Genomic DNA, 72089 nt, shown 5'->3' on the forward strand with positions numbered 1-72089 from the left:
GGTTAATTTGGAATCACGAGCTTTCGGAGCACTGCTCCTTCATCAGATGAGTCCACTTTCGGGAAGGGGAAGGTGGCTCAAAGTGTCCGTGTTTGTAATGTGTGCCTGGCCCATGTTGAAAAGTGTACTCGGGGACTGCAAGCTAATGAACCCAGTGTTGGACCCATGCTGAAGCTATGGGAGGAATGGCCTTATCCTCTTTAAATAGGCCGAATAGAGATTTGTGGCCAGTGACTATTATGAAATGGCATCCATAAATGTATTGATGAAACGTCTTCACTCCATAAATGGCAACTAGTCCCTCTTTCTCAATTTAAGAATAAACCTTTTCAGTATCGGTCAGAGTCCTCAAAGTGTAGACGATAGGCCTTTCTGCGCCATCTTCCATCTTATGTGATAACATTGCTCTGATTCTGTACAGAGACATTACATTCTTTACATTAGCATCACAGCTAATAATTATATCTTTTGAGGGTCCAAATGAACTAAGAGACTGGATGACTGCAATGCCAGTTTAGCTGCTCAAAGGCCTCTTCCTGGTGCTCTTTCTAATACCACCTCAGGTACTTCTTGAGCAGTGTGTGTAAGGGTACCAACACCATTGAAAGATTGGGAATAAAATGCCCATCATATTTCACCATCCTACAAAATGTTTTAATTCCGATATATTGCTGGGTGCTGGTGCTTCCTTAATTGCTTTTAACTTCTCTTCCATAGGGTGTAGCCTGTTTGCATCTATTCCAAACCCTAAATGTATTTCTTTATTAGCTTGGAATGCATATTTCTCCCATTTTTAGCCTCATTGTGGCCTGCTTAACTTGGCAATTTAAAGGGTAATGCCACCACACCCACTCTCAATCCCAATTGGGCCTGCAAGCCAGGTGACCCTCTTCTGTTGTGTTGTCCTTAACGGGACAATCAACAGTCAGTGATGAGCCTTTTATGATCTAGAATGGCAGTATCATGCCTAGAATCATACACTTTGCATGTAGGTAAATATAGTAAAATCTAGAGGTTGCATAGAGAACATGTCATTGTCTTGGGTTCTATTTATGTGTTATACTAGGTTGAAGCAAATTATACTGTTACATTTTAATCTGAATTGCAGGTTGATCGCAATGTTCTGGATATTCTTGGTAACATTTACCATGTCAGAAATGATGAATGGATATAGTACCAAAGGTAAGATAATCTAGATTTTCTTTTCATGTATCTAAACTGCATAAAACATGTGTAAGATTGTGTTTACATCGCTTGATAAACTATTCATTCACTCTTATTCTTCTCTCATCCTTTGGTGAATATGATTTTCTATTGGGAAAATACAAGTTTTATGTTTTGCAAAAAAAGGCCTTTCTGGCTTAAAACTTTGAATATTAGAAGCATGGGAAGATATGAGGGATTGGTTCCACTCTCATCCATCAAATCATAGCCACAGTATCTCAAGCAATTTTTCTTTCTGTCCCTCCACTGGTACTTCTAGAGGCCCTCAAGTGTTTCCTTTCAGTTTCTTTATGTTCTTCATCTGCATGTTACCCGTGGACAATACCATCTGTAGGTATGGGCTGAGCTTCCATGGGAATGCTGATGCCACATAGTTCTATCTCTCCACCAACTTTCTTGGCCTATCCACTCACTATGTTCTCAGACTTCTTTTCCAACAACTACCCTTAAATGAGCCACAATTTCGCTCCGTTAGTAGGAACAAAGTCTCTTCAGCTTTCACCACAAACTCTGTACCCTTAGTATAGATTCTATCCCCTTCACCATCTTCAGTTGAACAAAATTGGCCACAATCTCAGCATTATACTTGACCCTGAACTGAACTTATGATCTCCTTTGTTTTACTCATCTATGTCTTTCCAATGGATCTACTCCAATACTTTCTTTCTCTCTCCCCCCGCTACAGTTGTTTTTGCTTTTCCAGTTGAACCAAAACTCTAGTACCTTCATCTGATGCTTTGCAAAAGTCCATCACTCCTAGATTGCTCATCTCCATTTTCTCCTGGCAGATTAAAGTCTGAAATTTAAAGTTCTCAACTTGATGTTTAAATCTATCCATGGCCACCTCTCTCCCTATCTCATCATCTTTCTTATACCCTGCAAATATCTGAGAAAATCTCCAACCCTGTCCTCCTGTGCCTCCTCCATTACCTTTGCTACTTCATTATCACCCATGACTTCAGCCACTTAGGCCCTAAACTCCCAAATTTCCTCTTGAAACCTCTATACCCCCTATCCTCTTTTAAGACAACCCTTAAAGCCCACTTCTTTCACCAAGATTTTAGAAACCCTCCTAATATAACATTCATCTTGACTTTTGTCTCATCATGCCTGTATGAAGTGACCTGGAAGATTTTCATCGAATCCCTACAGTGCAGAGGGAGGCCGTTCAGCCCATCAAGTCTGCACCGACCACAATCCCACCCAGGCCCTATCCCTGTAAACCTCTGTATTTATCCTACTAATCCCCCTGACATTAAGGGGCAATTTAACAAGGCCAATCAACCTAACCACACATCTTTGGACTGTGGGAGGAAACTGGAACGCCCAGAGGAAACCCACGCAGACACAGGGAGAACATGCAAACTCCATACAGAGAGAGTGACCCAAGCTGGGAATCGAACCCGGGTCCCTGGTGCTGTGAGGCAGTGGTGCTAACCACTGTGCCGCTCCTGCATTTTTCTACATTGAAGGAGATTTATGAATATATGTTATCTGCAACATTTCTATCCCTTAAAATAACATTTTGCCTTATGATATAAAGTATTATGAAATAAAGTGCTGTATTCTAATAAAATTTTGACAATTTCTGCTGCATTTCAGGAAATCAGATTGGCAGATGTCCTTCAGATGGATCAACAGAAGTATTTGCCCTTGAACGTGAACCTGCTTATTTAAGTTGTAGATTGTGTAATGCATCTACCCTACTGACCATGAATGACCTCAAAGCACTCGGATTGACAATAACTTGGTTTAAAGAAATCCACAAAAATGGTCCTGTGGAGCCTTTAGTTAAAATGGACAGAATTGTTGCTGAAGGACTCATGCTAGAATTTTGGCCTGCAACTGTCAATGACACTGGAAGATATTTTTGTTCTCTCTTGTAAGTAGAAATAATGATATCTAATCATAGTGGTGGGGCTGGGAGTCTAAATGGATGGCAGATGGGTGTGCTAGAGGCATTATGCAGAAAATCAGCAAAAAATGACATCCCTCTAAATAACCTAACAACTCAAGATCTGACAATGAATTACCTGGGTATTTTTAAATTAAACTGTTAGAGTACGCAATGTACTTTAAAATGAAGGAGAAAACTAAAAGCCTGATGGAGGAAATTTATTTCTAGAGAGCTAAGGAACATACCCCTACAGAAAATGTTGACTTTTTACAATGTATGTAATTTTTGTATATAAAAATTGATTTTGAATCTAAAAATGAATAAGGTGACAGAACATAGAACATAGAACATAGAACAGTACAGCACAGTACAGGCCCTTTGGCCCTTGATGTTGTGCTGAGCTTTGTCCGAAACCAAGATCAAGCTATCCCACTCCCTATCATCCTGGTGTGCTCCATGTGCCTATCCAATAACCGCTTGAAAGTTCCTAAAGTGTCCGACTCCACTATCACAGCAGGCAGTCCATTCCACACCCCAACCACTCTCTGAGTAAAGAACCTACCTCGGACATCCCTCCTATGTCTCCCACCATGAACCTTACAGTTATGCCCCCTAGTAACGGCGACATACACCCGAGGAAATAGTCTCTGAACGTCCACTCTATCTATCTCCCTCATCATCTTATAAACCTCTATTAAGTCGCCCCTCATCCTCCTCCGCTCTAAAGAGAAAAGCCCTAGCTCCCTCAACCTTTGCTCATGAGACCTACCCTCCAAACCAGGCAGCATCCTGGTAAATCTCCTTTGCACTCTTTCCAATGCTTCCACGTCCTTCTTATAGTGAGGTGACCAGAACTGCACACAATATTCCAAATGTGGTCTCACCAAGGTCCTGTACAGTTGCAGTATAACCCCACAGCTCTTAAATTCAAACCCCCTGTTAATAAACGCTAACACACTATAGGCCTTCTTCACGGCTCTATCCACTTGAGTGGCAACCTTCAGAGATCTGTGGATATGAACCCCAAGATCTCTCTGTTCCTCCACATTCCTCAGAACCCTGCCGTTGACCCTGTAATCCGCATTTAAGTTTGTCCTCCCAAAATGAATCACCTCACACTTATCAGTGTTAAACTCCATCTGCCATTTTTCGGCCCAGCTCTACATCCTATCGATGTCTCTTTGCAGCCTACAACAGCCCTCCACATCATCCACTACTCCACCAATCTTGGTGTCATCAGCAAATCTACTGACCCACCCTTCAGCCCCCTCCTCCAAGTCATTGATAAAAATCACAAAAAGCAGAGGACCCAGCACTGATCCCTGTGGTACGCCGCTGGTAACTGGTCTCCTGTCTGAAAATTTTCCATCCACCCTCTGTCTTCTATGAGATACAGTAAGAGTTTTAACAACACCAGGCTAAAGTCCAACAGGTTTATTTGGTTATTTTAACCTGGTGTTGCTAAAACTCTTACTGTGTTTACCCCAGTCCAACGCCGGCATCTCCACATTGATGCGTGATTAAATCACTCGGGAGGCTAGATTGTACCCGGGAAATAAAGGCTTTTATTACTAACAAGAATGGAGCACACTATATACAATACAATCCCAGACTAAAGGGTCACCAGGCAGTGCAGTGACCTTTATACTTCTCCAGGTAGGCGGAGCCAACTGGAGTGTACCACAGAACAATATCAACAGGTAGAACAGCCCAACCCTAACCCCAACAGTGACAACAGTAACATATCTACAAATACCGCTAGTGCTGACCATCTATGGTTCAGTACTCATAGTGGTAACCAACTATGGTTCACTACACACATCATGACTTCTATGAGATAGCCAGTTACTTATCCAATCAGCCAAATTTTCCTCTATCCCACACCTCCTTACTTTCTTCATGAGCCGACCATGAAGCCGACTTATCAAACGCCTTACTAAAATCCATGTATACGACATCAACTGCTCTACCTTCATCTACTCACTTAGTTACCTCCTCAAAGAATTCAATCAAATTTGTGAGGCAAGACTTCCCCTTCACGAAGCCGTGCTGACTATCCCGGATTAAGCTGCATCGTTCCAAATGGTCATAAATCCTATCCCTCAGGACCTTTTCCATTAACTTACCGACCACCGAAGTAAGACTAACTGGTCTATAATTGCCAGGGTCATTCCTATTTCCTTTCTTGGACAGAGGAACAACATTTGCCACTCTCCAGGCCTCTGGCACTATCCCCGTGGACAGTGAGGACCCAAAGATCAAAGCCAAAGGCTCTGCAATCTCATCCCTTGCCTCCCAAAGAATCCTAGGATATATCCCATCTGGCCCAGGGGACTTATTGACCCTCAGGTTTTTCAAAATTGCTAATACACCTTTCCTCAGAACATCTACCTCCTCCAGCCTATCAGCCTGTATCTCACACTCATCCTCAAAAACATGGCCCCTCTCCTTGGTGAACACTGAAGAAAAGTATTCATTCATCGCCTCTCCTGTCTCTTCTGACTCCATGCACAAGTTCCCACTACTGTCCTTGACCGGCCCTAACCTCACCCTGGTCATTCTTTTATTTCTCTCATAAGAGTAAAAAGCCTTGGGGTTTTCCTTGATCCGACTTGCCAAGGACTTCTCATGCTCCCTCCTAGCTCTCCTAAGCCCTTTTTTTAGCTCATTAATAGGCTAATAAAAACAGCTCATATTCCATAGGTACTTAAATTGTGCCGCTGCTGACCTTATTTGGAAATATACATAAGCCCTTTGGATTTAGCATCTATCCCTTTCCGAGGAGCATGTTTCCAAACCTTCCAGTTCAATGTCATTCTTGCCTCTTATCTATTGGAGCTTGGAATGCTTCTGTCTCACCAATGCAGAGAAGCTGGTCTTTTCCTCCACTCGATCCACGGAAAATGGTATTCTTCCCTCCCCTCTAGAGTCCATGTGGGCACTCTTTCCCTTCTCTCAATTCATGCCAACATGCTCCCTCTCCAATCTCCTCATCTGAAGCTGGCATTTGCCTTTCTTGCCATTCTAACACACATCTCTTAGCTTCCCCCCCCGCCCCCTCCCCCCCCCCCCCCCCCCCCCCCCGCCCCCGAGCACTCTCTCCAATGCTGGTTTCCTTTACTGCTTTCTTCAATTATTATTTAATCCCCTCCTGTAGCTTTTGATCTGCCTGACTCTTTATTGCTATATGTTTCCCACTAACACTGTCAATCATAATCCCTCTTTTGCTAACAGCCACTCTCCCTTTCAATGTTATCCACCCCCCATCACTGCCACCCCTTTCCACCCCCCCTTCTCTGTTGCCATTCATTCACCATCATTTTCCACCCTTATTGATTTTCTTCTCCCTTTACGTCCATGCTTCTGGTACATTTGGGAATACATTATGAGAGATTGAACATGCCAGCGTGTGAGTTTTTGTCTAAAAAAATTAATGAGAGGAGACCACAGGTTGAAAATTCTGGATCTCCTGGTGTTTAATTCTGGCACATACATGCAGCATAAAACACAACATTTATCCATAATACTTTTAACCTCAATTTAGTTCAGTTGACAATTTACGCCACCAAAGTTCTTGTACATTGCCAACCAGAATACGCTATTCAGGCTTTCTCCAACCAAGCTGCTTTGGGTAAAACACTCTCTATTGCTGCTTCTTTTGCTTTTACTTTGATTCTTTACCATGAACAGAAAATTTCATCAGATTAATAACCATTAGATTGATAACATAATTATATTGCTATGAAACCTGAAGGATATAACTGTTATGGTGTTAGGAATTGAACATTAACCAGTTCGTATTAATCAGTTTATGTCAAGTACATTCTACTTTATATTCAAAGTGAGTTCATTAAAAATCTCAGGCAGTGAATCTAATTCCTGTGAAACACTATTAATGTCATGATAGTTACAGATAATAGTACTGAGTTATGATAAAATGGGACGAGTGTGAATTTAAAAAAATTATTTGATTTGACAAGGCCATAATAATTGCCTATCCTTAGTTCCCCAGGAAAGGTAGGTTTTCTTGAACTCCTGCAGCCCTTCTGGTGTGAGATAGGGTGATTCGTGACAATAAAGGAACAAAACTATTTGTCCAATTCAGGCCGGTGTGAAAATTGGAGGTAATGAAGTCCTCATGTCTCTGATCTCCCTGGTGGCAATGATCATCTGGTTAGGAAATACAATGTTGATAAGTTGCTACAGCATATCCTGTAGAAAGCATATGCTGTCACCGCAAGAAGCTAGCGATAGAGAGGTCCAGTGATACATGTGCCAAAAAATGTACTGCTTTGTTCTGAATGATATCATGCTTTTTGGATGTTTAGTGGCTGCAGTTTTTCAGGCAGGCAATGTGCATTCCACCATAATTGGGGGAAAGGTGGGATCAGGATATTGAATTTGATGATCAGCCATGATCAAAAGGAATGGCAGAGCAGCCTCGAAGGGCCAAATGGCCTCCTCTTGCTTCTCGTTTCTATGTTTCTATAATTCTGATTTGAGCCTTGTAGGCAGCGAAGCAACTTCAAAGATTGAGCAATTAGTGGCAGCGCATTCAGCACCGACTCTTCTGTGTCTGTTATGTTGATCTAAATCATTTTTTGGTTAATGGCATGAGACGACTTCCTTTGCTTTGTCTCACGTGACTATTCAACATTGAATGAAATGAAATTTGTCATTTCTTTTTCCTTATCTGATATAGGAGCATACATACGAATTAGGAGCAGGGGTAGGCCACTTGGCCCCTTGAGCCTCCTTTGCCATTCAAGTAGATCATGGCTGTTCTGACCGTAACCTCAACCCCACATTCCTGTTTACCCCATGTGGTAAACCACTGTTAGCTTATTGCCTGTGTGTGTGTGACATGCCTGGACACGTCCCTGCCGGCCCTGCCCGGGACTCCCCCCTGCCCCCCCCCCCCCCGGTCCAGGTATAAAGGTGACTGCTCCCCACCCCCTGCCTCAGTCTCTGGACCAGTTCATCAGCATGGGTGTGCTCCAAGTCTTTTGCTAATAAAAGCCTATTTGTTCTTGCATACAAACTAGTCTTTGCTTGATTGATAGTGCATCACCCCTGATAACCTTTCACCTCCTTGTTAATCAAGAATCAATCTCAGCTCTGTCTTAAAAATATTTGAAGACTCTGATTCCACTGCATTTTCAGGAAGAGAGTTCCAGACTCACAAACCTCTGACAGAAAAAAAATTTCAGCTCATCTCTGTCTCAAATGGATGACCCCTTTTTTTAATCCATTACCTCTTGTTATGGATTCTCTGACAAGAGGAAACAGCCTCTCCACATCCACTCTGCCAAAACTCCTCAGGATCTTAAAGGTTTTGTTCGAGTTGCCTCTTACTCTTCTCAACTCTAATGGATACGAACCTAACCAGTCCAACTTTTCCTCATAAGACAACCTGCCTTTTCCTGATATTGGTCTAAAAAACCTTCTCTGAACTCTGATCTTGTGACAGTGCTGCTGAAAACGACTGTATTGAGACTGAGTTTGCAATGCAGGATAAACAGTGCAGTAAATGTGTGTTGTATTAATGAGGCATGATGATACTATTAGAGCATGTGTGCCTTTTGCTACATTGAAATGAATAATCACGAATCCTTTACAAATATCTATGGTAAGGAACAAGGAAATGAGTGGAAAAAAACACATCTGTAATCTGGAACTGGCTGCTAAATCAGTTCTGGCCTTTTTTTTCCAGATTTATGTTCAGCACAATTTATTCTAACCTATTTTCTGCTTAATAGCAATGGAACGCACAACATTACAGGTCCAAACATGAGTTTGTTTGCTGTACCAATCAATAAAGGATGTTACACTTTAGAACTAACATATGGCCAAACGGGGGTAATTGGATCATCTATTGAATTGCATTGTCCGCAAATTGAGTACAAGAATAACATTGAAGATCTCAAATGGTATAAGGTGATTACATTCTGCTTCGTCAATTAGATCATCAAGCTTGTAATTCACATTTTCACTTTGAACAGCACTTTAAAGAGAGAGTGAAACATTAGAAGTGTTAGGGAGCATTAAATTACAGCAGCAGCAGCAGTGGCTAAATTTAGGGGAGCCGACGGCCTAGTGGTATTATCGCAAGACTATTAATCCAGAAACTCAGCTAGAGTTCTGGGCACCTGGATTCGAATCCCACCATGGCAGTTGGTGGAATTTGAATTCAATAAAAAAACTGGAATTAAGAGTCTACTGATGACTGTGAAACCATTGTCGATTGTTGGGAAAAGCCATCTTGTTCACTAATGGATTTTAGGGAAACAAATCTGCCATCCTTACCCGGTCTGGCCTACACATAATGCCAGACTCACAGCAATGTGGTTAACTCTCAACTGCCCTCGGCAACTAGGGATGGGAAATAAATGCTGGCCAACCAACGATGCCCATGTTCCACGAATGAATAAAAGAAAGCAACAAGGACATTAAATGAGCACATTTTTAAAACCGTTAACTATCAACTACAAAAAATCATGACCCAAACCTAGAATCTATGCAGTGCAGAAGGAGGCCATTCTGCCCATCCAGTCTGCACCAACTCGATGAAAGACTATCTTACCCAGGCCCACCTCCTCTGTCCAACCCTGCACATTTACCATGGCTAATCCATCTAACCAAATCATCTTGGGACACTAAGGGACAATTTAGCATGGCCAATCCACCTAACCTGCACTTCTTTAGACTGTGGGAGGAAATTGGAGCATCCAGAGGAAACCCACATAGAAATGGGGAGACCATGCAAACTTCACACAGACAGTCAGTCAAGGCTGGAATTGAACCCGGATCCCTGGCGCTGTGAGGCAACAGTGATAATCACTGGGATTGGAATATATAAAAAATATTAGTGTTGATTTGGGGCTAAATTGTTCAAGGCCCTATTTGAGAAATAAGTGACCAATAATCTAGCATTCCAGTTTTTCCAATTTCAATAAAATTGAACAGATCAATTTCTTACTATTTGAAACAAGAACAATGTTAAAATAGATTCCAGAAATGACTTATTTATCATATTTGCACAGTAGCGTGGTTTTAGAAAATTGAAACGTGAATAATTCCATTGTGATAGTCGCTGATACACCTTAAATTCTAAAACAGTTTGCATAGAGCAGGAATAATTTCAGATGACTGAATATTTCCATTATGACTAATATTTTTGTTGAGTGCCAGTAAAACACAATTAAATACCGGGAGCTTGAAACTTGATGAGAATTCATTTGTTTTTAATGATCATGTTACAAGTTTTGATTTTGTTTGTTTAAATATTAACAACATTTGGTTGATTACATCTTATAGAATTGCCAGGAGAATATTCACACAGGATCATCACTGCTGTTTAAGAAGCTAGAAAAAGAAAATGCTGGATATTACACTTGTAAACTGACAGTTGAACATTTTGGAGTACAGTATAATCTTACACGGACATTATCATTGACACTGAAAGGTAGTACTTTTTACTAAAATCTTGATGGGAGGGATAGAAGAAATCTTGGTGAGCTGAATGCCTCTAATACAGCGTACCAGTGTCAGCTTTGGGCCTGTTTGAAAGTATTGCTATGAAATAGCTATCTACTATTAAATTGGCAGGTCAACAAGCATTTTAGTCAAGTCACGATGACAAGAACAACTATGCCCTTTTTTAGTGGATATCTTCAAGAAGGTAGTCTGCAAACTCTGATCCAGGTCTTAGGATCGAACCTAATCTTGACCATTAAAAAAAAAATGCTATTGTAACAATATTCCAAAATATGTGGAATGTTTGAAAATGAGGAGATATATCAACCCTATTTTCATATCCCTCTTATTCTTGCAGTATAGTTTATCCTGCTTCCCACTGGTGCTGACTGAATTGTGGGAATGACTGCGGAACGATAGCTGGATGAGCAATCCAGAGGCCTGGATCTGGAGACAAGTAGATAAATTTTTCGGTCCTGCAGGAATCGTCGCAGGCAGGATGGAAAATTTGACAGACCATTGAAAGGTCTATTGACCTCAGGTCTCAGAGTGGGCAGGACTAGAAAATCCCACCCATGAAGTCAAATCCCAGCACTGAAGATAGAGGATTAAAATTCAGTTAATTAAACAAATCTGGAATAAAATTGAGCCTCAATAATGGTGACCAGATTGTTGTAAAAATCCATCTAGTTCACGAATGTCCAATAGGGAAGGAAATCTGCTGGTCCTACATAGTGCTTAGGGCTGGGGGTCTAGACGGGGAGGAATTTGTAAAATGCGTACTGGAAGGTTCTTTGGAACAGTATGTAGATAGCCCAACTAGAGAGGGGGCTATACTGGATCTAGTTCTGGGAAATGAGCCCGGTCAGGTCGTCAAAGTTTCGGTAGGGGAACATGTGGCAAATAGTGACCACAACTCTGTTAACTTTAGGATAGTAATGGACAAGGACGAGTGTTGTCCTAAGGGTAGGGTGCCAAATTGGGGGAAGGCTAACTAGAACCGGATTAGGCAGGAATTGGTGGCCATTGATTGGGAGAGGCTGTTCGGGGGTAAGTCCACGTCTGGCATGTGGGAGTCTTTTAAGGAACAGTTGATAAGGCTGCAGGACTGTAAAAAGGAAGGATAGGAAAGGTAGGATTCGAGAGCCGCGGATAACCAGGGAAATTGAGGACCTGATCAAAAAGAAAGGAGAGGTGTACGTTAGGTCCAGGCAACTGAAAACAGATGCAGCTCTGGAGGAATACAGAGAGAGTAGGAAAGAACTCAAACAGGGAGTTAGAAGGGCAAAAAGAAGTCACGAAATGTTCTTGGCAGACAGGATTAAGGAGAATCCTAAGGCATTTTATTCATATGTCAGGAACAAAAGAGTTGTCAGGGAAAAAGTTGGACCTCTCAGGGACAAAGGAGGGGAATTATGCTTAGAACCCAAGGGAATAGGGAGATCCTAAATGAATACTTTGCTTCGGTATTCACAAAGGAGAGGGACTTGTTGACTGGGAATGTCTCAGAGGGAGGTGTTGACCCGTTAGAGAGAATCTCCATTACAAGGGAGGAAGTGTTAGGTTTTTTTAGGTAACATTAAAACTGACAAATCCCCAGGGCCTGATGGCATCTATCCTAGACTGCTCAGGGAGACAAGAGATGTAATTGCTGGGCCTCTGACGGAAATCTTTGTCTCTTCGTTGGACACGGGTGAGGTCCCTGAGGATTGGAGGATAGTGAATGTGGTACCGTTATTTAAAAAGGGTAGCAGGGATAACCCAGGAAATTTTAGGCCGGTGAGCTTGACGTCCGTGGTAGGCAAGTTGTTGGAGAGGATTCTTACAGACAGGATGTATGTGCATTTAGAACGGAACAATCTCATTAGTGACAGACAGCATGGTTTTGTAAGAGGGAGGTCGTGCCTTACAAATTTGGTGGAATCTTTTGAGGAAGTGACAAAAACGGTTGACAAAGGAAGGGCCGTGGATGTCGTCTATATGGATTTCAGTAAGGCATTTGACAAAGTCCCTCATGGCAGGTTGGTTAAGAAGGTTAAGGCTCATGGGATACAAGGAAAGGTGGCTAGATGGGTAGAGAACTGGCTTGGCCACAGGAGACAGAGGGTAGCAGCCGAAAGGTCTTTTTCCAGCTGGAGGTCTGTGACCAGTGGTGTTCCGCAGGGCTCTGTACTGGGACCTCTGCTATTTGTGATATAGATAAATGATTTGGAAGAAGGTGTAACTGGTGTTATCAGCAAGTTTGCGGATGACACGAAGTTGGCTGGACTTGCGGATAGCGATGAACATTGTCGGACAATATAGCAGGATATAGATAGGCTGGAAAATTGGGCGGAGAAATGGCAGATGGAATTTAATCCAGATAAATGCGAAGTGATGCATTTTGGAAGAACTAATGTAGGGGGGAGTTATACAATAAATGGCAGAGCCATCAAGAGTATAGAAACACAGAGGGACCTAGGTGGACAAGTCCACAAATCCTTGAAGGTGGAAGCACAGGTGGAGAAGGTGGTGAAGAAGGCATATGGTATGCTTGCCTTTATAGGATGGGGTATAGAGTATAAAAGCTGGAGTCTGATGTTGCAGCTGTATGGAATGCTGGTTAGGCCACATTTGGAGTACTGCATCCAGTTCTGGTCGCCGCACTACCAGAAGGACGTGGATGCTTTAGAGAGAGTGCAGAGAAGGTTTACCAGGATGTTGCCTGGTATGGAGGGTCTTAGCTATGAGGAGAGATTGGGTAAACTGGGCTTGTTCTCCCTGGAAAGACGTAGAATGAGGAGAGACCTAATAGAGGTGTACAAAATTATGAAGGGTATAGATAGGGTGAACAGTGGGAAGCTTTTTACCAGGTCGGAGGTGACGATCACGAGGGGTCGCGGGCTCAAGGTGAGAGGGGCGAGGTATAACTCAGATATCAGAGGGACGTTTTTTACACAGAGAGTGGTGGGGGCCTGGAATGCGCTGCCAAGTAGGATAGTGGAGGCAGACACGCTGGCATCGTTTAAGACTTACCTGGATTGTCACATGAGCACTCTGGGAATGGAGGGATACAAACGAATGGTCTAGTTGGACCAATGAGTGGCACAGGCTTGGAGGGCCGAAGGGCCTGTTTCCTGTGCTGTACTGTTCTTTGTTCTTCTTTGTTCTTTAGTCTGGTCTACATGTGGATTCAGACTCACAACAATCTGATTGATTCTTAATTGCCCACTGAGGTGACAAGTCAATCAGTTGTATCAAATCACTTCAGAAAGAGCAGAAAAGAATGAAAATTGACGGACCACCTAGCATTTATCCAGGCACTGGATCCCTCCCTAACAGCACTGTGTGTGTACCTGCATCACATAAACTGCAATATGGTTCAAGAAGGCAGCTCGCCACCATCTTCTCAAAGGCAATGAGGAATGGGCAATAAATGTTGGCCTCGTCGGCAAAGCCCACATCCTGTGCGCAAATTAAAAATATTTAAAATAGTACTTTCAGTCATTGATGTACTTTTGATTATAGTCACTGTCTCAATGCAAATACACCATAAAATGTCTGAAAGTTTTACATTTAAGTTAGATACCATAAGATTTTCCAGGTTTATATAGGATAATTTACTGGGAGTAATTTTAAAAATCTGAGTTTCTGATATGGTGCTTAAGTCCAGCCATACTCCCCACCAGGCACAGAGATTCACAGTTTATCCCCTGTGGAAATGATGTATTTCATAGAATCAACATACATAGAAATTAATGTTGATTATGTTAGCAATGTGTTTGTATAACATTCCTTTTACCCTTATATTTTGATAGAATACACTTTTAATACATTAAGTTATCGACTAAATTTTCCCCAGTTATTTACCTCACCTCTCTTTCACAAAGCCTAACTTTTGATCATGCTTATCACTCCTAACTCTTGTAGTGCAGGTTATTTTCACCTCTGTAAAGTTCTTGGACACTTAGAAATTCTGTATAAATACAGATTATTGTATGGTTCTTATTGGAGAATTTACTTCCATTAACTTCTTTTTAATTTCTTTTCAGAACCTCTTGTCGAACCAAAGTTAATTTACCCACTTAAAGAACATATTGAAGTTGTTCTAGGTGGGTACAGTTTATCTTGTACTCTACTTATATGTATTTTTTTACCTGTGTGGATTAGCAGAATGGTTTATGATGAAGGAAACAGAAGAAGTGAAATGCAGTGGACTTGAAAGGAACACAACAAGTTCTTGATTTCAGCTAAAAGCATAGGATTCTTGGCTTAAAAATTGCAATAAGTTTCAAAATGGTTTCTGAACTGGATCTAGGTAAATTAAACTTGGTTTGATTCAAACACTTGATAAAGGTTTCTAGTGTCCTCCACAAGCATTACAATTTTCAGGCAGGAACATACCATTGTCCTATCTCACCTATCCAGTTTCTCACAAAATACCTTGACATATTTCTAAATCTTATAACAGTGATTTACTGATGTGAATCTGCCTAGATCCTGTGTGAATTCCATCACAGTTTTCTTAGTCCATCAACCCTTGCTGGTCATCTAAACCTTACATTCACCCTTTAACTGATTTATCTTTCTTTCTAACTTTCTTTTCTTGTCATAGAATAAATTCAGGGCAATTCTTAGAACAGTAAGTTCTAGTACCAACCCCAGGGAGCAGGCTACATTAGGCTTGGTAATGTGCAGTGAAACAGGATTCATTAATTACCTTATGGCAAAGAAGCTTCCAGTCAACAGCGAACGTTACATAATGGGGGGAGATTTTCCAGCCTCGCTGCGGTGTGTTTCTCGTGGCATGAGGCGGTGTGCTGTTTGCCAGCAGCAGGATCTCCTGGCATTCCCATTGAATGCCCCTGGGAAATCAGTGGGACCAGAAGATCCGCCAGTGTGAATGGCTGGAAAATTCCGGCCAATAGAATTATTGACATTTTGATGGTGAGAGCTGTGGCCCAAAGTTTGGTGTCTTAAACCTAAATAAAGGCAATTAGAAAGGTATGAAGACTGAGTTGGCTAAAGTGAATGGGAAAAATAGTTTAAAGAGTAGGATAATGGAGGGACATTAAGAAAGAGTCGATGAGAAGAATGCAAGGCTTGTGGCTAACTAAGGAAGTTAAGGATGGGACCAAATTTAAAGAAAAAGCATACAATGCTGTGAAGATTAGTGGTAATTCAAAAGATTGGACAGATTTTAGAAACTAGCAAAGAATGACTGAAAAATATGTAAGGAGGGAGAGATTAGAGTATGAGAGAAAGTGAGCTAGGAATATACAAACACACAGTAAGGATTTCTACAAGCATTTAAAAAGAAGAAAAGTATTTAAAGTGACCATTTGTCTCTGAGAAGGTCAGACTGGGGAATTAATAATGGGAGCCAAGGATATTGCAGAAGCATTGGACAGACATTTTTGTCTCTCTTCACTCTAGAAGATACTTAACCATCCCACAAATAATAGAAAATCAAGATGTAAAAGGGAGGGAGGAACTTCAAATAATCGCAATAACTAGTTGACTTGATTTGCTAATTACTGCTCCGCTGAGCATTGGAAAATTTTACAATCATCCACAAATCTTTCAGTCAAATCTAACTTGTTGGATTCCATTCACTCAGGTCAATAAGCATGTTTTTCTTCCAGGTGTGCTTGTCTATGCTGAATATCATTTTCCATAGTTCTGACCAATATTGTTTAGTTCCGATTGCATTGTTTCCACAGCTTCGGCAGTCTCTGCTTCTCTTGCTCCCATCAAAATCTCCACTACATTTGTATTATCAACTTACATTACGCCTCTGTAAATTATGTCAATTTGAAATAGTAAGGGCTGCAACACATTCAGTACAATTCCTCAAGCCAATATCACTTCTCAATTGAATATTTTGTTTACAGGATTATTTAATTGTAGGTAAATAATGAATGAAATGTAAAATGCAGCAGCCCAGATATAAGAGAACTATTGTGATCCCTTCAAATAACTCATCTGAGTGCAAGATTGATTAAATCTTAAGAATTAATTTAATTAATTCAATCTTCAGGACTTATGCAACTGCTGGTAATATCTACTGATATCTGATTATTTAAATATTTAGGTGAAAATAGAACAATCAATTGCACAGCTGTTGCTGGCAATGGAATGAAGTTGCAGATGCACCTAAATTGGTTTTTGGGTGAAAGCCCTGTGGTTAAATGTAACCAAGCACAGCCTGTGTGTAAAAATGAAATGAGGTAGGTGGTATATACTTATTGCGTTTATCATTTGCCTAAATGACAACAATTATTACTGCAGCCTCCTGTATTACATTGGAAAGCATGGAATAACTGAAGAATTTCTTATTAACAGGAATAACTATATACAGAGAGTGAGAAAGATCTTACTGGTTACATCGACTCCAGTTTCTGGACAGCCTGGGAGAGCCCACACACCTTAACTTTAGATAGCCTTTTCTACAAATTTCATTGCTTGGGTTTAGAACTCTTAAATCCGTGGACTGATTTTCTCCCATTCCTCGGAAAAAGATCAAATGAAGTACACTCTAAGGTATCTCACATAACCTGAACTCTTGATTTATTTCTGAGGTCAGGTTATTGCTTTGGGCAGTATGTTCCCTGATGCAGCACCCAGAAAGTGGGAGAAAGAATCTGGTTGTCTTCATCCTATAGCTGAATTAACACATGTCAGCCGCAAAGCCTTCTGCTTTCCTGCCCAAAAGCAGCCAGACAGCTTCAGATCACAAAGTCTCTGCTGAACTAAAGGGAAAAACATGCTTACCTGCTTTTGGTATAATCAGCATGCAATCTTCCCTTTCTCAGGCCCTCCAATGTGCGCAGAGCTGCATCAATACCAAAGACTCACTTGCTGCTATGAACTCATTGTTGGTGCCTCTGCCAAGCAGAGATGCAGGAATATAAGGTGGGATTTGTCTTGATGTCAATCCTATCTCATTTCCATATTATTACCAAAGTAGCACCTGGAACCCACGAGAGTTCCAAAAAAGGATCATAGTCACTGTGGGATTGGTCACTGCCACTTTTCCCTGTTTTGTTCCTGATTGTGTGGCAGCAGGAAATGGGATAGAGATCTGATCTGATCTGATATCCTCTCCTACTTTAACACATGCTCTGTTTTATAACATCATTTCTGAGGGCTCCTATTTTCTGCTTTTAGTTTGCACAGGAACAGGAATATTAGCAGCTCAGCCCCTTCAGTCTGTTCCAAAATTTACTGAGATGGTGGCTTATCTGTATTCTTGACTCTCTTAACAGCTTTGATTAGCAGAAATGTCTCAATCTTGTATTTAAAATTATTTATTCAGCTAGAATTTACTGTTTTATGTGGGAGATTTCTACCACCTTTTGCACAAACGCGTGTTTCCTAACTTGTCTCGTGAAAAGTTTGGCATGGATATTATCCCTCTGCCCCCTTGTGCTATACTACCCTATCAATTCTTTTCACTTTCTGAGTTTGCTCTGGCAGCAGGGCCTCTGGCCTACACACTGCACACTGTCCTGAGTGGACGTGCAGTGCTTGGAAAAACTAACCGTTGTCTAGGGAGATGATTTTTGACCAATCCACCACCTCCTGATAACCGGTGCTAAGATGAATTCAGATACCAATGCCTATGCCATTGGTAGCTTATAAGACTCAACAGTGATAGCACAGTAGCAAGTGGCTGTTTGGTCCATGGAGCATTTAGTTTGGTGATCGATGCACTGTTTGGCCATGCCCATGAGTATGTTACCTTAGGTGTGGAACAACACCTGCATTCTCAATAGCAAGAGTTTCTACCATCTGGTGGATTTCTTAAGGTTCAGGGAATAATGGATTACATGCATGTTGCTATTTAGCCACTATCTGGAAATGCCACGGTATAAATCAAAAGGTGTTTAATTCCCTTGATTTGCATGGGACATGGGTGTGGGTGCAGTATTTGAACTAAAAGGTGCACTAGTTTCAAAATATATTGTGGCTGGGAATCTCCCTGAAAACTGCAAAGTGCAGTGTGGGTGTGAAAGACAGCACTCAATCCACCGGCTGCAATGGCAGGTTCTCACAACTGCACTTCAAAACATCATTAGATATTCATTCAGAGAGAACACACTGTATCGCTGGTCGCTGCCACCTCACCACTCACTCTCACGTGTACTGACATCTCCATCTGGCATTATCTCATCTAGAGCTTGTGTCCTGATCCTGCCCAGGGCTCCACTCACCAAGTACACACATGCCAGGCATCTTTGTCATCTGCTTTCTCTTCTTTCTATCTGTCTTCACGCAGGAGAAAGTGGCTCACAATAGAGAGGAGGCCCCAGACTAGTAGAGGACTTGCTGAGGTCAATGTTCTCATGGAATTTGAGAACAGAGCCAAACAATTGGCCATGTCAGCAGTGGGCTGAAATGAGGCCCCAGGAGGGGTTTGAATGAATTTGTGGTAGCGGTTGAGGGAGTGAGGTGACGGTGAGGGGTAGGTATTGGCATGGTAATTGTGACTGTAGAATTGAGGGAAAAGTCCTGTTCCATTTCCCTGCACAGGAAAGGTTTAAAAATTTCAAATGAACAAATATTTACCTATCATTGGTATTTGCAGGGTCTCTTGAAGAATTGTACTTGGCCCAGCCCTGATTTACATATAGCATACAAAACTTTGACATTTCTCTTTTCTCCACAGAGGTTTCCTGATATGCTGTGTTTTCAGCAGTTTTTGTTCATTTGCTCCTTGACTTTGTTGTTACCTAGCAAAACCATACGTACCGATCTTTTTGAATCCCTTCAGTTAGGTCTTTATCCCCCAACAGTATTGAAACAATTATTTCTAAAAATTCTATCTCAGTGACATTCCCTGTGACTGTGATCATGGTCTATTTTCCTCCTTATCCTCTTTGGCCTATCTGAAGACTTGAAAGGTGTAATTGCACCAGTTTCTTGTGTGGCCCCACCTCCATTGTCCAGCTCAGTGGGATCACACCTTCTTGGTTGCAATCACTCCCACCATAGTCAGAACATCTTAACCAGTGTCTTCTCTTTACACTCTGATATGGTCACCCCTAGAAACCCTCAAAAATTCACCTTTGGATCCTCCCTTTTCCTGCTTTATATGCTACTTTTTGGAGATATCATGAACATGTACTTTTATGATTCATCCTTGGATAATTTTCTATGTTTAAGGAGCTAAATAAAAACAAGCTGTTGGTTGAATTTTTATGTTGCTTTTTTAATGGCATATCAACGCAACTTTATTCTGATATTTTATTGTCAAAGTAAAATTCATTGTGCATTTCAGAGAGGAAATTGAAAACAACATACGATATATTGTCCGTCCACTGATATTTACTCAAATTAAAGAAGAACAGCTGAATAAGTGCTTTAAATGTTTTTTAAAAACTTCAGGAGAGATTACTTCTGGATGCATCATTCTCCAACAGAAAGGTACTGTCCTGTTGGGGTGGTATGGTGGCACAGTGGTTAGCACTGCTGCCTCACAGCGCCAGGGACCTGGGTTCGATTCCTGGCTTGGGTCACTGTCTGTGCGGAGTCTGCACGTTCTCCCCATGTCTGCGTGGGTTTCCTCCGGGTGCTCCGGTTTCCTCCCACAGTCTGAAAGATGTGTGGGCTAGGCACATTGGCAATGCTAAAAAAATTCTCCTTCAGTGTACCTGAACAGGCACCGGAGTGTGGTGACTATGGGATTTTCACAGTAACTTCATTGCAGTGTTAATGTAAGCTTATTTGTGGCTAATAAATAATCTTTATTGTTTTAGTTGTCTGCTAACATGGGCAGGAAATGATTGGGGAGTGGCTGGCAGTCTCTGGGAAACTGGGTGACTCCTGGCTATATGGAACTCTTCCCTCACCTAGCCCTACAAAAGAAAGATTACTGAAGGAGTATTTCAGCCTCTGATCACTTCCACATTGACCTTTGCCGACTTTCTCACTCAGCCCAAAGTTAAAATTGCAGTCAGAACCCCAGTGATGTCATAGGACCCTAATTAGCATTTAAGAATTAGGACCCCCACTGGATTTGGATGGGTTTTTTTATATTCATGGAAAGAAGATAGAACTGAGGTTTCAAAAGCCAGGCAAAATTTCTGGAATTTCATGTTAAAAATAGAATTTTCACTCATTTAATCAAGTAAATTAGTGGACTTAACCAGAACCTGTAAAATGTTTGTTGAAACATTCCAATCAAACATGTTTGCTTTGTTACATTTTTATCCACTTGTTAAATATTCACATTATTTTGCATTTGGGAGGTGGCTGTGAAGCAAAAGTATCTCCCGGAATCCTCATGCACATTTTTGCGGCTTTATAATCCTTTAAAATGTAAGTGTCATGTGTCAGAGCAAATAGAAATGTTCTTAAATGTAATGTTTAACAGAATGCGTCTACGCCAACTTTCTCAGACACCACTAAGATTGTATTTGTTATATGAAAATAGACAGCAGCATAAATGATCACTTAAAGTGTTTTCTTCTCTCTCATAGGCAAGAGTGATGTTCATGGAGTTATTACATTACTAGTTTCCATTCTTGTCGTACTCATTGCTGTGGCTATTGGATGTGTAGTGTTCAATGTGGAAATTGCCCTTTGCTTCAGGGACCTCACTGGAAAAGATGAAACTCTCAAAGGTAGGAATGTGAAAAAGCTCTGAAAGATGGCAACTATTTTACTTTAAAGCAGTCATCTACACACTGCATAGTGATCACTCTTTATTACAAGGCCATTCTGGGAAGGACTGAGGATGTGAATGGTGCTGAATAAATGCAGTTCATTCTTTTTATGTTCTGGTAGACATGCTGTCAAGACCTGCAGTGGTTCTAGCAAAAGAAAGCACCAGCACATTCTAAGAACAAAATGTGTTGGACAATTAGTGCAGCCTTGCTTGCATTTCATACTCCCTGGCAATAAGTAAGAAAAAAAATATTTATTTTGGTATCGTGTTTGTGAATGGCCCCATCCATTTTGTTCCACCCTAGGATAGATTCTTATTCAAAGTACCTCAGCTGTACATCAATTCAATATTAAGAGCCAAGGCTCCAGTCTCTCTCTTGAGCTCACCCCAAACCCAACCCTTCTGACTGAGCCACTTACAACTCTACCTGTTGAATGTCAACCTGTATTTAGAGACCCATGGGCTGGCTTTTATGCTCCCCCACCCAAAGATTTGAAGGCGGGGGGGCTCATTAAATCCAGTGGGTGAGTAACCAGCCTGCTGCCCACCCGCTATCCCTGCCCCCACTACTAATGTACTAGTGGCTGGGATGGTGTTCTGTGGCCCGTCCACCAGTGGACCAGTGAAGGCTCTTAAGTTGACAATTAATTCTCACTTTTTAGAGCCTTATCCCATTGTTAAGGGCCATACAGTGCCGTGGGCGGAACAGTAGCACAGTGGTTAGCACTGTTGCCTCATAGCACCAGGAACCCGGGTTCGATTCCTGCCTTGGGTGACTGTCCGTGTGGAGTTTGCACATTCTCCCCGTGTCTATGTAGGTTTCTCTGGGTGCTCCGGTTTCCTCCCACAGTCCAAAGATGTGCAGCTTAAATGGATTGGCCATGCTAAATTTCACTTAGTGTACCAAGATATGTAGATTAGGCAGATTGGCGGGGTAAATATGTTGGGTTGTGGGGATAAGGCCTGGGTGGGATGCTCTGTCAGAGAGTTGGTAGTGACTTGATGGGCCGAAAGGCCTCCTTCTGCAGAGCAGAATGTATTCTATTCTATTCTATTCATTTTATTCCATTTCTGTTGGGATTTAACCAGCGGCAGAAGAGGCCCACACCAAGTGACCACCCTAGCATGTTTTCCCCCACAGGCTGGTGTTGAGTAGGGAGTAGTTTCTCTTTTAACAGACTCTAGATCCCATCAGAGAGCCCCTTCAACACCTTTACTCCAATACCCCTCCACCCCCAACTCAGTTTTATCTCCAGGCCTCCCTCCCCCCATTGGAATTTCAAAATACAGGCTCTCACCTCCCTTGTCAGGGCCTGCTAGCTTAGCACCCAGTAAGACCTGCCTGCCTCACCCCCACTCCTCCAAACACTGATCCACAACCTAATCCAATGCCACATGCCTATGTCCCAAAGTACTTATAGCTCTCTGAGGTGAGACCTCCTGAGGTGCAGAGATCCCACCTTCAGTCTATTAATGACCAATTGGCCATTAAATGAGTGTAAGGTGCAGGTGTTCCCCTCGGTGACCTCACCCCCTGACATTTTAGTCAGGGAGCGGGTAATCTGTTTCACATAATTCTGCTCAATATTCTAGTTTTCCACATGTTACCTGGAATACAGCTTGAACCATCAATTTATAAATGGCAATGCTACCACTAAGCCTAACACTTACTACCTGTAAATAAGTAACAACCCTGAGTGAAGCCCTGGATAATATGAGAGACCATGTAATGGATGTTCCTGCTGATCACATTCATTGTAGAAGTTTTGCTGGTCTAACAAAGTGCACACTGATACATGAGCAGTGCAGATGGAAGAAAATGGTCATTAATATTTTTAGATGAGTATGTCATGGAATGTTTCCCTTGTGTTCTTCTATATTTAAAATGTCATATAATGCCCAAATAGTACTATGTCTCAGACATTGGGATTTTTTTATTGTTCAAAAGTTACATGAGATTTCAAAAGGCACATTGGGCTTCCACAAAACATACCAAAGCTAGAATTTCCTGTCCTCTGCTACACCGCGAAGCATAAACGTAATACTATATTTTTCTGTTCTTGGGATGTGTACCACACTGGCAAGACCAGCATTAATTGCTGATTGTTCTTGAGAGGTGGAAATGGATAAGCTTTAAACCAAAACAAAATCTGCTTAGCTATGCTGATTGCAGCTAATGTCTTGGCTTTCATTTTCAGACAGTAAGGAATATGATGCCTATGTGTTGCTCCTTGAGAGTAATGAAACTCTCCTCAGTGCTGAGGAAGAGCAGCAATTTGCTTTGGAATTGTTACCTGCAATTCTAGAAAAACAATTTGGCTACCGACTCTGCATATTTGAACGTGATGTTCCTCCAGGAGGTAAGATTGACTCATTCTTGATTTAATTGTTTCTTTATTCTAGTAAAACTCGAATGAAAAATGGGTCTGCTCTATTTTTAATATGTTCAGTTTACTTGGAGATGCAAGGAACACCCGTAGAATAGAAAAGTGCAGATCTTTTCTTCATTGTTATTAGCATTAACATCAAAGTTACTGACATAGAAAGGGTTTCTGTTCTATCATGCCTGATGTTTTGAATTATGCTGATGCTTTGAATTATGCTGATGCTAATATGGAAATTTTAAACAAAGCCAGCAGGGGTTTGGGAAAGAGGAGATAATGGCTTGAATTCTCTGATGTTGTTTGCCCCGCCAACGCTGCCAGCGAGAATGGAGAATTTGGCGTTGAGCCAAATCTCCAATCGTGGCAACGGGATCGCAGAATCCCAGCCATGGGCAAGGTCAGAGAATCCCAGTCAATATCAGAAAGGAATACCCCCAAAGTGCAGAGAATAACTGGGAAAAATAGATAGCAGTAGAGTAGAGAATGGTAGATTAATAGGTGGGGTCAGATTAAGGGAGAAAGTAGAAGAGTCTAAATCAGGGTTATTGTGCCTGTGTATCAATGCACAGAGTGTGGTTAATAAGATTGGTGAATTAACAGGCACAGATCGCCATATAGAATTATAGACCAGGATTTAACAGCCCTGCCACTGTACGTCTCCCCCTGGTAGTTGCAGAGGGTCATTTAAATTGCTGTTTACTTCGGTGGAACCATGATGTCCTGCCAGATGGGGGGGGGGGGGGGGCTGTACAATCCAGGCCCTGATGAGGTGGCAATAACAGAGACCTGGCTCCTGGAAAGGTAGGACAGGATGTTAAATATTCCTGGTACAAGATTTTCATGAACGAAAGAAAAAGAAAAATGGAGCAGGGGTGGTGGTATTGATTAGGGGAAATATTGCTGTGCTGGAGAAAGAGGATGTCCCAGAGGGGTCACAGACAGAATGCATTTAGCTAGAGCTAAGGAACAAAAAACATGCAATTACATTGCCTCATGTAGTCTATAGGACACTAACTTATGGGAAGGATGTAGAAGAAAAGATTTGCAAGGAAATTGCATAGAGATACAATAATTATAGAGTATTTATGCTGGGGGACTTTATTTATCCAAATATAGACTGAGATAATATTAGTGTAAAGGTCCAAGAGGATCAAGAGTACCTAGAGTGTGTTCAGGAAAATTTTCTACAGCAGTATGTTTTCAGTCCAACATGGACGCATTGCGAGACCGAGTTCTTGGAAATGCGAAGAGACAAGTAGATTAAGTGTCAGCAAGAGAAAGTTTAGGGGACAGTCATCATTGTATCAAAGAACAAAGTACAATACAGCACAGGAACAGGCCCTTCGGCCCACCAAGCCTGCGCCGCTCATGTGCCCAACTCGACCATTCATTTGTATCCCTCCATTCTCAGTTTGTTCATGTGGCTATCTAGATAAGTCTTAAACGATCCCAGCGTGTCCGCCTCAATCACCTTGCTTGGCAGTGCATTCCAGGCCCCCACCACCCTCTGTGTAAAATACGTCCCCCTGACATCTGTGTTGAACCTTGCTCCCCTCACCTTGAACCCGTGACCCCTTGTGTTCATCACCTCCAACCTGGGAAAAAGCTTCCCACTGTTCACCCTATCTATGCCCGTCATAATTTTAATGATGTGGAGATGCCGGCGTTGCACTGGGATAAACACAGTAAGAAGTTTAACAACACCAGGTTAAAGTCCAACAGGTTTATTTAGTAGCAAAAGCCACAAGCTTTCGGAGCCTTAAGCCCCTTCTTCAGGTGAGTGGGAATTCTGTTCACAAACAGGGCATATAAAGACACAAACTCAATTTACATGAATAATGGTTGGAATGCGAATACTTACAGCTAATCAAGTCTTTAAGATACAAACAATGTGAGTGGAGAGAGCATTAAGATAGGTTAAAGAGATGTGTATTGTCTCCAGACAGGACAGCCACTGAGACTCTGCAGGTCCAGGCAAGCTGTGGGGGTTACAGATAGTGTGACATGAACCCAATATCCCGGTTGAGGCCGTCTTCATGTGTGCGGAACTTGGCTATCAGTTTCTGTTCAGTGACTCTGCGCCGTCGCGTGTCTGAAGGCCGCCTTGGAGAACGCTTACCTGAATATCAGAGTCCGAATGCCCGTGACCGCTGAAGTGCTCCCCAACAGGAAGAGAACAGTCTTGCGGTCACGGGCATTCGGCCTCTGATATTCGGGTAAGCGTTCTCCAAGGCGGCCTTCAGACACGCGACGGCGCAGAGTCACTGAACAGAAACTGATAGCCAAGTTCTGCACACATGAGGACGGCCTCAACCGGGATATTGGGTTCATGTCACACTATTTGTAATCCCCACAGCTTGCCTGGACCTGCAGAGTCTCACTGGCTGTCCCGTCTGGAAACAGTACACATCTCTTTAACCTGTCCTAATGCTCTCTCCACTCACATTGTTTGTATCTTAAAGACGTGATTAGCTGTAAGTATTCGCATTCCAACCATTATTCTGTAAATTGAGTTTGTGTCTTTATATGCGCTGTTTGTGAACAGAATTCCCAATCACCTGAAGAAGGGGCTTAAGGCTCCGAAAGCTTGTGGCTTTTGCTACCAAATAAACCTGTTGGACTTTAACCTGGTGTTGTTAAACTTCTTACTTCATAATTTTATACACCTCGATTATGTTGCCCCTCATCCTCCGTCTTTCCAGGGAGAACAACCCCAGTTTACCCAATCTCTCCTTATAGCTAAGACCCTCCATACCAGGCAACATCCTGGTAAACCTTTTCTGTACTCTCTCCAAAGCCTCCACGTCCTTCTGGTAGTGTGGCGACCAGAACTGGATGCAATATTCCAAATGTGGCCTAACCAACGTTCTATACAGCTGCAACATCATATGCCAACTTTTATATTCTATGCCCCATCCAATAAAGGCAAGCATGCCATATGCCTTCTTGACCACCCTCTCCACCTGTGCTGCCACCTTTAAGGATCTGTGGACTTGTACACCCAGGTCCCACTGTGTGTCTATACTCCTGATGGTTCTGCCATTTATTGTGTAGCTCCCCCTTACATTAGATCTACCGAAATGCATCACTTCGCATTTATCTGGATTCAATTCCATCTGCCATTTCTCTGCCCAATGTTCCAGCCTATCTATATATCATAAAGTTTAGGCAGACTATGGAAAAAGAAACTGTCCCAAATAAGAAAACTTAACTGGGGGAAAGACAACTTCAATGGAGTAAGAATGGATCTAGGCTGAATAAATTAGAGTCAAAGGCTGGCAGGAAAAACGATAGGTGATCAGTGGGCTACCTTCAAAGAAGAGATAATTTGGCAACAGTTGAAGTGTATTCCCTTGAAAGAGAAAGAGAGGGCAAACAATGCTGAGTTCCCTGGATGACAAAAGAAATCAAAATTAACATAAACAAGAAAGAGTGTGTTTATCATAGGTGCCAGGTACAAATTACAATTGAGAACCAGGCTGAGTATAGAAGTTTCAGAGGAGAAGTGAAGAAGCAAATAAGAGAAGCAAGGAGGGAGTATGAAAAGAGCCTGGCAGCCAACATAAAAGGGAATTCCCAAAGTCTTCTCTTGGCATCTAAATGGTAAAATGGTGGCAAAAAGAGTAGTAGGGCTGATTAGGGACAAAATGGGGGATTTACACATGGGGTCAGAGGGCATAGCTGAGGTATTAAATGAATACTTTGCAGTTGTCTTTATGGAGGAAGAAGATGCTACCCAGGCTATGGTAAAATACAATATCTGCACTTAAAGTTGATACAGCTAGATGCAACTAAGGACAAATGAAAATGGAAATTACAGAAGCATTGGCTATAGTTTTTCAGTCTTCGTTAGATTTAATGTGGAGATGCCGGCGATGGACTGGGGTGAGCACAGTAAGAAGTCTCACAACACCAGGTTAAAGTCCAACAGGTTTATTTGGAATCATGAGCTTTTCGAACGCTGTTCCTTCATCAGGTGAAGGAACAGTGCTCCAAAAGCTCGTGATTCCAAATAAACCTGTTGGACTTTAACCTGGTGTTGTGACACTTCTTACTCCATTAGACTCAGGGGTGGTTCCAAAAGAATGGAGAATTGCAAACATTACATTCTTGTTTAAAATAAAGGGCATAAGGATAAGCCTACTAAACGGAATTAGAGGGAGCAGTTTATAAATCAGAGGTCTCCCTTTTAAGATGGGAATGAGGAGAATTCTTTTCTGAGGGTCATTGGAATTTTCTCCTCCAGAAAGCAATGAAAGATGGGGCTTGACCTTGTTGAGGCTGAGTTGGATAGATTTTTGACAGACAAGGGGCCCAATTTTACCATTTTGATTCTAAGTGCTGAGTCTGGGCGTGATTCAGATCCGACTTGTAAACCTGTTCTCAGGTGTCCCCATACACACTCAGCCTGAATAAAAAGCAGCTGCAGAAGACTGTGGGGTGGGGCTTATCGCGCCCGAAATGCTGCTGGTCTGATCAAGGTCTTCAACTGCACATGCACAGTAAAAAAGAATTGAAAAACGCTCCCCTGCCACATCGTTCCCGGATAAAGCGGCCCAGGAGCAATGGCCCCCACAGACATTGCCCCACCCCCACCGCAGAACTGTCCCCCTTATCCACCTACCCCCCGCTAGCCAGACCGATCATGGCCCCCTGCTCCACTTCCCCCCCCCACCGATTGCCCGCAGAGTGGTAGCAGACCCCCCTGCTCTCCCCCCACCAGAGATCCATCTGGCCCGCCTCCCTCCTCCTCCTCCCACCCTCCCACCAAAGAATGATCTGGTCTCCCTCCTCCTCTCCCCACCCCCTACCAGAGAACAATCTAGACTCCCTCCTCCTCTTCCCCCCTCCCCCGCCGCCCCCCACCAGAGAATAATCAATGTGTGGTGAAATGGAGGAACATCATACAAATAATATTTTGTTTAAATTTAGGGAAAATGCATTAAATGAAATGGGTTGTTGTCATTGAATCCCTACAGTGCAGAAGGAGGCCATTCGGCCCATCGAGTCTGCACCAAACACAATTCCAACAGGCCCTAATCCTGTAACCCCACATATTTATCCTGCTAATCCCCCTGAAACTAAGGAGCAATTTAGCATGGCCAATCAATCTAACCTGCACATCTTTGGAGTGTGGGAGGAAACCGGAGCACCCGGAGGGAACCCACACAGACACGGAGAGAATGTGCAAACTCCACACAGACAGTCACCTGAGGCTGGAATTGAACCCGGGTCCCTGGCATTGTGGGAGAGCAGTTCTAACCACTGTGCCACCGTGCTGCCCTGTGAACCTCATTCAGCATTAGACTTATACCCTGAAATAGTCCTGAAACACAGAGAAGAAAAAAGACACAAAATTGAAATTCTATGCAATGATGTAACCATCCTACTAAACACTGGAGATTGGTTAATTGTTGACAAAGTGCGACATAGTGGTTAGCTGTGGTAATGATCTTAGGCAATATACATTGAACCAGGCAAAAATGAGATTGGAAAGAAGGTTAAATAGTCAATCTATTATTTTCATTATTTAATCTCAAAATGCAAATTAGAATATTTGTTGCAGTTACAATATTTTTTAAATAAATCACTGCGATCTTTCAGTCTTTATTTTACCTTATACCTAATTCAATCATAATCATTTATTTTCCTAATTTAAATTAAAAAGGAAGGTTGTTAACTGCCTTTTAACTTCTTGGTTTAGTATGTGTGGCTATAAAACCATTTTGGCAGGGACTAACCATGTGAAAGGTGCTAACTAAATGCAAGTTCCTTCTTTCTTTCTCATGGGCACCCCCATCGCCTATATTACAGATTACACACCATCCTAATTTGGACTTGTATCCCTATGCCTTTGTCAAATCAAGACGATATGATGCACAGCCTAACACCATCATCACAATTGGGGGAGGCACGGTGGCACAGTGGTTCGCACTGCTGCCTCACAGCTCCAGCGACCTGGGTTTGATTCCCAGCTTTGGTCACTGTGTGGAATTTGCATGTTCTCCCCGTGTCTGTGTGGGTTTCCTCCGGATGGTCCGGTTTCCTCCCACAGTCCAAAGATGTGCAGGTTAGGTTGTTTGGACAATGATAAATTAACCCTTAGTGTCTGGGATGTGATAGGTTTGAGGGATTAACAGGGTAACTAAGTGGGGATAGGGCCTTGGTGGGATTGTTATCAGTGCAGACTCAATGGGCCGAATGGCCTCCTTTTGCACTGTAGGGTTTCTAGTGATTCTGTGATTCTATATCACAAAGACTTCAGCACTTTGAGTAGAAAGCTCACCAGCACAAGTTCTCAGAGCAGTAGAAAATATTTCAATGTGACTGTCTGCTTACCTGCTTTCTGATAATCACTGCTGCTGCACTTCGAGACATCCCAGTGACTTGACACCTGGTTTACACTGCCATCAGGAAAGGGGAGAATCCACAGCACAGAGATTATTAGGTCTTTGCAGGCAGCTGTCCTCAAGGTCAACAGCAAGAGCTCTCACTTTGCTCGTCACTGCCAGAGTAGAAGAACACGAGAGATGGAAGCAAGGAGTAAATAACATGGTCCATCCAGCCTGCTCTGTCATTCAATATAATCATGGTTGATTTTGGGCTTCAGCTGCACTTTCTTGCCCACTCCCCATATCCCTTGATTTGCTGAGAGACAAAAATCTGTCCATCCCGGAGATAGGAGCAAAATCCAGACCGTTGTGTTTAAATTTGACTTCCTGCTTGGCTTTCTGGGAAAGCAGTTTGACTGTACAGAGACTGTACTTTGCACAAATTTATATGTAGAATGTTCAATTTTTTCCCAAATGGTAATTTTAATAAATCAATAATTAATTTGTTTTCCAGGTACTGCAGATGACATACTTTTTTATATAAACAAATGCCGAAGATTGATTATAATACTCAGTAAAGAATATGTGGATGATGAGTGCAGCTCTATGTATGAACTTATGACTGGACTGCATCAAGTATTAGTTGAAACAAAAATAAAACCAATACTTATTGAGCTTAAGCCCATAAACAGCATTAAGTCACTACCAGAGTCACTCCAACTTGTTCTCAAATCAAAAAGAACTGTGAAATGGAAAGGAAGTAAATCTGCCTTCAAACAATCATATTTCTGGAAGAAAGTGAGATACTTGATGCCAGCAAAAGGTGGCCAGCGGGCAAACAAATCTCTATGGTTTCATGAAAAAACACCTGTCACAAACATGTAAGTTACAGACTTGCTGGCATTTAATCTTTCCTAACATTTACTTAAATTGGGTTTGTGCCGGATTGGCCAAAATTAATTTCTGCATCAGTAATAATGGGCTGAATTTTCATCTTGAAGATGACAATTGATTTGGTATGCATGCCTCGAGCCTCATAAGCCTCATTATATATTCATGGCTGAGAGTCCAGATATCCATTAGAGTGCTGAAACAGCTTCACTCCAGGGAAAATACTTCTTTATTGACAGCTCTTGTCCTGATCTAATCTGTCAATTTCAAAAACAAAGAGGTTTTAAGTGCTTGCAGTTTCTGCTTTAAAGAGTCTGGATGATTGACACTTTTATTGGGATGTGGTAAAAGCAATTTTTACGAATGAGTAACTTTATTAAAGCTTTTAACACATACCATTGTTAATATAGTGTCCAGTGGTTCTACACAGAGTTGTGGGTCAATAAGCATGGGAATAACATAGGTTGGCATGGAGGGATGAGGAACCATGTGGGATGGGTGGGGGGCATCGCTTAGTATGGGGAGCATGGGTAAGAGCTTTTGAATTTAGCTTTCAAAAAGTTCCCTCATGCAGACAATGGTTCATGACATCTCTGAAGTGCCATGAACCACAAGCCCTTCAAAAGCTGGCCCGACTCCATAACAATTGCCGAGGAATAGTGCATGCCTATCTCTGCAATAGAGCTAGCCTGGTCGGGAGTAGAGGGTGTGGGCTCGTAACCTGAACCAGACTGCACTCTTAAACTACACTGGTGAAAATCGGAAACCCGAAGAATGGAGTGAGGAATCCTGAAATTGGTTTCCGGACACCATTTTCACACTTCACTGGGTCTCCCTGACCCCATGAAAATCCAGCCCAATGTGTGCTATTCGGTCAACACAGAAATAGAAAATGCTGGAAAATCTTAGCAGGTCTGACGAAGGGTCATCCAGACTCGAAACGTTGGCTCTATTCTCTCATTTTCTGTTTTTGTTTCAGATTCCAGCATCCACAGTATTTTGCTTTCATCTTAGTGTGCTATTATGTTCTGGCAACTTGTGTTGCAGTGGGTTTCAGATGAATACCAGTGTAAAAAAGGAACATAAAAGCAGTTGATTGTGCAATTATTTATGTTGATTAAATTAACCTTTTTTGTAAATTTAGGAGGGAATGAGTAATGTTTTAGCAATATTTTTATGGAGGCATGTTTAAAAAATGAATATCTACAGGAAAGCTATATGGTTCTGTTGTAGCTACTAGTCAGTTAACTAGTGCTTGCTCAATGTGACAAATCCCATGGCATTGTTACTGTATATAGAACCATAGAACCATAGAAAATTACAGCTCAGAAACAGGCCTTTTGGCCCTTCTTGTCTGTGCCGAACCATTTTATGCCTAGTCCCACTGACCTGCACTTGGACCATATCCCTCCACACCCCTCTCATCCATGAACCCGTCCAAGATAGAGACAGAAATTACTACATGTACAAATGTAAATTTATACATTGCAGTAAGTATTATTTTAGAATGGGAAACAAATACGTAGACAGTGATGCCCATATCCCGTGAAGGAATAAAAGAATGACAAAAGTGTCTTTTGATTTTGGTTTTTCTAGAGAGTTATGGAAAGAATTTATTTGCATTGTGCCACTTCAAAGTGTTACTTTGCAGACTACATAAATTCCCTGGGGGGCTGACAGGGATTGCTGACTGCTACCTACACATGTGATACCCACCAATGATATCATTGAAGTGTTTTCCATGAAGAAATGACTCAAGTGCTACGCAAGCCACATCGGCTTTGGTTCAGATGTTTTAAACAGCACATGTCCTTTCAATTTGGAAATGAGAATGAGGGCTGGATTTTCGCTGTTGAGGTGTAAACTCGAATCTGGAAATTTCCTGATGTGGAAGACACATCTCCATAGAAATAGCCCGCATGCACTATTTTCACTCTGGGGAGGCGGGGTGGAATTGAATTAGGCCTGTCAACCCCTGAAGCAGTACAGCTCCAGGCACGGAGATGGGAAAATGCCAAGGCAGGTGGTTGGAAGGTTGTATTAAAGGCTGTTAGATCTTTTAGCCTTCAAACCACACATCCCCCCCCATTTACCCCCTCATTGCCACCTCCATGACATCTGTGCCAATCCCATGCTCCCCCCTCCCCCCCACCATGGTCCCTTGCATCCTCCATGCCTGGATGCCACGTCCTTGTCCTCTGGCAAGTCCATGCCCCCATGCCACCTCCAAGGCCCTAATGCCCTTCCAGGACCTCCTGCATCTCTCATATTAACTCATCAAGTATGCACCGTAGAACTAATGAGTCGTAGAATAACAATGACAACTTGATATGGACGTTAGAAAAAACACTCATTAAAAAATCTGCTTTAAACATAATCTGCTATTTTTACAGCCCTATAGAAAGTGTCAATCAAACGCTATCATCACAGTATCAATAACAAAGGCTTGACCTCACTTCAAACCTCCAAATGAAAAGAAACAGTTCTAAAGAAATAACCTCATAAAGATGTCAATCCATCCACACACAATTCAGCCTGTTGAGCTCATCCATTGGTGAGTCTTGGAGCTCAGCCAAGTTTTCATAATGAGGCCATCTGTTCCTGTTGATACAATTCCATGGCTATGGATCTTTTTAACCTGTACTCTGAGAGAAATAAAGAGATTGAGAATGAGAGAGAGAGAGAGAAAGAAATGTGCAATTTTGTTGCTCAGCTGAGTGTCTGGCACAGAACCTCATCACCATGTTTAAAAGTCTCCAAATCAAGTTGTTATGAAATCTATACCTCTATACGGTATACAAGAGGGTTTCTCCTTTCATCCTACTTAAACATTTCAGAAATCTAAAGTACAGGTGACAGAATGAAGTTTTAGGGACTTTCAGATGTTTATTGAGGTACTGCAAGAGCATGACCAGCTTAACCTGCACAACTTACAAAGTTGGCTTCCTGTGGCTTGTCCACCTGGCACCAACCTATCTGTTAGCCTGTTGCCTTGGAAGATTAGCTGGAGTGAGTGGGAATAATCCCAGCCTCAAGTGGTCTTCACAAACAGATTCAATTTGTGAGTTATATTGGGGTGGTTCAGAACAATACAAAATCTACTTCAGTATAGTGAGACAGTGCAACGAAGAATGCAGTTTTAAAATACCCTAATATGACATACTATTTTGTATTTTTACATTCATTTTCCCAGAGCCTCCATTGATTTTTTAAACAATTTTAACTTTGATGCTGGAGGGTTTTCTCTGATTTTTTGGGCAATCCTTGTGTGGTTGGTTGTGTGTCAGTATAGGAAAAGGTGGACAAGACTCAACAAGAGCAGGATGGTAAACATCCAGGGTTCACTGAAGGCTTAAAACTCCACTTTCTAGTTAAAAACAGATCTACCAAACTTGCTTAGCTCCTGTGTCCCCTTTCCCAACTGCCTTTCCACTGAGGGAATGTGGATTAAAAAGAGTTTTGTTTTTAGACCTCTTTTGTTTTTAGGCCTCCATCATGTACCATGGATACACCACCAAAGAGAGCACCAAACTGAAGAAACCTTTCACTTGTAAATCTGGTAGATGCTTGAGTAACTTTGGAGTACTGGCTTGCAATATCTGCTGTCTGTTACATGTACAATTACACTTAGAACATAGAACATAGAACAGAACAGGCCCTTCGGCCCACGATGTTGTGCCGAGCTTTATCTGAAACCAAGATCAAGCTATCCCACTCCCTCTCATCCTGGTGTGCTCCATGTGCCTATCCAATAACCGCTTAAATGTTCCTAAAGTGTCTGACTCCACTATCACTGCAGGCAGTCCATTCCACACCCCAACCACACTCTGCGTAAAGAACCTACCTCTGATATCCTTCCTGTATCTCCCACCACGAACCCTATAGTTATGCCCCCTTTAAAGCTCCATTACCCGAGGAAATAGTCTTTGAACGTTCACTCTATCTATCTCCTTCATCATTTTATAAACCTCTATTACGTCTCCCCTCAGCCTCCTCCGCTCCAGAGAGAACAGCCCTAGCTCCCTCAACCTTTCCTCATAAGACCTACCCTCCAAACCAGGCAGCATCCTGGTAAATCTCCTCTGCACTCTTTCCAGCGCTTCCACATCCTTCTTATAGTGAGGTGACCAGAACTGCACACAATATTCCAAATGTGGTCTCACCAAGGTCCTGTACAGTTGCAGCATAACCCCACGGCTCTTAAACTCCAACCCCCTGTTAATAAAAGCTAACACACTATAGGCCTTCTTCACAGCTCTATCCACTTGAGTGGCAACCTTTAGAGATCTGTGGATATGAACCCCAAGATCTCTCTGTTCCTCCTCAGTCTTCAGAACCCTACCTTTGACCCTGTAATCCACATTTAAATTAGTCCTACCAAAATGAATCACCTCACATTTATCAGGGTTAAACTCCATTTGCCATTTTTCAGCCCAGCTTTGCATCCTATCTCTGTCTCTTTGCAGCCTACAACAGCCCTCCACCTCATCCACTACTCCACCAATCTTGGTGTCATCAGCAAATTTACTGATCCACCCTTCAGCCCCCTCCTCGAGGTCATTAATAAAAATCACAAAGAGCAGAGGACCAAGCACTGATCCCTGCGGCACTCCGCTAGCAACCTGCCTCCAATCCGAAAATTTTCCATCGACCACCACCCTCTGTCCTCGATCAGACAGCCAGTTACTTATCCAATCGGCCAACTTTCCCTCTATCCCACACCTCCTCAGTTTCATCATAAGCCGACCATGGGGGACTTTATCAAACGCCTTACTAAAATCCATGTATATGACATCAACTGCCCTACCTTCATTAACACACTTAGTTACCTCCTCAAAAAATTCTATCAAATTTGTGAGGCACGACTTGCGCTTCACGAATTAACATTTGAATTTGTTATAATTTTGTGAATCTCGAAGTGCTGATCTAAGTGCCCACCTCCTTTCTCTAAAATGTTTCGGATGACCTCACTGCAAAAGGAAAAACAAATGTTGACTGTATTCAGTCGGCACCACTCACTGATAATAAATCTAACTCCTGCCAGAAATGAGCATAGGTTTTTAAAAATAAACCCTAAAAAAATCATTTTAACGATGCTTGAGACTGGTAAAAATAAGATGAAATAAAATGAGGCCCCAAGGTTGAGAGGGTTGACCTTTGATGAGAGGCAGAGTAAACAAAAGTTGAGTCTAAGTTCTCTGAAGTTTAGAAGAATGGGAGATGATCTCATTGAAACATTTAGAATTATGAAGGGGCTTGACAGGTTAGATATGGAGAGTTTCCTTCTCCTGGTTGGGGAATGTTGAGCAAGGGGCATAGTCTCAGGATAAGAGGCCAATCATTTAGAACTGAAATGAGGAAAAGTTTCTTCACTCAAGAGGCTGTGAATTATGGAATTCTCCACCTCAGAGGATTGTGGATGTGCCATCATTGAAATTATTTGAGGCTGGGATACACAGGTTTTTGGTCACTCGGAGAATCAAGGGATGTGAGGATTGGGAAGGAAAGTGGAATTGAAGTTAAAGGTCAGCCATGATCATATCGAATGGCAGAGCAGGCTCGATGGGTCATAGCATCTTCTCCTGCTCCCATTTCTTATGTTCCTCTGATCTTACTTCATTTTTCGTTATTTGTTATGTATTCCTTTTTCCATTCAATTAACATTCTTGCAGACCTAAAGGCCAATAAAACTGTGCTGTGCATTTGAATTATTTTTTTCACATTCCAAGATTAAGGCATGTCTGTGTATGTTGACTTCATTTTCTGTAGAATTGTTACAATATTGGTTTCTGATCTACAGAGCATTTTGTCTTAGCAAAAAGTGCCCAAAGTGCCAATGTTGGACGCTAATTTCTTTATTTTATTCTTTTATGAAGTGTGGGTGTCGTTGGTTGGGTTGAGAAGGTCAATTAGTGATGGGCAGTAAATGTAGGCCTAGCCAACAATGCCCAGATACCATAAAAGAATAAATTAGTAATTAGTGTCCAACGCTGGGTACAACTCGATAAGACAAAATGACTTTTGATGTACTTTTCATTTTAACTAAGATCTTTTATGTAATGTTTACAGTTTCTGCCTTAATTATGTATTGCTAGCACTTGTAATTGCTGAACTTTCAAACTTTCATTAAACAACAAATATATATTAAACATTAGTTATTTTAACAAGAAATATCAAATGTGTTAGTTACTAAGGTTCAAAATGCACGTAAGTAGATATAAAGAATGGAACTGATAATACATAATGGCATTTGATGCCATTGAAAGCTCAATAACAGTCAAGATTTGATATGGGGGTTATAAATGTCAGTTACATGTTTTCTTTTGCCCTTATCTCTAATACATTCAAGCCCCAATTTTGTAATCCCAGCAAAATTGGGGATGCAAACATCTGTGGATGCTACATTTTGCCATTTAAGATTACTAAATTTGCATGGCTGGCTGGTGTTCTTGCGGGGCCGGGGGGGCGGTTGTGGTGGGGGGGGGGGGGGGCGGGGGAGCAAGTGGAGCAGGTCAACATGGTGACATGGTTCCTGGTATGCATAAGCTGCACACCCATAATATTATGGTACAGGGTTCATGAACCATCTAGTCTTTCCCTGTCCATTGTATGTTCAGAATAAATTGCAAGTACAGGAAAAGCTTATCCAGAGAGCTCAGCCTGAGCATAGTTGACTGGGACTTCAAATTTTGCCGGGGTAGTCGGGATGTATCAGCCCTTCTGATCCCTGTGCTCCTGAAGAACTGGAGACCCTGCTGTAGAATGTAAAACAAAGAAGAGTGGTCTTATATTGGACTGAAGGTCAACCACCCATAGGAGTACAGATGCGAACTGAATGAGAAGGGTTGCTAACCAGAGTCAACTCAGTCACCCAGCTCCCTCATACCTGGCTGCAAGAAACATGCTGGTACCAGGAATAAGGCAAAGATGTTTATCATGCTTGTACATACGTCTTCTGTGCACTGCACAAGTATTGCACAGATCTAAGTTTGAAAGAGTGACATTCTCAGGTATCGTGCATAATCATTGCTGATCTGAATGAACACTTTGAATTTTGTGTAAACTGCAAGCATGTTTCTTGTGAAGTTGGAAATGGCAGCCAATGAACAGCAAAAAGATGTTGAAGCATCCAGGCCAATGTGCTTCTCTGCTGTTATGGGGCTTCTCAGACAGGTAAGAGAACATTGATGCAGTGTGAGAGGGAACTTTATCACTATCCGGCTAAAGTTTATTTATTAGTCACAAGTAAGGCTTACATTAACACTGCAATGAAGTTACTGTGAAATTCCCCTCGTCGCCACAGTCTGGCGCCTGTTCGGGTCAATCCACCTAACCAGCACGTCTTTCAGAATGTGGGAGGAAACCAGAGCACCCAGAGGAAACCCACGCAGACACAGGGGGAACGTGCAAACTTCAGACGGTCACCTGAGGCTGGAATTGAAGCTAGGTCCCTGGCACTGTGAGGCAACACTCTTCTAGATTCATCTTTTGTATTTTCACCACTTGCAGTACCATCTCTTTTTGCCTTGCACCATCATCCTATTTGTTATTTAATCCTTCCTCCATTCCACCCTACCACAGAACCTGCCTTTTCCTCTTTCCCTTGTGCATCTTCCTTTGTTTCTGTATTTGCCTAAAACCTGTTGCATTTCTAATCTTTTTGAGTTCTGATGAAAGGTTGTCGAACTTTAACTCAGCTTTTCTTTATGCAGCTACTGCCTGCTAAGTATTTCCAGCATTTTGTATCTCAAATTTCCATCATCAGCAAGTACTTTTCTAGGGTGGCACAGTGGTTAGCACTGCTGCCTCACAGCGCCAGGGACCTGGGTTTGATTCCAATGATGTGCAGATTAGATTGATTGGCCATGCTAAATTGCCCCTTCCCACTAACGATGTGCAGGTTAGGGGGATTAATGGGGTAAATACATGGAGTTACAGGGATGAGGCCTGGGTAGGAAGCTCCTTTGGACAGTGGGTGTGGACTGGATGGGCCAAAAGGCCTCCCTCTGCAATGTAGGGATTCTATTCTATTTAAGGAGACACAAATAGGAACAGCAGAATCTTCGTCAACATCTGCCACATGAAAAATGGGGACAGATATTCTAATCTGAAATTGTTAAACTCAGTGTTGAGTCTGGAGTGCTGCAAAGTGGCTAATTGAAAGATAAGGTTCTGGTTCTTTCATTGTTACATTGAACTTCATTGGAACCGCAAAGGGGCCAAGGGCAAAGAGCACAGAGTGGGAACATGGTGGAGAATTAAAACGACAGGCTACCAGAAACTTCACATTTGTGGTGTAAATATCCCATGAAGCGGTCTGCATTTGGTTTCACCAATGTAGAGGAAATCTCACTATGAGAACTAAATGCTTCATTTTAAATTGAAAAAATACAATCTGTTTCACATGGAGAGACTGTTTGGGACACTGGAAAGCAGATAGAAGAATAGGCATTGCAGCACCAGCCCTTGCATGGGAGGTTGATATGAAAAGGAAAGGAGGCATTGGGAGTGATGGAAAATTGAACCAATGTGTGTTTTGAAAGAGGGAAAGACCCCTTTGGAATGCTGAAAGGAAGGGAAGTTAAGATTTATTTGGTTGGGGCATTATGCTATAGATGGAAGGAATGGCAGAGGATGATCCGGTGAATGTGGAGGCTGGTGAGGTGGGAGGAGAGGTCAAGGGGATCCCCATTACGGAAATGGAAGAAGTGAGAGTAGAAGTGCAGGAAATGGAGTGGACATCGTAGAGGGAATCTTCGGCTGATGAAAAGGAATGCATGTAGAAAACATTGATATAGAGAGTGGGATCCTCAGAACAGATACATCGGATTCAGAGAAGCTGGGAGATTGGAATAAAGCCTTTACAAGAAGTGAACTGGAACAAAGTGCAGTCAATGTATCTTTGGGTTGATGGTGAATTTTTGTCCATAGATTATCTCCAGCAACTGAGACAGATGAGTCAAGGAAGGGAAGGGAAGAGTTGGAGATGGAACATGTAAAGGTAAAGAAAGGGTAGAAATTCGAAACCAAGGGGGCGATTCTCCCAAAAAAGTTCTAAGTGTCGAATTCGCGGGAAAACTGGTGTGAATCACGATTGTTTTTTTCAGTGGGAGTTCACACTTGAATCTCCCACTGAAAAAGGCGCCGGATTCTGGCGACGAGGGGATTTTCACAGTAACTTCATTGTATTGTTAATGTAAGCTTACTTGTGACTAATAAATAAACTTTCTGTGGTCATGACTTTCTTTTCTTGATCAAATTGAGCCGCTTGTTGATAAATGGTTCCTGGAAATTAGAGACAATTTGAGAATCAGTATGCGAAGACTCCCAACCTGAGGGCTGGTAAACACATTTGCAAATGTTATCCTTGTGCGGGCTCAAAGCTTTTTGTCGAAGTTTGTGTATATCAAAATAGAAATGCTCTACCAACCAGGTAAGACCAATGTAGAAATAGATAATTAATCACGTGAGACATTCCAAAACAGCAAACGTATGACTCCCATCAGCACCATGGGAGATGGCCTAGTAAATAAAAATAAACATTGGCATTATCCTATACATCATGTTAGCTGTTAAAATGAGGACCAAATCTCTTTGTTGAATATCTAATCTTTAAAAAAATCTTTAGTTCTTTCCTTTCAGAGGTAGGTGGCGCTATTTTAAAAGACAACCAGTGACCAGCCCTCTCACTGGCTCCTTAAAGTTAGAATGTGGCTATCAGTTGGAAAAGAGAACAATTGTGGATTTAGTGCTGCATTCTTCTCATTCTAAAGAAAAATATTGTGATAAAAGTAAATGGCAGTATTGCTCTTTACTATGTCAGCAGATTGTTATTGTAGTAACTTCAAAGGTGACTCATTGTGGCTTCAAACAATAATTGATCTATTAATTATATTAACTATAACTGGATGGTACGGCGGCAAAGTGGTTAGCACTGCTGCCTCACAGCACCAGGGACCCGAGTTCAATTCCTGGCTTGGGTCACTGTCTGTGCAGAGTCTGCACATTTTCCCCGTGTTTGTGTGGGTTCCTCCGGGTGCTCTGGTTTCCTCCCACTGTCCAAAGATGTGTGGGTTAGGTGGATTGGCCATGATAAATTGCCCCTTAGGGTCAAGTGGACTAGCTAGGGTAAATGCATGGGATTATGGGAATAGAGCTGAGTGGGTTCATGGTCGGTGCAGACTCGATGGGCCGGATGGCCTTCTTCTGCACTGTAAGATTCTATGATCTATATATACACACATAGATATAAATACAAGATAAGGGTCTGACAAAACTGCAATACAAGTCTCCTCTCTTCTCCTCCCTCGCTCCAACTGAGGTTCCTCCCTGTCCCAGGACACGTGCCCTTGCTCCTGATTTGCTTGGTTTCCTTTGATTTGATTTATTATTGTCACATGTATTAGTATACAATGAAAAGTATTGTTTCTTGCGCACCTTACAGACAATACATAGAGAAGGAAAGGAGAGAGTGCAGAATGTAGTGTTACAGTCATAGCTAGGGTGTAGAGAGAGATCAACTTAATGTGAGGTAGGTCCATTCAAAAGTCTGATGGCAGCAGGAAAGAAGCTGTTCCTGTGTAGGTTGGTATGTGTCCTCAGATTTTTGTATCTTTTTCCCAATGGAGGAAGGTGGAAGAAAGAATGTCCGGGGGGGTGTGTGGGGTCCTTGATTATGCTGGCTGCTTTTCCGAGGCAGCAAGAAGTGTAGACAGTGTCAATGGGTGGGAGGCTGGTTTATGTGATGGACTGGGCTTCATTCACGACCCTTTGTAGTTTATTGTGGTCTTGGACAGAGCAAGAGCCATACCAGGCTGTGACGCAACCAGAAAGAATGCTTTCTGTGGTGCATCTGTAAAAGTTGGAAAGAATCGTAGTGGACATGCGAAATTTCCTTGTCTCCTGAGAAAGTAGAGGCATTGGTGGGCTTTCTTAACTACAGCGTCGGCATGGAAGGACCAGGACAGGTTGTTGGTGATTTGGACACCTAAAAACTTGAAGCTCTCGACCATTGCTACTTTGTCCCCATTGATGTAGACAGGGGCATGTCCCCCACGATGCTTCCTGAAGTCGATGATTATCTCCTTCGTTTTGTTGACATTGAGGGAGAGATTATTGTCATCGTACCAGTTCACCAGATTCTCTATCTCTTTGCTGTACTGTGTCTCATCGTTGTTTGAGATCTGACCCACTACGGTGGTGTCATTAGCAAACTTGAAAATTGAGTTGGAGGTGAATTTGGCCACACAGTCAGAGGTGTATAAGGAGTATAGTAAGGGGCTGAGGAGACAGCCTTGTGGGGCACCAGTGTTGTCTTGCACGGCCTCTCCATAGGGTCCGGCCCGATCATGTGGCCCTCAAAGGATTGTCCCCTTAGAGGGGCCACGTTATTGTATTCCTTCCACTCCTAACTCCTGAGTCCACCTATGAATGAATCAAAAGGACCATCAGTAAACATAGGCATACATAGCACAACAACACATCAGGGACACCCCCACGGAAAAACTCATCGCAATGTCAGTCGGTTTGGGGACTTCCGGACTCTGGAGGAACATCTTAACTCGGTGCTGCATCCTTCAGTGAATAAAGAATCCAGGTGGGTAGATGCAAAAGGTAAACTCATCAATCCGGGGTTGACATTCTCCTTAATAGCTACTGCCTCCTTGACCTCAGGAACCATAGGTTGCCTCAGCTCCACATTTACAACTGGGATCCCTGGATCAGCAATTGGTGAACATGAGTCCACTACAGGACAGACCTGTTGATCATCTTGTATCATAAGATCATAAGACCATAAGACATAGGAGCAGAATTAGGCCAATCGGCCCATCGAGTCTGCTCCGCCATTCAATCATGGCTGATATTTTTCTCATCCCCATTCTCCGGCCTTTTCCCCATAACCCCCGATCCCCTTATTAATCAAGAACCTATCTATCTCTGTCTTAAACTCACTCAATGCCCTGGCCTCCACAGCCTTCTGCGGCAAAGAGTTCCACAGTTTCATCACTCTCTGGCTGAATAAATCCCTCCTCATCTCTGTTTTAAAGGATTGTCTCTTTAGCCTGAGGTTGTGCAATCTGGTTCTAGTTTTACCTACTAGTGGAAACATCCTCTTCACGTCCACTCTATCCAGGCCTCGCAGTATCCTGTAAGTTTCAATAAGATCCCCTTCATCCTTCTAAACTCCAACGAGTATAGACCCAGAGTCCTCAACCATTCCTCATACGACAAGCTCCTCATTTCAGGGATCATTCTTGTGAACCTCCTCTGGACCCTTTCCAAGGCCAGCACATCCTTCCTTAGATATGGGGTCCAAAACTGCTCACAATACTCAAAATGGGGTCTGACCAAAGCCTTATACAGCCTTGGAAGTACATCCCTGCTCTTGTATTCTAGTCCTCTCGACATGAATGCTAACATTGCATTTGCCTTCCTAACTGCTGACTGAACCTACACGTTAATCTTCAGAGAATCTTGAACAATGACTCCCAAGTCCCTTTGTGTTTCTGATTTCCGAAGCATTTTCCCATTTAGAAAATAGTCTATGCCTCCATTCCTCCTTCCAAAGTGCAAAACCTCACATTTTGCCACATTGTATTCCATCTGCCATTTCTTTGCCCACTCTCCTAACCTGTCCAAGTCCTTCTGCAGCCTCCTGCTTTCTCAATACTACCTGTCCTTCTACATATCTTTGTATCATCTGCAAACTTAGCAACAGTGCCTTCAGTTCCTTCTTCCAAATCGTTAATATATATTGTGAAAAGTTGTGGTCCCAGCACTGACCCATGAGGTACACCACTAGTCACCGGCTGTCATCATGAAAAAGACCCCTTTATCCCCACTCTCTGCCTTCTGCCAGTCAGCCAATCCTCTATCCATGCCAGGATCTTACCCTTAACACCATGGGCATTTAACTTATTTAACAGTCTCCTGTGTGGCGCTTTGTCAAAGGCCTTCTGGAAATCTAAATAAATCACCTCCACTGGTTCTCCTTTATCTAACTTCCTTGTTACCTCCTCAAAGACCTCTAACAGATTTGTCAGACATGACCTCCCCTTGACAAAGCCGGGCTGACGCAGTCCTACTTTATCATGCACTTCCAAGTACTCTGCGATTTCATCTTTAATAATGGACTCTAAAATCTTGCCAATGACTGAAGTCAGGCTAACCGGCCCATAATTTCCCATCTGCTGCCTCCCTCTCTTCTTAAACAGCGGTGTTACATTAGCTACTTTCCAGTCCTCTGGGTCCCTCCCTGCCTCCAGTGATTCCTGAAAGATCACCACCAATTCCTCCACATTTTCCTCAGCTATCTCTTTTAGAACCCTGGGGTTTTATCCATCTTCAGACCTTTCAGTTCCCCCAGAATATTCTTCTTAGTGATGGCCACTACAATCACCTGTGTCCCCTGACTCTCCTGGAGCTCTGGCATCCCACTGGTATCAGGTCCAACTCTCCCCCTCAAATGATCCATATGCTTTTTTACACAATGGTCTTGTACTTTATAGGCACAGGCTTGGAGGGCTGAAGGGCCTGTTCCTCTGCTGTACTTTGTTCTATATTCTACAACACAGGAGACCGGTCCTGTTCTTTCCACAATTTTGTCAGCCACCCATGTTGGTCCAGCTGCAAAGTTCCTGGCCAGAATTAAACCATCAACTTGGAAAACTTTTTTCTTCAGTTGTGGTTTTCTGTCTGGGAGGCTTTCCTAGCCACCATCCTCCTCACCAAATCTGGAAATACCAAATCCAAATGGGCTTGTAAACGGCGTGCCATTAGTTCTTCAGCTGGCTGATGCGCGACAATCAAGCACGAGGTACAAGGCTTCAGCTATTGAAGGCTTTTATTAGCAAACAATGGAACTAACTAACACGAGTACACCAATTCAGACTGGAGGGGTCCCGCCTGAGCAGAGGGTCTTATACCTCTCCCCAGGAGGCGGGGCCCGACCGGGATGTGCCATAACAACATCTACCACAGGTAAACACCCTAACCCAACAACAATATACAACCCCCACAGTGGCAACACCCTAACCCAACAGTAACATAGGAATAACCCATAGTGGTAACCAACGATGATTCACCACACTGGCATAACTCGCATTCGGCGTGGTATTGTATAACAGCTAGAAACGTGCCAAACGTAAAGTGAACTTGCTTTCTCATGGTTGATTTGAATGTTTTTTCAGCTCGTTCTGCTAAACCACTGGAAGCTGGGTGAGAAAGGGCAGACCGCACATGGCAAATACCGCTTGACTTAACAAATTTTTGAAACAACTCTGCTGTAAATGCTGTGCCATTCTCTGACACTCAGACTTTCGGAATGCCATAAATGGCAAAAGTCTGCCTCAACATGTTGATGGCAGCTGTGGCCATTGTAGACTTCATTAATTGCACATCCAACCATTTCGAATGAGCATCAACCAGGATGAGGAACAAATGTCCCATAAACGGTCCTGCAAAGTCTATATGCAGTTTTGACCATGGCTGATCTGGCCACTCCCATGGATGCATATTTGCCAGTGACACAATGACTGCTGGGCTTCACAACTTGGGCACTGATAAACCATTCATTCGATTTCTTTATCGATGCCTGGCCATCAAACATAAAATCTGGCAAGTGCTTTCATCCTACTTTGCTTGGGATGTGAGTTGTGCAATTCCTGTAATAAAAGCCATCGCCCCTGTGGTGGCACTATAACACGAGCTCCCCACATAATAACATGCTACCCTCACATGTTATTTCCATCCTACACTGCTGGTAAGGTCTAATTTGCTCTAATTTATCTTATCATCATCCTTGCATCACCATTCTCTTAACTTTTGACAACACTGTGTCCCTTTTGATCCACGTGTTTAAATGAGTAGCTGAGACCAGCAAAGTCTCTATCAAGTGCAGTGTCAACATTATCGTGGTACATGTGGTGAAGGAACTGTCTGCAGCAGTGGGAAGTGGCTGAGTATATCTGCATTTGATATTCACGTTCTTGGCCTATGTTGGAAAGAGTAGCAGTATGCAGATAGCAATAGAGCCCATCTCTTCACCCTTGCAGAGGCAATTGGTGACACCGGTTTACCCTCTTGGAGTAAACCCAACAACGGCTTGTGATCTGATACTCTGGTGAAATGTCTACCATATATATATTGATGAAACTTTTTCACTGAATAGATTACCGCCAGACTTTCTTTATTAATCTGAGAATACTTCTTCGCAAGCCATTTAAAAAATATTCTGATTTTCTATTCTTACTATTGAAGTGAATGATCTCACACTTCCCTACACTATAGTCCACCTGCAATCTCTGTCTATATCTCTGCAGCTGACCTTCTCACTGTTTACACTCTTGTGAGCTTTGTATTGTCAGGAAACTTGGATCATTACTTTCAGTCTCTTCGTCTGAGTCATTAATATGGATTGTCATGAATCTCATGAGAAGGCCAAATCGTGCTTTATGTCAGTTGGAAAGCTTGCCGTGGTCATCCCTTCTCCCTCCATGCAACATCAGGAACATATTTTCCATTCAGGAATCATCACCCCATCCCCTCCTCATCCTCCCTCGCCCCATCACAATCCACCCACAGCGGTGTGATGTCACGGCAGTGCGAATCATGATTGCTTTCAAAAGGCATGCGCCTGGTGAGCACACCTCTGAGGGGAGTTCAGAGGTGAGGGCTGTGCTTGTGGAGCAGCTCTGCTTATTCAGAGGAGACCTGAGGCACCAGTCACAGACCCGGAGGTACCGGGGAAGTACATGACCGTACCAGCCAAGGACATGCGGAAATGGGCAAAGACCTCAGTGTTGAGCAGCCATGATCTGCGGTTACAGGGGGATGACTCAGAGTCACCAGGGGAAGACTCCAGGCCAGAAGGGGAGAAGACTCCAGGCCAGAAGCGGGGGGTAGACTCCAGGCCAGAAGGGGAGAAGACTCCAGGCCAGAAGGGGGGGTAGATTCCAGGCCAGAAGCAGGGGGTAGACTCCAAGCCAGAAGGGGAGAAAACTCCAGGCCAGAAGGGGGTAAGACTCCAGGCCAGAAAGGGGGGTAGACTCCAAGTCAGAAGGGGGGAAACCCCAGGCCAGAAGGGTGGGGAAATCCAGGCCAGAAGGGGAGGAAGAGTCCAGGCCAGAAGATGGATTACTGACCAGAGCAAATCTAATGGTAAGACAAGTTAGCAATGAACATTCCACTGCAGCTGAGATTTTTCAGTTACAACTCAATTAATATGCCTGGAGTCTGACTGCTCAGCCAATTATACCCACTAAATCCCCATTCATTGCCACTCAGCAGTTAACCCCTAGCACAATGGCCTCCAGATTCAGTGACTGCTCTGGTTTTCCTGCACCATTGGCCAATTGGGCAAGTAAATACATCCACTTAGACAGTTGGCAAGGGCGCACTGCCTGAGAGAGTGCTCTGAACTATGCGATGTGTGCTGAGGTGCATTTTGACATGTGCACTGCCCCCCCTCCCCCCACCTCCAGAGACTGGTTTGCAGGTAAGGCCTTTAATGAAGTCAGGGGCAATGCCTATGGCACAGATGAGAGCTCAGGATGCAGTACAATAGCCAAAGCTGTGGCCACTTGGTCATGTTGCACGGGGCAAGGGTTGAGTCTATCCAGTGAGTGACTGAAGGACAGATTATCAATGTGATGGCCAGCACGTGAGTCACTGGCTCTGGAGAGGCAACCTCCAATAGTGATTGGGCAAATGGTGCACCCTAGGAGACAAATGGCAACAATCAAGGCACTCTTTCTTATTGCTGTGAGGAGAGTGAAGGAAAGTTTCAGTTTAATGTTTATTTATTAGTGTCACAAGTAGGCTTACATTAACACTGCAATGAAGTTACTGTGAAACTTCCCTAGTTGCTACACTCTAATGCCTGTTTGGGTATACTGAGGGAGAATTTAGCATGGCCAATGCACCTAACCAGCACATCTTTAGGACTGTGGGAGGAAACCGGAGGATTCGGAGGAAACCCACACAGACACAGGGAGAACGTGCAGACTACACACAGACAGGTGACCCAAGCCAGGAATCGAACCCGGGTCCCTGGCACTATGAGGCAGCAGTGCTAACCACAGAGCCACCATGCCTGTTGAACTGGCCTGTTGAAATGGTGGCATGGAGGCCCAATGGTTAGCATTGCTGCCTCAGTGTGTTTGGTTCCAGCCTTGGGTGACCATTTGTGTGGAGTTTGCACATTCTCCCTGTGTCTGCATGGGTTTCCTCCGGATGCTCAGGTTTCCTCCCACAGTCTAAAGATGTACAGGTTAGGTGGATCTGCCATGCAAAATTGCCCATTTATGCCCAAAGATATGTAGGTTAAGTGGATTACCCATGGTAAATGTGTTGCTCTTTCCGAGAGTAGGTGCAGACGTGATAGGCCGAAAAGCACTGTCGGGATTCCATGTTTCTATGGTTCTATGGCTCAAGGACAGGAGAGAAGACATCAATGGCGGTGCAGGTCTCACCAAAGGCACAGGTAAACTCTAAGGAGGAAGGGGGTGGCAAGGCCTGCTCCACAGGCAGAAGAGATACCCCAGAGGGTGGTTGCTCGGAGATGTCTTTCTAGACCCAGGGTGTACAGATGGCACCTGACATTCCTCCAAATGACCAAGATTCCACCTGTCAAAGGAGCTGGTTTTTCACATATGCCACCTCCTGCAAGATTTGGCACCATGGGGACTTGGAGGGCATCCACGGCCAATGGTGTTGCGAGTTACAGCACCACTCAACTGTTATGTGACTGACTTCTTCCAGGATTCCACAGGTGACCTTTGTGGCATCTTGCAAGCCTCCACACACAATTGCATCCAGGAGTCGATGGACACAATCTTTGCAAGGACACAAAATATTCATCCAGGATCAGGCAAGCCGGGATGCAAGAGCCAAGGGATCTGCACAATCGTGTGGCTTTTCACAGATGCAGGGTGTCATTGACTGCAGTCGCGTGACTCGCAAATCCCCTAGGCATCAAGGAGTGCATGTTGTGAACCACAAAGGCTACAACTCATTGAATGTTCAGCTGGTCTGCGACCATGCAAAGTGAATGCTCCAGGTGTGTGTCAGTTCCCCAGGTGTGTGCACGCCTCTTACATTCTGAGCCACTCCTAGATCCCTGCCATGTTTGATGGTCCAGAGCAAAGTTAGTTCCTCGGGGAGAAGGGCTACCCACTGTGCGGAAGCCACAGAATACAGCTGACATAAGATACAATGAGGCCCATGCTGCATCTTGCACTTTGATGGGACAGAGCATAGTGATGCTGAAGATGAGGTTCCAGTACCTGGGACCCTGCAATACAATCCACAAAGGGTGTCACTCATCGTGGTTGGCTGCTGTGCCCTGCAGAAACTGGCACTGCAACAAGGGGAGGAAGTGCCTGAGGAGGAGCTGGAGAAGTGGCATATTTCCTCAGATGAGGAGGACATCAAAGTGGATAAGGAAAAGGAAGCCCTCGAGGGAGACAATGTTGGCCATGAGGCAGTGGTGTTGGCCAGATGGGGTGGATGAGCTCACAACATGTCTGTTGTCGCCAGATTCATGGAGGGTGTAGAGGCTAACCAGTGAAGACACCCTATCATCCTCATATCCCTTCTGAGAGCATTGCTCTCCCATGTGATTGCTGGCAGCACATACCCTCAGCAATAAGGCTCATGTCACAGGGAGGGAGCCCATAGTCCCTACATTGCAGGAGGATCATGATGACTTGCACTGGGGACATGACATGGATCCTCACAGAGCTTCTGTCAATGTCTTACTCCTGTCTGGCTGATGGTAGCCGCTTGCTCTCAATGACTCCTGGAATGTCATGGCGATATTGTGTGGAAAGTTTCACATCTTCTGATCTAAGGTCATTCTTGCTGAACCTTGAGGTTCAGTGTCAGGCCGAGACTCATGGAACATGGGGGCCAGCAGCAGGTCAAAAGGTGCAGAGAGCACACATGGACAATAACTGGAATGAGTGAAGCAAGCCCGGTACATAGAACATAGAACAGTACAGCACAGTACAGGCCCTTCGGCCCTCGATGTTGTGCCGATCTTTGTCCGAAACCAAGATCAAGCTATCCCACTCCCTATCATCCTGGTGTGCTCCATGTGCCTATCCAATAACCGCTTGAAAGTTCCTAAAGTGTCCGACTCCACTATCACAGCAGGTAGTCCATTCCACACCCCAACCACTCTCTGAGTAAAGAACCTACCACGGACATCCCTCCTATATCTCCCACCACGAAACTTATAGTTATGCCCCCTAGTAACAGCTACATCCAACCGAGGAAATAGTCTCTAAATGTCCACTCTATCTATCCCCCTCAACATCTTATAAACCTCTGTTAAGTCACCTCTCATCCTCCTCCGCTCTAAAGAGAAAAGCCCTAGCTCCCTCAACCTTTCCTCATAAGACCTACCCTCCAAACCAGGCAGCATCCTGGTAAACCTCCTTTGCACTCTTTCCAATGCTTCCACGTCCTTCTTATAGTGAGGTGATGAGAACTGCACACAATATTCCAAATGTGGTCTCACCAAGGTCCTGTACAGTTGCAGCATAGCCCCACGGCTCTTAAACTCAAACCCCCTGTTAATAAACGCTAACACACTATAGGCCTTCTTCACGGCTCTATCCACTTGAGTGGCAACCTTCAGAGATCTGTGGATATGACCCCAAGATCTCTCTGTTCCTCCACATTCCTCAGAACCCTGCCATTGACCCTGTAATCCGCATTTAAATTTGTCCTCCCAAAATGAATCACCTCGCACTTATCAGGGTTAAACTCCATCTGCCATTTTTCGGCCCAGCTCTGCAACCTATCAATGTCTCTTTGCAGCCTACAACAGCCCTCCACCTCATCCACTACTCCACCAATCTTGGTGTCATCAGCAAATTTACTGACTGACCCTTCAGCCCCCTCCTCCAAGTCATTGATAAAAATCACAAGTAGCAGAGGACCCAGCACTGATCGCTGTGGTACACCGCTGGTAACTGGTCTCCAGTCTGAAAAATTTCCATCCACCACCACCACCCTCTGTCTTCTATGAGATAGCCAGTTACTTATCCAATCGGCCAAATTTCCCTTTATCCCACACCTCCTTACTTTCTTCATGAGCCGACCATGGGGAACCTTATCAAACGCCTTACTAAAATCCATGTATACGACATCAACAGCTCTACCTTCATCTACTCACTTAGTTACCTCCTCAAAGAATTCAATCAAATTTGTGAGGCAAGACTTCCCCTTCATGAATCCGTGTTGACTATCCCGGATTAAGCTGCATCTTTCCAAATGGTCATAAATCCTATCCCTCAGAACCCTTTCCATTAACTTACTGACCACTGAAGTAAGACTAACCGGCCTATAATCGCCGGGGTCATTCCTATTTCCTTTCTTGAACAGAGGAACAACATTCACTACTCTCCAGTCCTCTGGCACTATCCCCATGGACAGTGAGGACCAAAGGCTCTGCAATCTCATCCCTTGCCTCCCAAAGAATCCTAGGATATATCCCATTTGGCCCAGGGGACTTATTGACCCTCAGGTTTTTCAAAATTGCTAATACATCTTCCCTCAGAACATCTACCTCCTCCAGCCAATCAGCCTGTATCTCACACTCATCCTCAAAAACATGGCCCCACTCCTTGGTGAACACTGAAGAAAAGTATTCATTCATTGCCCCTCCTATCTCTTCTGACTCCATGCACAAGTTCCCACTACTGTCCTTGACCGGCCCTAACCTCACCCTGGTCTTTATTTTATTTCTCACGTAAGTGTAAAAAGCCTTGGGGTTTTCCTTGATCCGACCTGCCAAGGACTTCTCATACCCCCTCCTAGCTCTCCTAAGCCCTTTTTTAGCTCATTCCTTGCTACCTTGTACCCCTCAAGCGACCCAACTGAACCTTGTTTTCTCATCCTTACATACGCTTCCTTTTTCCTCTTGACAAGACATTCAACCTCTTTTGTGAACCATAGTTCCCTCACTTGGCCATTTCCTCCCTGCCTGACAGGGACATACCTATCAAGGACACTCAGTATTTGTTCCTTGAACAAGCTCCACTTTTCATTTGTACCTTTCCCTGACAGTTTCTGTTCCCATCTTATGCTCCCTAATTCTTGCCTAATCACGTCATAATTACCCCTCCCCCAATTATAAACCTTGCCTTGTCGTAAGGCCCTATCCCTCTCCATTGCAATAATGAAAGACACCGAATTGTGGTCACTATCTCCAAAGTGCTCTCCCACAAACAAATCTAACACTTGGCCCGGTTCATTACCCAGTACCAAGTCCAATGTGGCCCCACCTCTTGTCGGCCTATCCACATATTGTGTCAGGAAACCCTCCTGCACACACTGTACAAAAACTGCCCCATCCAAGCTATTTGACCTATAAAGGTTCCAATCAATATTTGGAAAGTTAAAGTCACCCATGACAACTACCCTGTGACCTCTACACCTATCCATAATCTGCTTAGCAATTTCTTCCTCCACATCTCTATTACTATTTGGGGGCCTATAGAAAACTCATAACAATGTGACCGCTCCTTTCCTATTTCTAACTTCAGCCCATATTACCTCAGTAGGCAGATCCCCCTCGAACTGCCTTTCTGCAGCCGTTAAACTGTCCTTGGTTAACAATGCTACTCCTTCACCTCTTTTATCACCCTACTCTTACTGAAACATCTATACCCCGGAACTTCCAACAACCATTCCTGTCCTTGTTCTAACCATGTCTCCATAATGGCCACAACATCGTAGTCCCAAGTACCAATCCATGCTCCAAGTTCACCTACCTTATTCCGGATGCTCCTTGCATTGAAGTAGACACACTTCAACCCACCTTCCTGTCTGCCGGTACACTCCTGCGACCTTGATACTCTCCTCAGTACCTCACTACACTCAACACTGGCTACTGGACTACAGCTTGTTTTCCCATCCCCCTGACGAATTAGTTTAAATCCCCCCGAAGAGCCGTAGCAAATTTCCCTCCCAGGATATTGGTGCCCCTCTGGTTCAGGTGCAAACCATCCTGCTTGTACAGGTCCCACCTTCCCCAGAATGTGCTCCAATTATCCATGTAACTGAAACCCTCCCTCCTACACCATCCCTGCAGCCACGTGTTTATCCGCACTCTCTCCCTGTTCCTCAACTCGCTAGCACGTGGCACCGGCAACAAACCAGAGATGACAACATGGTTTGTCCTGGCTCTCAGCTTCCACCCTAGCTCCCTAAATTCCTGTTTTAAATCCCCGTCCCTTCTCTTACCTATGTCGTTGGTACTGATGTGTACCACGACTTGTGACTATTCCCCCTCCCCTTTAAAGATCCTGAAAACACGGTCCGAGATGTCACGGATCCTGGCACCTGGGAGGCAACATACCATCCGTGAGTCTTTTTCGCTGCCACAGAACCTCCTATCTGTCCCTCTAACTATCGAGTTCCCAATAACTATTGCTCTCCTGCTCACCGCCCTTCCCTTCTGAGCCACAGGGACGGACTCAGTGCTGGAGATCCGGTCACCGTGGCTTACCACTGGTAGGTCATCCCCCTCAACAGTATCCAAAGCGGTATACTTGTTGACGAGGGGAACGACCACAGGGGATCCCTGTACTGACTGCTTCCTCCCAGCCCCTCTCACCGTCACCCATCTACCTTCATTCTTCGGAGTAATTACATCCCTGAAGCTTCTATCTATGGCCACCTCTGCCTCGTGAATGATCTGAAGTTCATCCAGCTCCAGCTCCAATTCCCTAACACGGTTTTTGAGGAGCTGGAGATGGGTGCACTTCCCACAGGTGAAATCAGCAGGGACACTGACAGCGTCCCTCCCCTCAAACATTCTGTAGGAGGAACATTGCTCTGTCTTCCCTGCCATCACCTCCAGATAACTTGCGGATTAAACAAGAAAAAGAAAGAGCTTACCTGATATTCACTCACCCCCTTCGCGTTAAAAAAAAATAAAAGCTCACCTGCTCTCACTCCGAGTCTTTTTTTTTAGGTTAGAGGAGGGGGGAGGGTGGGATACACTTCACCTGTAGTGTATCGGCTTTCCTTCACGTTCAAATTTATTGGACAAAAACCTTCCCAGGCCTCTCTGCGGCCTACTTCCGGTTTCCTGTTTCCTGTTGCACTGAAAAAAAACTCCGACAAAAAGTAAGGTAAAAAATGCATTGTGGGAAATGTCCTCATTCCCTTCGAGAAGCAGGCATGACTGATGTGTCATGCGGACACATAATGGGTGCATGAATGTGTGAGTTGAGACTAATGAGAAGAGTGGCTTACCCTAGCAGAACGGAAATCATTCATCCTTTTATGGCACTAGATGCCTATCCCCTTTTGCAGGACATTGGCTCATATCACTGTTGCCACCACCACCTAGGTTGGGTTGGTGTCTTGTTTCGATGGTCTCTTCCCTGTGCACAGGTATAGGACATCATGCCGCTCCTTTCCTGCATCCAGCAACTTATTGAGGGAGGTATCTAAGAACTTGCAGGCAGCCTTCCTTCCAACCATCTGTTGCTGTCAACCAAGAAGTAGCTGGTAATCGTTGGGGTAACCTTTAACTGCAGTGCCCCCATCATTAATGTGCTGAGGCCACCCACCACCACCCATCCAGATGAATCTTATGGGCTCAAATGTTTTTGTCCAATATTGCACTATACAATATGGTGTATGCCATTGCTGTCAGCGGGCTCAACACCGCTTTTCCCACGCACCATCGGCCTTTGCTAATTTCTGGGAAAACTCGTCACAGACTATTAACTTGAAAATGCCCCAGCTATCCCTAGTCTCGGCTTTCTGGCTTTTAAACAATCCTCTATTCTTGCTAATAGGTTACCCTAAGTGCACAAGACTTTACCTTGTCTAATAATATTTGTGTGGCACATTATTAAATGCCTTTTGGAAACTCAAATATACTACATTTACTGGTTTCCATTTTATTCCTCCTACTAGTTAAATCCTTAAAATTGCATCCTCTAACAAATTTGTCAAACACAATTTCTCTTGTGACTTTGTCTGATCACCCTATGGTTTTCTAAATTTGATGCCTGATGTCAAGCTAACTAGCCTCTCATTCCCTGTTTTCTCTCTCAAAGAACAAAGAACAAAGAACAGTACAGCACAGGAAACAGGCCCTTCGGCCCTCCAAGCCTGTGCCGCTCTCTCCTTTCTTGAACAGCAGAGTTACATTTGCTGATTCCAATCCGCTGGGACCAGTCTAGAATCTCGGGAACTTTGGAAAATCATAACTGGTGCATCCACTAACTCTTTAGCTGCCACATTTAGAACCCTAGGATGCAGGACATCAGGACCTGGAATTTTTTTGAATTTTAATCCCTTAAGTTTCTCTGGCAATCCAATGTGCCTAGGTACATTATTCAATCATATCCATATTTCCAGGAGGTCTTGTGACGCAGTGGGTAGCATCCCTGCCTCTGAGCCAGAATCTGTGGGTTCGAGTCCCAACCTAGGAATTGATAGCCAAGAAAGATGCGTTGAAACACGGTCAAACAAGTTGAGTATCAATCAGCAAATCTTTCCAACATACACCAAATGGTGAGAGCTGGAGAGATTCTTGATCTGTCATGTGATGGAAAGAAAACTGGAGTCCCTACCATCACTATTCGTAACTCTGGACTGCAACATCATAGAATTCCTACAGAAGGAGGGCATTCAGTCCACCAAATCTGCACTGACCATAATCCCACTCAGGCCTTATTCCCGTAACCCCACATATTTACCCTGCTAATCCCCCTAACACTACAGTCAATTTAGCATGGCCAATCAACCTAACCTGGACATCTTTGGACTGTGGGAGGAAACCAGAGCACCTGGAGGAAACCCATGCAGACACAGGGAGAATGTGTAAACTCCACGCAGTGACCTGAGGCTGGAATTGATAAGGTGCCCTGGTGCTGTGAGGCAGCAGTGCTAACCACTGTGTCATCATGCTGCCCCATGTATGCAGAAGTCTCCATGAGGGACTGACAGGTGTGGATCAGATTGGTGCCAATGGCATGGTGTTCGATTTCCATTCTGGCCGGGGTGGATTTAGGACCCACCTCTTTGCCCTACCTGTGATGGAGATTGTGGTCCAGTGTGTCAGATTTGCCTTCAGGCAGATAGATGCTGAAGAAGTCTACATTTCTCAGGGAATTGTAAATCATTGATTGTGATTATTATGTTTGCTTAGTAATGTGCCCACTTTTATAACAGGCCTTTTTTAAAAAAAAATTCCCAGGTCCACAGGAAGATGTCCTATGATTTAGGTAAGTCAGACGCATACAGAAGATGCACATTCCAGGGATCTGGGAATATAGGGAGAAGGATGGTGGAGGTTGGGAAGACTTGTTCTTAGGTTTGGGTTTATTGACAGGACCTGGGAGTAATGGAAATGACCTTTAGTGAAGGAGGTGTTAACATTTTGCAGTGATAAGAGGATGTTATTGAGGGTATCAGTGCTGGGAGGGTGTTACTGGGAGTGGGAGGGTGTTGATGTAATGGAAACAACGATAGATGAGATTTCAATTACTATACATCTAGCCATCAGAGGTGTTTATTTTTTTTTAAACCACAATAAAACAGGATGAGGCTGCGAACAGGTTGTATAAAGCACATCATGAAAGTGAATCTCCATTGATCAGGACCATGCCGGCAGGTGACAAAGAGGATCGACTCTTTACTCAATGAAAATGAACCTCTGCATTGCCTTTCTCTGTCGGTGAGTGCCTGCCCTCTCCATAGACTGATCTGGGTAGAATTAGTGATGAAAAGGAGATTCAATTTCTCACCTCCACTCTGAACAGACACTGGAGTGAAACTGTTGGATCCGAGTGACGGATCTTGTGACCGACAGCAGCAGCAGCAGCGAGTGCAGTCTCCAGGAATGCTCATTCTCACCAAAGCTGCAGCCTTGTCTGAGCAATAGACATCCGACAACAACATCATTAAGATTCTCATTTTCAGCAATTCACCTGCCGATGATTTTCATCCGTTAAAACTCCCCCCAAAAAACCCTCCCCTTGCTCGTTCCGACTCATGCATTCATTGCCCTTTGCACATCTCTGGTAAGTCATTCCGAAAAGTGGAGGTGAACAGTCTGGTGGTAAGTTATGGTGACATTTAAGGAATTGGAAATCCGTCCGGGGAAGGCAGGACGCTTTGCACATGACTTAAGTCTTAATCCAAGGCAATGTTTCTGTGATGGTTTCTGCAGATACGTTTTGTAAAATAATTGTCTCAGAAAATTTAAAACATAAGAATAACCCCCCTCCCACCGCCCCCGCTAGTTCTGACTTAGAGCTCTGGGATCTGCAGGAACCTGGAATCCAGCAGGTAAAACCATTCACACTGTGGCTCTCACTGGAACTGCCTTAAGCTCCAATGTTTGCACTTTGAAGAATCAATCTCTCTCTGACAACACTGAAAAAAGGTCACCCAGTAGCTGCCCTGACTTTAGACGGTCAGTAGCTAAGTTATAAGAGGCCAACACATGAAAGAGCCAGGAAAACCCTTGTCAGTTCCCCATCCACACTGAGTTAGGTGATCTCAGTTGGGTAGTGTGGTCTGCTCATCAAAATTGGTCTCAATGCTCAGTAATTATACAAGAGAAAATTGGCAAAACGGCTCTTGACCTTGAGTCTTCTCCAGACTCATGTCATCACTGTTGTATATGATATAATATCATATACAACAGTAATATGATTATTAATGACCATGGCACTCATAATAAGGCAACAACATGTACATGGAATGTGTTCCCTTATATGTTTTGATTTGAATGTTTGATTCCCATATGCTGAAAACAGACTAATTCTTTCTGAGGTGTGATTAAAGTGTTGACTTCAGATTGTATGCACATTTTCTTCACAATTTAAAAAACACATATAAAAGGGTAGACGTTCGTATTACTAAATATGCACTAAATATGGGATGCCTATTTTATATGTAAATATTTAAAATGATAAAATTTATTTTGATTGTGAGTTGAAGCACATTCGAATGTAATGTTCCTTCGCAGTTAAAAGATTTATTTAAAAATTTAAAAAAATATATTTGTGAGTTGTTTACAAAATTTGCTGTGATATTTTGGTTTATCTGTGTAATCTATTCTATTTCCGTGAAGTGTCCAGATAACTACCTATGTGTGAGATAGACTTTTCAGATCACTTCCGAGATTGGTACTGTATTTCCTTTATCACTTCCAGCTCTAGCACAAGATGCAGTCGATTTGGATTTGTGCATCGTTTTAAGCAGGAAAATATATTTTATCAAGAATTGCAAAGAACAACATTTGTTAGACCAGTCTTTTTATCTAGTGTAATGAAAATGTGAGAAATATAAGTCAAGAATATCAAGACCACATCTGGGGTACAGTGTACAGTTTTGGCCTCACTATTTAAGAAAGGACATGATTGTATTAGAAGCCGTTCAGAGAAGGTTCACTTGACTCACTCCTGGGATATGAGGGTTATCTCATAAGGAAAGATTAGACGGATTGGGCCTGTGTCCATTGGAGAGTAGAAGAATGAGAGGCTGAAACATTGCAACATTATTGAAACGTTAACAATTCTGAGGTTGGACAGGATGCTGAAAGGATGTTTCCCCTTGGGGGAGAGACAGGGGGCACAAGTCTCCCCAAAAAATTCTAAGTGTCGAATTCGGGGGTAAACTGGAGTAATTCATGCTGTTTCTTTCAGTGGGAGTTCACATTAAAATCTCCCACACTCTGTGCAATGCAGAAGCCACCAGCGTGAATATCATTAGATTTCAGGGGATGGGACTATTCCCACCCGGGAGGTTGAAACCAGTGGGCCTCTGCGCATGTTCAGTAGCCCTGAGCTGTCAGCCTCCCTCTTTGCTGGCCAGCCCATGACCCCCGATTGAGGCCGATTGCGGCCCCCACTGACCATTCCTGGGAGGCCCCGATTGCCCCCCATTCATTCCAGCGGGGTCATCCCGATAGTTTCCCGAAAGCGGGGACCTACTGTAAACCCCGCTAGCGTGAAGTGCTCTGGCGGGGTGGGAGAGGCTAGCGGGCCCGGCGTATTCAGTCCCAGGCCCGCTAATTACACTTAAATTATATTTAAATAGCTTATCTGTCTTCCCGCCGGTTTCCAGCACTGATCTGACGTCGCCAGAAATCCGGCGCTGGGAGAGACATTCGCGGCAGGAACGCATGCGCGAATCGCATGCATTCCCGGCCGCAAGATTCTCCCATCATGTTGCGCTAGAAAATTAGCACGGCGGGGTGGGAGAATTGCCCCCAGGGTGTAGAATGATACGGATGTCATGATGGCATGAACTCTCCAGAAACCATGTCGGCTTGAAGCCGACCCACTCCATACTGAGCTGCCCCTCATGGGGAGTAGGTACCCCTTTAGAGATGCCAGTCAATTAGATTGGCTGGCAGCTCCATCAGTCCTGGCAGCACCAGGAAGGCATCAATGGTAATTGCCAGGATTGTACCTGAAGAAAGGAGTCCAAGGACTAGGATTCCAGGAGCAGGTAAGTCTAGGGTCTTTGGCTGGATGGGTTTGGGAGGGTTAGGAAGAGGGGCTTATGAGGATATGGCAGGGGTGTGGAACTAGGTAGAATGATCTTTCAGAGAGCACGATCAGCAAAGGGCAGCACCATTTGAGAGTAAAACTCACCTACATGCTCATGCAAAATATCTCCTGGTGTGGGCAGTGGGCTATTAGGGACAGTTAGGCTTGATAACAAACCTAATTGACCCTTAATTGGTCAGCACCCACTCTTTGAATTACGTATGAGCTCTTAGGTGAGGGGAATGTGGTGGGATGTGTGCCCATGCCATTTTACGTGTACCCCCCACAGGAAACATGTCCACTTGGGACACATAAAACTTAGCCCCGGGACCGGGGGACACACTTTAAAATTAAGCGTTGTCTCATTTAAAACAGAGGTGAGGAGAATTTGTTTTCTCTCAGAGTGCGGTGAGTCTCTGAAACTCATGTCCCCAGAGAATGATAGCGACAGGGTCATTGAATATTTTCAAGATAGATGTAGATAGGTTCTTGACTAACAAAGCGAATTATAAGGTCTCAGGGGTAGGCAGGATAGTGGCACTGAGACCACAATCAGATCAGCTACGATTTTATTGATGGCCATGATGTGAAGATGCCGGCGTTGGACTGGGGTGGGCACAGTAAGAAGTATCACAACACCAGGTTAAAGTCCAACAGGAATATTTGGAATCACGAGCTTTCGGAGCATTGCTCCTTCCTCAGGTGTCCACTCACCTGATGAAGGAGCAGCGCTCTGAAATTTTATTGATGGCAGAACAGCTTCAAGAGAATCAAATTAATATTGTTTCCGACATTATAACATTTTGGAATGTTCTGCAGTTGTGAAATAAAATTGAAGCCTCTATTTTTGTAATATGTGTTGAAGAGGTTCGGTCATTTCCATCTGGTCCCATAAGAGATAGGGCAGGATTTTTGCAGATGATGGAGTTTTTTGCCCAGAGTCCAGAACAAGTAAATCATGGCAGCAGGGATGGTGAGACCCAGGTGTTGGGGGAGGGGGAGGTGTGGGTCTTGAAGGAGAGGTTGGTGGGTGGGGTGCATGTGGGGAAGGGAGCAACCATGGGGCATACTTTGAGGTGAGGCCCCAATGTGAAGGGGGCCAATGGATGGCAGCACCCCAGGACTGTGGAACGTCAAAATTGAGGCTGGGTTGGAAACCATCTTGAAGTGGCCAATAGTTAGCCACTTAAGGGTCTCAAACAGGACCAGGGCAAGCAGGCTGCCCTAGGCCGCACCTCCCCCACGTAAAATTTTGGATGGGTCAGGGGCAGACAGGAGAGACACCCAGGAAAGTTTAAGGGCTCCACCCCCCTGCCTGCAAATCTGCTGGCAGGGGAGCATAAATTTCTGCCTGTTCATCTGTCAATTCATGGTAGAATTCATTTGCAGATGACAGTATTTTAATTGCTGTTCTTGTGATATGAAAACACAGGCAATATGACATTTGTTCTACTGCTTTACAGTTGTGATACTGTAAAACTAGTGGTTGGAAAAATGCTATTGCTGTGCAAAACTTTCTTTGTGTGTCTATATATGTGAAACCACCACTGCAGAAATGTTATGCAAACACCGTTAGATTGCTATTTAAATTACTGAGAACCATGAGGAGAGATTGGGGAAACTGGGGTTGTTCTCCTTGGAAAGACGGAGGATGAGGGGAGACTTAATAGAGGTGTATAAAATTATGAAAGGCATAGATAGGGTGAACGGTGGGAAGCTTTTCCCCGGGTCGGTGGTGACGTTCACGAGGGGTCATAGGTTCAAGGTGAAGGGGGGGAGGTTTAACACAGATATCAGAAGGACATATTTTACACAGAGGGTTGTGGGGGCCTGGAATGTGTTGCCGGGCAAGGTGGTGGAGGCGGACACACTGGGAACGTTTAAGACTTATCTAGACAGCTATATGAACGGAGTGGGAATGGAGGGATACAAAAGAGTGGTCTAGTTTGGACCAGGGAGCGGCGCGGGCTAATTGTTCTTTGTTTCTCGTTTCAAGGCTTCATTCTATGATCATCTTGCATCTTGCTGGTGCCAGTACAGAGCGAGACTGCGGATAGTTGGGAATCTGTCTCGGGGGCAGGGAATTCAGATGGTGTTCGTAAAGCAGAAGTGGAAATGAATAGGGTTGGGAAGCATTTTCTGATCAGGGCCAGTGTGATCTCCTGGACTCGTTTCGATCGCCACAGGGGGTCGGAGAGGAATTTCCCAGATTTTTTTTCCCCATATTGGCCCTGGGGTTTTCACTCTGGGTTTTCGCCTCTCCCTGGAGATCACATGGTCTGGAATGGGGGGGTGGGGGTGAGTTAATAGGTTGTGATGAACAAAGCATCGTAGCTGTGAGGGACAGCTCGGTGGATAGGATATTAGGATGTAGATAGGCTGGAAAATTGGGCGGGGATCCTGGATTCAGGATTCAATCCTGGACCGGGGAGCGGCGCGGGCTTGGAGGGCCGAAGGGCCTGTTCCTGTGCTGTATTGTTCTTTGTTCTTTGTTCTTTGTAACCCAAATTGAAAGATCTCAGTTTATAGTATGAGACCAAATCGAATTTGAAGAATGTAGGTGAGAAATTGTGGTTCAGTGAAGCAATGCTTTGTTTCAAATGCTTGCAGTTGGTTCAGCTTAAAGAATGAGTTTGAATAGAAAGTCTCTAAACAAAATAATTATTGCAATATCATTAATATTTAATAGATAACTAACATTAATAACATTAATAGACTGTTCTCATTGATTTTTGGGGTTTTACTAGTGTACAGTTAACTGGAGATTTAATCAAACCTAGTCAAATTTTTCAGTGCTGACGTTTCCGATTTAAGGTCTTTTTCACACTTTGTTTTCTGCAACTTTACTTGATTAATAGAATTGGATTTTTGCTTACCTTGACATATTTGGTTTGATTTGCTTTGGAAAAGCAATGACCATGCTATCATGTTAAAATTACATTCAATGCATAGCCTTCTACTTTTTCTGCTGTCTGAGTCAGATTCTGAAATTGTTATGTTGCTAAAAATGTTTTGCATGTTTGTTTCTAACTGAGAATGTTGAATATCATGAGTAAGGTAAGTTATTCAACTAGCAAAGACATACATTCCACCAGTTATCAGAAAAGTTCTAAGATTTATCTTATAGGCATCCTTAGTCAGGTTTAGTTCTCCCTGACCATCAGCATCAATTGCAAGATAAGAAATATTTTGTAATAGGACCACACTGGTCATTTTACTCTTTCCTTAAAGGTTTACAAAAGGATTGATGGTTTGAAAATTCATACATTATGACCTGCATGTGCAATATTTGCTACAACTGCATAATATCATTCAATGGCTTCAGTCAGAAAAACAAGAGATGAAGGACAAAATAAACATTTTTCAAACAACATCTAATTATCACTACTGAAGCACATGCTCGTTACAATTTAGTAACAGTGAAACAGTTGGGTAGCTATAGTTAGAACATGATATTATTCTTTAGCTAGTTAGCATATTAATAATTAGTAAAAGTCTATGTATGCACCTTTTGAAGACTAACAGTATTGACCCCATTAAAAGGTACATGTGGAATTATTTGCTGATATTAATCTGCAGATTACAATTTCCTTGACAATCTACAGAAATCCAGTTTCAAACGCGTGTGAAGCCAAATTGCAGACAATGTCAGGTGTACGGAGTTAACAGTGTGAGACCCACCAATGTCAGCTGTTTTCTTTCATAAAGACAATACCACATACATTTTCACCATTTAGTACTGCCTTTATTTAATTTCCAAATAAATCACAATTTACTGAAGCTGGGTTCAACTCTGCACTGGATAATGAATAAATGGAACTGAGAAGAGGGTGAGGAATGGAGGGATGCCAGGCTTGTCAGGTGGCATCAGTAGAGCATGGCACCCTTTTCCAACACTATAACATGGAGGCAGAGTTGCACATAGTTACATGCATCAGAAAAAATATGCTGGTAAATTATTGCCATACACCTTTGATGTACAGAGTCAGTAAGAAGTGATGGATTTACAACAAAGTCAATCCATGTATCTTTAAAATTATTGTTTGAAATTTTAACAGTCATTTGTCTACAGTCACAATACAATTTGGCTAAATTGGAAGACTACAATTTTATGGAAGTAAGCATCTATAATATTTAAATCAACTTCCACATTCTGTCAGAACTGTGTCTTAGTTCATTTTGTCAGGTACTTGGCTTCTCTCATTCACTAAATTGCATACATATATGCTTTGTTCTGAAGGAAATAATTACATATCTTTATGTTAACTCAGTTCCTAACATCAGTCTAGAAGATGAATGAATTTGCTTCAGGTCAAAAGGTCAATGGGTATTCTATAAGACACAGTCTCGGATGATTCTGCCAGAAACAAATTTAGTATTTGAAAAGGACAAGAAGAATAAAAACAGACATTCGTTAAAGATGGGGAAATAGTAAAGAAAACATAAGCATAGTTTATTTTTGCTATTTTGCACAACATTGGGATCTAACTGTATTTGTGAAGTTAATGTCAAAGAAATCTGTGTTGAGAAAGGATTGGCTATGAAACATAAATCCCAAGTGGCGAGTATGATTACACGGGGGAGGAGGGTGATGGACAAGAGGGATGGGGAAGGTCAGTTCCAGCGTTTGTGGGGATGGTGCAGGGGTTTGTAGCGAAGAGTAGGGATCTGGGGAGGGAGACATGTGGAGGGTCTAATGATGGGGACAGGACCTAAGGTCTGGCACAAGCTCTTCCAAGGCTCCAAGGCTGTCTTTGCTGTGGCTGCCATTTCCAAGGAAATCCAACCAACCACAATTTAAGCTACAAAGCGAATTAAGTTCACAGGATTTTAAAATTCATTACTATAGTTGAAATGTCACCCCATTTCCTGCCCCTTAACCTGCCTGAGTAAAGGGAGGTAATCACAGGTTGGATTTGACTTCCAATGGATTTACAAAGATGATATTAGAGGCCTGTATGAAGGGATTTGATGGGGTAAACATAGGGAAGACATTTCCATGTGGGGAAAGTCCAAACCTCAGGTCATAAACAATAAACAGTCACCAATAAATCCAGTCATGAATTCAGGGGAAGGATCTTTACAAGTCAGACCAAATGGCTGAATATAAAGTTATGTTGTTTCATGTATATAGTAACGGTTCTAGATGTTATTATCTTTCTTTGTATTTAAGAAGTAGTTTTTCCTAACATTAACAAAATGTCATTTCAGTGGTGAAACCTAACCAGAATGTGAAAATGGATGTGAAGTATTTGACATTGATAATATTCATTTGTTTTCTGGGAAGAATTCAAGGTAAGTAAAATAGTAGGTTTCCTAAAGACCATTATTTCTGCTGCTATTTAAAATGTTAACTTTCAGAATAAGAGTAAAGCTTTGCTTTACAATGCTTTCTCAGTGCTGACGTAAAATAAAATTATCCCAATGAGTTCCAATTGAGCTAAATTCATGATTTCACCTGGAGTTTAGTAAAAGTATTATTTTTTTCATTATAGTACATTAAATTAGGAAATAGTCACCTGTAGTAACTATCTGATACAATGTATTATCTTAAAATGCCTCACAAATTGCAGGTGATGAATTGGATGATGAGCAGAAGTTTCAAGAGCAGTTAGGAGAGGTGACCTATAATTTAGACTGGAATTCTTCAATCTCATCTATGGCTGAGATTCTCCAGTCCCGCTGCGGAGAATGGAGATTTGGCTGAGCGTCAAATTCTCTGTTCTTGCTGGCAACGGTGGCGGGGCATACGAGACCGGAGAATTCTTGCCTTAGTCAAAGAGAGGGCCGGAATTCTCTGCCCTTGCCTGTGGCTGGGATTTTCCGGTCCCACCGCTGTGAATGGCGATTTGGCTGAGTGTCAAATTTTCCGTTCTCACTGGTAGTGGTGAACGAGACTGGAGAATTCCAGCCATGGGGTTTGAAGAGGCTTTTTGAAAGTGTGGAAATAACTGGGTAGGAGCTAGCGATAATGTGCAGACAGCAGAGCTTTGGAGATGGAATTGAGGGGAATAATAAGGAGAACCTTGGAGAAATCAGCTTGGAGGTGACATTTCAAAACCATAGTATATGAGTGAAGTAGCAGAAATGAACATAGGTAGCCTTGTTGAGGGATAGGATATGCAGCTTCAATCTCAATTCAGTTTAAACGCTGCCAGCTAAAACTTCTCAGAAGTTACAGTTACAGAAATGAAAAAATAGACTAAAATCTACATTGAATTTAAGCAAAAGCTCAAAAAGGCCAATCAGCTACAAACCTGTATTTAAAGGTTGAGCCCTTTAAATAGCGCACGTTTGCCTGTCAGCATCATGAGTTGTTGAATGAGTTTATAACATACTGGATAAAGTGAAAAGAGAAAATGCTGGAAAATCTCAGCAGGTCTGGCAGCATCTGTAAGGAGAGAAAAGAGCTGACATTTCGAGTCCAGATGACCCTTTGTCAAAGCTTCGAAACGTCAGCTCTTTTCTCTCCTTACAGATGCTGCTAGACCTGCTGAGATTTTCCAGCATTTTCTCTTTTGGTTTCAGATTCCAGCATCCACAGTAATTTGCTTTTATGCTGGATAAAGTGCCGGACTGGCCCAATTCCAGCAAAGAATCCTAGAACAAATGTAATATCTTTATTACATGCAATAATGAGCTTCCTAACTCATCCAGATGTGCATTTTGGATACCTATAGTAGAGCATCAATCCAAGATCAGACTTTCGTTATGTATCATAATTGATGCTTGGGTGTCAGTGAATTTCGAGGCCTTATGTTGCCAATAATAGTGCCTTCAGCATTCATTTACAATATAGCCCCGTTTCCTGATGCTTTCTGCACTTATCTATGACATTTTTAACATTTATTCTTTCATGGAATGTGGGCATTGCTGGCTAGGCTAGCATGTATTGCCCATCTCTAATTGCCCTTGAGAAAATGCTGGCCTTCTTGAACCACTGCAGTCCATGTGGTGTAGGTACACCCACAGTGCTGTTAGGAAGGGAATTCCAGGAATTTTGACCCAGCGACAGTGAAGGAACGGTGATATATTTCCAAGTCAGAATAGTGTGTGGCTTGCATGTGAACTTGCAAGTGGTGATGTTGCCATGTATTTGCTGCCCTTGTCTTTTTAGGTGGTAGAGGTCATAGGTTTGGTAGGTGCTTTCAAGGGTGCATCGGTGAGTTGCTGTAGTGCATTTGTAGATGGTATACACTGCTGCCGCTATACGTCGGAGGTGGAGAGGATGAATGTTTAAGGTGGTGATGGGGTACCAATAAAGCATGTTACTTCATCCTGGATAGTATTGAACTTCTTGAGTGTTTTTGAAACTGCACTCATCAAAGCAAGTTTCAACCTGATCGTGGATAAGGATAGATCTGGTCCTCGGGTTGAAGTTCTGAACTGGAAAAAGGCCAAATTTGATGAAATGAGAAGGATATTTGGGAAGTGTGGATTGGCACAGGCTGTTCTCTGGTAAGGATGTAAATGGAAAGTGGGAGGCCTTCAAAGGAGAAATTTTGAGAGTGCAGAGTTTGTATGTTCCTGTCAGGATTAAAGGCAAAGTAAATCGGAATAAGGAACCTTGGTTCTCGAGGGAGATTGTAACACTGATTAAGAGGAAGAGAGAGTTGTATGAAATGCACAGGCAGCAAGGAACAGATCAGATGCTTAAGGAGTATAAAAAGTGCAAGAAGCTACTTAAGAGGGAAATCAGGAGAGCTAAAAGAAGACATGAGGTTGCTTTGGCAGACAGAGTGAAGGAAATCCAAAGAGCTTCTATAGGTATGTTAGGAGCAAAAGGATAGTGAGGGATAAAATTGGTCCTCTTGAAGACCAGAGTGGTAGACTGTGTATGGAACGAAAAGAGATGGAGGAGATACTAAATGGGTTTTTTGCATCCGTATTTACTGAGGAAACGGGCATGGAGTCTACGGAAATAGGGCAAACTGGTAGGGAGGTCATGGAACCTTTACAGATTAAAGGGGAGGAGGTGCTCGCTGTCTTGAGGCAAATCAGAGTGGATAAATCCCCAGGACCGGACAGGGTATTCCCGCGGACCTTGAGGGAAGCTAGTGTTGAACTTGCAGGGACCCTGGCAGACATATTTAAAATGTCAGTATTCACGGGGGAGGTGCCGGATGATTGGAGGGTGGCTCATGTTGTTCCGTTGTTTAAAAAAGGTTCCAAAAGAAATCCGGGAAATTATAGGCCAGTAAGTTTGACGTCGGTGGTGGGCAAGTTATTGGAAGGTGTGATAAGGGATAGGATCTACAAATATTTGGATAGACAGGGACTTATTAGGGAGAGTCAACATGGCTTTGTGCGTGGTAGGTCATGTTTGACCAATCTATTAGAGTTTTTCGAGGAGGTTACCAGGAAAGTGGATGAAGGGAAGGCGGTGGATGTTGTCTACCTGGATTTCAGCAAGGCCTTTGACAAGGTCCCTCATGGGAGGTTAGTTAGGAAGGTTCAGTCGCTAGGTATACATGGGGAGGTAGTAAATTGGATTAGACACTGGGTCAATGGAAGAAGCCAGAGAGTGGTTGTGGAGAATTGCTTCTCTGAGTGGAGGCCTGTGACTAGTGGTGTGCCGCAGGGATCGGTGTTGGGTCCATTGTTGTTTGTCATCTATATCAATGATTTGGATGATAATGTGGTAAATTGGATCAGCAAGTTTGCTGATGATACAAAGATTGGAGGTGTAGTGGACAGTGAGGAAGGTTTTCAAAGCTTGCAGAGGGATTTGGACCAACTAGAAAAATTGGGCTGAAAAATGGCAAATGGGATTTAGCGCAGACAAGTGTGAGATATTGCACATTGGAAGGACAAACCAAAGTAGAACGTACAGGGTAAATGGTAGGACTCTGAAGAGTGCAGTTGAACAGAGGGATCTGGGAATACAGGTACAGAATTCCCTAAAAGTGACGTCACAGGTGGATAGGGTCGTAAAGAGTGCCTTTGGTACATTGGCCTTTATAAATCGGAGTATCGAGTATAAAAGTTGGAGTGTTATGGTAAGGTTATATAAGGCATTGGTGAGGCCGAATTTGGAGAATTGTGTACAGTTTTGGTCACCTAGTTACAGGAAGGATGTAAATAAGGTTGAAAGAGTGCAGAGAAGGTTCACAAGGATGTTGCCGGGACTTGAGAAGCTGAGTTACAGAGAGAGATTGAATAGGTTGGGACTTTATTCCCTGGAGCGTAGAAGATTGAGGGGAGATTTGATAGAGGTGTATAAGATTTTGATGGGTATAGATAGAGTGAATGCAAGCAGGCTTTTTCTGCTGAGGCTAGGGGAGAAAAAAAACCAGAGGACATGGGTTAAGGGTGAAAGGAGAAAAGTTTAAAGGGAATATTAGGGGGGGCTTCTTCACGCAGAGAGTGGTGGGAGTGTGGAATGAGCTGCCGGATAAAGTGGTAAAGGCGGGGTCACTTTTAACATTCAAGAAAAACTTGGACGGGTTCATGGATGAGAGGTGTGTGGAGGGATATGGTCCAAGTGCAGGTCAGTGGGACTAGGCAAAAAATGGTTCGGCACAGACAAGAAGGGCCAAAAGGCCTGTTTCTGAGCTGTAATTTTCTATGGTTCTATGGAGAGTATTCCATCACACTCCTGACATGTGTTTTGTAGATGGTGGACAGACTTTGGGGAGTCAGGAGGTTAGTTACTTGTCATAGAATACTGACCTGCTGTTGTAACCACAGTATTGCTATAGCTAGTCCAGTTCAGTTTTTGGCTAATAGGAACCCCCAGGATGTTGATAGTGCCAGATTTAGCGATGGTAATGCTATTGAACGTTCAGGGAAGATGGTTAGATTCTCTCTTGTCTGGCACTTTTGAGACATGAATGTTACCTGCCACTTACCCCATCCTGTCTGAATATTGTCCAGATCTTGCTCCATATAAATACAGATTTCTTCAGCATCTGAAGAGTAGCAAATAGTGCTAAACATTGTGTATTCATCAGTGAACATCTGCATGTCTGATTTTGTGATGGAGCGAAGGTCAATATAGCTATACTGGTCAGGTTGGTCCAGAAACATTTAACTGATCTCATTTGGAGCAGCAGTAGGGAAGCTATAATCTTAAAGAGTGATACATAACCTCCTGCTGCTAATCACATCCAGTCACTCCTGCTAGAAGGGGCTGTGTAGATATTGGCTGAAATTTTATCGGCCTGCCTGCCATGGGAATCGGAATGGTTGAGGGGCGGAGCATGGGAAGGTCCGTTGACCTCGGGCGGAATTTTACGGTTTCCGAGACGAGCGAGGCCGTAAAATCCCGCCCATCAAATGAGATATTAGGTGAACTTGATTGCAATGCCCCTGTGGCCGAATAGCATTTTCACACTCAATAATGTAAATAGGTGAAACCCAACAATAATATAGAGTAACTAGGGAGTTTACATCAAAAGAAAATACATCTATGCTATCATATATTTTGCAATAAGCACAGCCAAAATAAACATTGAATGAACAATCTTTGACTGGCATCATCACACAGTAAAAAGTACAAAGAGTGAACCTGTATAAACAAGAACTAAGATGCTGCTCATAACACTTTACTGTCACTTCCCACTGAGGTTATCTACTTTTGATTATAGGAGATCTGATTAAATGCCCTCAAAATTGGGGGTTGACAACAATGAATGCTCTTGAAGGGGAGCATGTGCGTATAAGGTGTAAACTGTGCAATCTACCTGTCCCGAGTGACCTTCAAACACATGGATTTAACATCACCTGGTTCAAAGACACTTCCAAAGGTGGTCGTGTGGAGCTATTCAGAAAAACAGGCAGAATTACATTTGACGGAACCTCACTAGGATTTTGGCCTGCATTCGAGAATGACACTGGAAGATATTTTTGTTCTGCCTCGTAAGTAGCATTGAGAATAATAACCCACACAAGCCCAAAGAATTTCCACCCAGGAACCTGTTGGAGCAGCTTATGTCTGGTGACTCTAGCAGAACTTGGCAGGTATTCTGTCCCACTGACAATGGTGTGCAGTTTCTTTTGAGTGGGCACCAGGTACTTTGAAATCCAGTTCTCAAATAGGTAGATGCTTCAGTTAAGTGTGCATTAAGAATAGAGTTGCCCCGATGTCCTTAATGTTGGTGGTAAAGGATGCCAATAGAGGAAACGTGTGCAACATTTCTGGGGCATGCAATCTGAAGGGCACAGGTAAGTACTTAAAACTATGTTTGGGACTGTTTTAACACATTTTTGTGAGAAAAGGTTCCACTGGCATTCAGATTCAAACTAATAAGTAACAAATTCAGCACTGGAATCACTAAGTACTTCTTCACACAGCAAGTGATAGATACCTGGTATCGCTTTTTGTGTAACATAGTGGCAGCAAATGATTTACTCTCGATGGTTAAAACAGGATTTTCCCCCGAGGCTTCCACCATCAGGCTCAGATGGGAGTCAGCCCGCTCTGTGCGGGTACAGTCACTCACTTGTGACTTTCCCCGATTAGTGGTCAAAGGCCAATAGGATGGCAAGCAGGATGTTGAAGTGAGGTGGCCACTAAGTAGCCCTCCAGCTCGGAGGCAGCGTCTGGATGCCATGGCAGCTAAGTGAGGGAGAAGATTCCCCATCTAGATGGAGGCACATTCTCTCCAACTTTTTTTCAATTGAAAATACTAAAAGACTCTTTGCAGCCGGCCACCAGACAGAGGTGGGGGTGTGGAGGGCGGGGACCCTTCACGGGGTGACCTGTGGCTGCATCTGAACTGAGGCAAGCAGAGAGGGCCTCTATGAGAGAATGATCACCTGCACTGATCTTTGTGATTGTCAACCCATCTTTTGACAATTCATATAGGGTAAAAGGATTATTATAAATAACCAGGATGTTGTACTATCATAATTGTGGGATTATGAAACTGTTTAATTATATGGTAAATATATTTTTGCTGTAGATGCGCATCGCTTAAATCCTATGAATTTCTATTTGCCTTTATTAGTATTTGGGGTGAGGTAGAAATACATAAACTGAAATATACCTTCCTTTCCAAACATGTGAAGAAGATATTCAGCGTATGAGTCTAGAATTGTCTTGGAACTTTTTATAGCTTGATGCTTTTGTTGATATTCATGCAGACCAGTGATTTTGTGGAAAGCTATTTGCATTGATCTCTTATTCAAGGCATCTAGTCTCGAAAGATATGCTGAGTAACTATTGGAGCTACCGTGCCTAAGTTAAAGCTGTTTTACAGTATTGTATAAACTGGTACAGGCGGAAAACAAATACCAAAAATGCTTTCAAACATTGAAGGTTGAATGCTAGATTTTTGGCACTAGCTCATTAATAATGAGTATAATATTACAAAATTTATGGTGCTTATTTTCCTATTTGTAGGAATAGAACTTCTTATATAATGAGTATAAATACAACCTTGAATGTACAAAAGAACAAAGGAGTGTGTCATGGCAATCCCTACCCTTTTAATTCATATGTTGGAAAATCCTTTACGTTGCGCTGTCCAGAACTTCGAGATTATAGCCATAAGGAAGACAATATTATATGGCTGAAGGTATAAACATTTTCATACTTTTGTGTAATTACTTACCTTATGGAGGAGAGTTACATTTTTAAGGTTGTGCAAAATTGTTTCAATTAGTGTATACATACTAAAGCCTCGCAAAAAGTATTTAACTGTTTCACAACTCAAAATAAAAAAACCCTTTTCCATAAAAGAGATGATATTA

General features: G+C 43.2%; 1 protein-coding gene across 1 annotated transcript; it reads left to right on the plus strand.

The window, feature by feature from the left end:
* Positions 1–1112: 1112 nt before the first annotated feature.
* On the plus strand, positions 1113–32211 carry LOC144500045 (interleukin-18 receptor 1-like). Its single transcript, XM_078222807.1, has 10 exons — positions 1113–1182; positions 2827–3106; positions 8881–9058; positions 10439–10586; positions 14629–14688; positions 16671–16806; positions 19860–20005; positions 21061–21204; positions 23447–23608; positions 30479–32211. Exons 1-10 carry the CDS (start codon positions 1119–1121, stop codon positions 30847–30849), a joined length of 1689 nt encoding a protein of 562 aa, XP_078078933.1. The 5' UTR covers positions 1113–1118; the 3' UTR covers positions 30850–32211.
* Positions 32212–72089: the final 39878 nt, after the last annotated feature.

The sequence above is a fragment of the Mustelus asterias genome, chromosome 10, assembly GCF_964213995.1.
Source record: "Mustelus asterias chromosome 10, sMusAst1.hap1.1, whole genome shotgun sequence".
Lineage (NCBI taxonomy): Eukaryota > Metazoa > Chordata > Chondrichthyes > Carcharhiniformes > Triakidae > Mustelus > Mustelus asterias.

What these genes read in the sequence shown, in the direction of transcription:
- LOC144500045 (XM_078222807.1), top strand. Translation starts at nt 1,119, where the DNA reads ATGTTCTGGATATTCTTGGTAACATTTACCATGTCAGAAATGATGAAT. An exon ending in AAGATCTCAAATGGTATAAG is followed by an intron (nt 9,059 to 10,438) that starts GTGATTACATTC and finishes TACATCTTATAG; the next exon opens with AATTGCCAGGAGAATATTCA. An exon ending in GTGTGTAAAAATGAAATGAG is followed by an intron (nt 16,807 to 19,859) that starts GTAGGTGGTATA and finishes TGTGCATTTCAG; the next exon opens with AGAGGAAATTGAAAACAACA.